Source organism: Ixodes scapularis, unplaced genomic scaffold (assembly GCF_016920785.2).
Source record: "Ixodes scapularis isolate PalLabHiFi unplaced genomic scaffold, ASM1692078v2 PGA_scaffold3__209_contigs__length_174095766, whole genome shotgun sequence".
Taxonomy (NCBI): domain Eukaryota; kingdom Metazoa; phylum Arthropoda; class Arachnida; order Ixodida; family Ixodidae; genus Ixodes; species Ixodes scapularis.
In genome coordinates this window covers 165,669,852-165,741,311 of record NW_024609868.1, presented here as the reverse complement: position 1 = coordinate 165,741,311, position 71,460 = coordinate 165,669,852, and the positions used below count along the sequence as shown (strand labels likewise).

General features: G+C 44.9%; 3 protein-coding genes and 1 pseudogene across 3 annotated transcripts; 3 read left to right on the top strand and 1 right to left on the bottom strand.

Moving 5' to 3' along the window:
• Positions 1-40,084: 40,084 nt before the first annotated feature.
• On the bottom strand, positions 40,085-50,062 carry LOC115332464. Its single transcript, XM_040220168.1, has 5 exons — positions 48,847-50,062; positions 48,508-48,765; positions 45,478-45,738; positions 41,777-42,221; positions 40,085-40,169 (listed from the first exon to the last, which is right to left on the bottom strand). The coding sequence occupies exons 1-5, from the start codon at positions 50,060-50,062 to the stop codon at positions 40,085-40,087; spliced, it is 2,265 nt and encodes a 754-aa protein (XP_040076102.1).
• Positions 50,063-50,795: 733 nt separating this feature from the next.
• On the top strand, positions 50,796-56,012 carry LOC115309472. Its single transcript, XM_040220167.1, has 4 exons — positions 50,796-50,945; positions 51,208-51,422; positions 54,821-54,900; positions 55,656-56,012. The coding sequence occupies exons 2-4, from the start codon at positions 51,239-51,241 to the stop codon at positions 56,010-56,012; spliced, it is 621 nt and encodes a 206-aa protein (XP_040076101.1). The 5' UTR covers positions 50,796-50,945; positions 51,208-51,238.
• A 1,143-nt stretch (positions 56,013-57,155) lies between these two features.
• Positions 57,156-63,933, top strand: LOC115309471. The gene is made up of 4 exons (XM_040220162.3): positions 57,156-57,489; positions 58,746-58,822; positions 60,161-60,383; positions 63,669-63,933. Exons 1-4 carry the CDS (start codon positions 57,279-57,281, stop codon positions 63,872-63,874), a joined length of 717 nt encoding a protein of 238 aa, XP_040076096.1. The 5' UTR covers positions 57,156-57,278; the 3' UTR covers positions 63,875-63,933.
• A 2,373-nt stretch (positions 63,934-66,306) lies between these two features.
• Positions 66,307-70,278, top strand: LOC115309005 (annotated as a pseudogene).
• Positions 70,279-71,460: the final 1,182 nt, after the last annotated feature.

The following is a 71,460-nucleotide window of genomic DNA, read 5'->3' as shown; positions in this document are numbered from 1 at the left end:
TTCAAACAGACTTCTGGAAGCGAAGCGGCATTTGACTAACCGAGGGTCGCCAGCACCGCAGTGGCTCGGCAACCGCCACCTGCTGCTTGTTAGCACCGGACGCCTACTCGAAGGTGCACCATAACGCCGCAGAATCAGCGTACTTCCGCGATGAATAACGTACAGTGATGAAGACGGACGTGTGGCGAACTGCCGACCGACGACCACCTAGCTCTTACTGCTGTGAGGCCAACCACGTGTACAGGAGGTGCCCGTATACCGACGTTGGGCCTGCAAGGGTCCCCACCGAGCGACCCTTGACGTCTTGGGGAGCTACCACGGGATCTTAAAGAGTATCTTCGAAAACGTCCATCCCTTGTGCCGATACTACCCCGAAGCTCCCAATCTCCATCGGCTCGATGTGCGTTACCCCCCCCCCCCCCCCCCCCTTGCAGTACTTACGGATGGTTCAGGTATGGAAGCTTCAATGACGTTCTGGGGGCAATAACTTTGGGCAGTTGGAGTAAATTATTCTGTTGTGCGTCAATTTATCTACGTTTGACACCTTTAAACAACAGTCAGTTAGTGGCCGCATTATTTCTGCACACTGAGGAGTAACCTGGCGGTAAAATCCAATTTTCCCCAGTACCCTCAGCAGACACTTTACATCATGTGGAGACGGAAACATTGTAATGCCCTTCAGCATATCCTTATATGTAGCAACCGTGCCAATGTCAATTAAAAAACCGAGCAATTTAACCTTCGATGTTGTTTGCTTTATCTTCCCTGAATGTACAGTTAAACCAACATTACGTATGCGTTCAAGAATAGTTCGAAGCTGCTCAAAATGTTCTTAGAAAAAAGCGAGAAAGGACCGCAACATCGTCCTTGTACGCCATGGAGTAGTTGTGGCCTGCGTCTCCTAGTATGTCGTTCATGAGGCGTTGGAACGTGGTAGGAGTGTTGTTCCAGTCAAAAGCCATACGCACAAACTCGTGCAAGCCTCTGTGGCATATGAATGCTGTTTTCTGGATGTCAGTAGATTATAACTCTATCTGGAGGAAACCGCCAATGCTTTTGATTTGGGAAAGGGCTCATTTCTCCCAAGTTGTACAAGATTGACACAATCTAAGGGTACGGGTGTGCGCCGCGAAACGTTCCCGGATTCAGACTGTGATAGTCGACGTAAAGCCGAGCTGTTTCATTCTTTTTGGGGTCAAGAACAATCGGGAAGGCCGAAGGCCTTATCAACTTACGTATTGCATCCGTGTCGATCAAGTCCACGATAGCCTTGTCCAGTAGAGCTCACTTGCGAACGCTGATCGGTCAAAGGTTGAAGCAGAGAGGCCGTAAATTGCAGGTATCAACTGAATGGTTGATGATACCGGTTTTGCCGGGGTTCTCCATGAACACCAGGAAAAAAAAACCCTAGAAGCCTATGAAGCATGCCATTTTCTGGTCTGCAGCAGGACAACTCTGCAGAGCCGCTTGCCACGCATGGTACCTTCAAAGCAAGTGGTCTAACGCCAACGTCCAAGGCACTAAATATGCAGCCCTCTCGTCTTGCAAGAGGAATCAGATCTGCGTTCGTAGCAAACCGGTAGCTTTTGCTTCGAAACTAAAGGGTCATGATCTCCCCTAATATCAAATCCCGCACCACAGAATTTTGTTTCTACCGGGTAAGCAAACAAAACGCTGACGTCGTTTTTTGTCTTTAAACCCGATTTGCAATCTGGCGCTAATCCGGAGCGCACGTTAGTGTATTGCAGGTTTCCTTTCTGCTCTTTGAAGCTTTCCACCTAGAAATCCCTAATAAATGACAAACTTGCACCGGTGGCAATGAGCGCTGCCGCAGCTATTTCGAGCGCTGTAACTGTTTGTTTTGAGCACTGGCAGCAAGTTGGCGATTTTCTAAACCTTCACGTTATCACAGGAGCAAAAACTAAGCTTACCCGCTTTTACTCTTTTTTTTTGTAATGGTCCCTTCTCCATAAAAATCCTGTTTGAGTAAATTTTATAAACAACATCCGAAATTGCTGATGTTTCAAATTTAGTTAATGACATATCAATCCAATAAGCACTTTAGTGCTGTTTTCTTTAGATCAGGTTAAGAATTCTAAAGAGCAATTTCACTCATCCCTAGAAGAAAAGTGCTACCAAATGTAGAGGGTGTTTCTTAGACTTTGAGGCTTTGAGGCTTCACAGACGCAAGTACTTCCCTTTGGTCACTCCTAGTCTCATGAAGGCAGCAAGAAGAAAAGAGGACTTTTTAAGAAAGCCTCTCAAACTTCTTGCCCCACTGCTGTCCAGATCGCGAAGTATCATCAACACCGTCAAGCCTGTACATGTAATCCAAATCTGGCCAGCACCGGTATCATCGGTCATTTAAAGAGAAACACTGCCGAGAAATCTACGAGGCCTATATTATACAAGGTCTGGGCCATTCGCGTGGACCATTCTTTTCTTACACTATTTTAAAAGGAAGGTTTGTTTTTAAACGCTTGGATGCGCTGAAGCGTTCGCCCCGCGTCCTGAGTTCTAGTGCCATGAGCTCGTGCTTGTTGGTTATGTTTCATCTTTCTTCTCTCCTGGATGAATTATTGAGTTGTGAGCTCAGTGTCTTTTCTGTCTCCTGTATCCTTTTACAGTTGCCTCACGTTGCTCGATGATTTTAACGCTATATAATGCTTACCAACTAGCCCAGCTCACCGCTCTTCTATCATCAGCATTCTCGTAGGGCCGCTATTTATGCTGCTTACCAACACTACGATACCGGAATAGCCTAGAAGGCGAGGAACAACCCGAAGGTGTCATATCTGAGCTGGCCTAGAGCACCTGGCCGCCGTACCGTACAGATAATAAATGCAAACTATTTATCATCTGTACGGTACTGCGGTAAAGCCGCTGTACGGTGGCCCCGCCACCCGACCCACTGCTTGCGCACATGCATGCACTGAAACCGACGACCACTTCCTCGGGTCAGTCTTCTTTACTGAAGATTCACGCTGTACTGCCATCTCCAAAATGAAAGCATTTCAAGGTCCTGGCCCAGATAATATGGCAACAACTTTATTCAAGAGGATGATATCGCAACACACTCTGCCATCGCTGCCCAAGGTAGTGCAGGCACTCCTTGACTAAGGTTCCATCCCTCTCACCTGGCGAGATACCTTCGTCACACCCGTATACAAAAGAGTAAGTTGAAGACTGCGTATTATCTGCAACACTCCCTCCCAGTGTCCGTAACAGTTATTATATTCCGCACCTTCTAGGGTGTTGTGGACACCTACATTACTGACTTCATAGAACAAACCGAAGGCCTGCGAGAGACGTAGCACGGTTTTTCCACAACCGTCGCTGTGAGACGGACTTGGCGACCCTGACTCACTGCGTGAGCAACAACCTCGACAATCACAAGAAGACGGATATTATCCAGTTAATTCTCAGTAATTCTTTTGACACACTTGACTCTGGCCTCCTTTTAAACAATGTTTCAAAATGTGGTGCGGTCGGGTCTCTCCGCAACGGAATTATCAACTTCCCGAGGAACCGCAGTCAACCAGTTGTCTACTGTGGTGCGCGCTCGATCGACTGGAAATTAAACATCGGTGTGCCTCAGGGAGCGGTCTTAGTCCCAGCTTATTCCTAGATTTTGTTAATGGCATGCCTCAAGTTATGAAGTCGCTTCTGATTAAATACCCAGACGACACATCAACCTTAGCCAGACAGGATTAAATTTGCACGAACGGCAGCTTGGGCGAGTTGTTTGAACATGTTACTGACTTCAAAACGCACACATAGCACATGCGCAATAGAATTTAGGGCAAACACAATGTACGCACTGCACTAAGCTCACAGCTCTATTTTGTATTTTATCTTTGTTTTCTTCTTCGTCTAGTAAACCATACAAACATTCTCCGCAATTGCTTCCTTGGGGCCAATACACAAAAGGTCCACACTTATCTCCTTATGGCCAGGTAAACCAACTTTATTTCTTACATGATGAGAGATTGAGTACTGACACGCTTATCGTCAAGCCTAGCAATATGTTCAGTATCATTGATTTCCCTGTTCATCTAGTTACCATGCATAGACTTGACGCACACGCGCGATTCAGGCAGCGTAGACCTAGATGTCCCGACTTTGCATTGTCAATGTTTTGTACATGGGGTCGGTCGTGGAGACGACGATTACTTTATCTTCCTTGATGACGAAAATAACAAGTTACCAACTACAGTGGCCAGCGTTCTATCCAGTTTTAAAGACTAGACGGATCCGTTAGATCTAGCACACGAGTTTCCAGAGCGGAAATCCCTTAGATTCATGAATCTAAGACTAGTTTTGTTAACCCAACACGTGTTCTCGTCACGTGAGCCACGGGGAGAGAAGCCGCTTCTAGTTTTACACTCGGCACATTCAAAGTTGCTAAAGAGGGGTATCAAAAAACTCTGTCTCAAGAGCTCACTTAACAAATCCTGCAAACATTCTATACAAGAGAGCTTCGATGCGCAAATATCTCAAATACCATCAGCAGGGTACCCTTGTACTTTACTAGCACCGATCACTGAGAGCCTCCTATAAGCAATAAATAAGGGTAAACCTATTAAAACAAAACTCTGAGACAGGGCAACTAGACCTCTAGGTGTTACGTACATCCAAACTTTCCCCACAGTCTCAAAGAAGTAGCACATAGGATCGACCTTGAAATGATCACCGCTATGAACGAGCTATCCTGCTCATGCAAACAAAGCTAACACCTCCTTCGCACAGATATCTGAACTGCACTCAAACACACCGCAGCAGCGTTGTTCAGTGCGCAGAAAAATTCCCTCCTTTCCCCTTTCCTGTGCAAAAAGATAAATTGGGCAGACTGGACGATGTCTCAACGATCGACTCCCTAAACACCACTACAACGTTACCATTGCAAACTTGGGACATCTAGGTCTGCACTGCCGAAATTGCGGGTGAGCGGCACGTCTACAAAGTTGCACTATCCTAAGCAGGCATAGTAACTTGATGACTAGGGAAATAATAGAGGCTTAACATATTTCTACGTTTAACGATAAATGTGTCAATACCCCATCAATCATCTTGTCTGAAAAATAATTTACCTGTTCACAAGCAGATAAATTTGAAAATTTTGTGTAACGTTATTTTTTGGTGTGTTTTGGCCACAGGAAGATAATTGCAAACTTTGTGTATTGTTTTAACATACGAAGAAGGAAACACAATTGAAATACAAAATAGAGTTGTGAGTTGAGCGCGTGTGCATGGTGAATGTTTGTCTTAAGTACTAGTGTGTGTGTGCTATGAGTGCGCTGAGGAGTTAGCGATTTGATTCACCTGCCACGCGCGTTCTTCTACAGAACTACCTTTCCAAAGTTTGCTGCCGGCCAACACAAAACGTCCTACTACTGAGTCCGGCCCAACGTGATGTGCTGCACTTCAGCAGCTCACGCGGTGTAAAAAAATATACCTAACATCTAAATAATGTCCCGCTAGCCATGCAGAACTCATTAAAAATACTCGGTGTAACTTTTACACGAAAAAAAACAAAAACTTCCCGTCCATGTCACGGGTATTGTTGCTAAGAAACGTGGGCACTGTGGGTATCGTCTCCCGTGTGTACAAGCTATGTGGCCCTCTGGATTGACCGTCTCTGGGTGAGCCTGGTAGATTTTGCTGACAGTGGCGGAAGATGGGCTCTAAAGCCGTGCTCACCGCGCATGGCTCCACAATGTCACAAAGTTCAATCTTCGCCTCGATTCCGAGCCGAATATTTTGTCCTCAAATATATCCTTCCCAAAGTTGTGAAACGGCATTTCGTGGTCACAAATAACTTCCATAAAAGACAATCTCGCGACGAGAAAGTTCAGGCTGATTTAAGATAAGATCGACCAAAGGGTGGCTAGTTGAGATAACTAAATCAACGGATATTTTTATATCCTATTGTCTAGTGTCTGGTATGAACGAATCCAAACTTAGTTTTGACCAGAAAAAATATTCTGGGACAGGAACAATCGTAAGGCATGAAGAGGTTCAAAGCTGCATTAACACGTACTGACGGAGGGAGCACGTTTGAGAGTGAATAATTAAAACGATAACATTAGGAGAGTTCTAATACTTTGTAGACGCAAACTACGGGTAGAGCTTTCTTGTTACATAAAGTAATGGTATTTATTTAAAGTTTTTTTTTTTTTTTCTAAAAATGGCCAACCATGCCTACCCGAACAAGAAATGGCGAAATGTGGAGGTCTGTATCTCATGAAATAATTCAATCATTATTATATAATTTGGAGATAGTATTCTAATAATATGTGCCTACTATTTAAAAAAATAAATTAAGTATCTGAGTGATAGAATAGTTAGGATATATATAGGGAAACATGGGGAAAAAATCTAACAAAGAAAAATTCTGATGTGAATAAAAACAAAAACACCAGCTTCCATTTTTTTTTAATTTGGGTACCCTGTTATACTATATTTCGCCATTCATTTCTATTAAAAACATGTTGCATCATTTTATCGAGAAAGAAGAAACAACTCCCGAAAATACACTCTCAACAAAAGGATAGTCATGGGGTACTACATTTGGGGTAGTCCGAAGCTGTCACAGAAATCGCTAACCCCCTTAGTTATACTAACCATAGGTAGTCACATTGCACGCAAAAAACAGGTAGTCACAGTGACCACCCCAAAAGCAACATGGCGTCTGGCAAGCGACAGTGGAGCAGTACAAGTAAGGCCTAGCGAGCTGAACTGCTTTTTGCTAAAATACGATTTTTAAGTGCGCATGCCCGTTCGCTGCCTTCCGCGCATTAAAGCACTCCAAAGCGCGCCTCGAAGCACCGGCATTGCACCTATTACGAGTAGGCGCGACGATGTGAGGGGGGTGTGGGGGGGGGGGGGGGGGAGGCATTCGAAAGGGTTGGCCCGCGACTGCTGTGCGCGGCCAGAAAACATTCAAAGAAGAAATCGTATAGCGGCAAATGGAATGATGTTTTTATTGAACAGAGCATCTGCTTGCTTTGTTTGCCGCAAGTGATCTGGCGTTTTCGGTTGACAGCGGCGGTGCGAAGCATCACCGATTCAAGCGGCGTCGGTTCCGATCGTTCAACGCTCCTGCTCACCTGTTAGCATTCGTTATCCACTTTCAAGTCTTTGGTAATCCTCACAGCCTATGTGCACGCACTTGGCGCTACTCACCGCACGGAACTCCCATTCAACTGGCTATGGGACTGATCCCACTGGGACGAGAGGCCGAGAACCGAACCCTCCGTAGGCTGCTCCGAGGAGCCATAGAGCGCCTCCATTTCCTCACTCAAATAAGTAGACACATAAACGCGCGACTCCTTGAATTGGGCGGCGACACGAACCACCTAACGGACAGCGCTCAAACTAAAAAAGAAAATAAATCAACAGTTTTTGCTCTGAGCGCCTCGCCAGACATGCACGTATGGCATCTTTCACACCACACTTCACACATTCGTGACATACAGACAGCATAGGATTTTATTCATGAACGCGTTCACAAACAGCATAAGGTACAACATGAAATGTTGACACTCTAAATTCCTATGCACACGACAAGTTGACACCACCAGCTTATATACTGCTGTATTTTCTGTGACCGATTAGGATGGTAACCACTGTCATATTTTTCATAAATACAAAAAAACTATGGAAGATTTACCCGTATATAATATTTCACTCTACTGCCCTTGGGAAAGCGCTCGTATCTCAAATGTAATTCATTGCAAAAGTGAACTGCAGGTTATAAATAAATGTGAATAGTCGCTACAGTTCACGTTTTGATCCGTTTCGTTTTCTCGCTCCTACACTTCCAGTATACAGAAGCCTGTTTAATTAATTTTATTAATTATCGATACCGATTTCTGCAATCACAACTTTCTGAACACACTGATGCATTTTCCTTTCTCTTTTTACATGTCCGAATGACTTCAGCGGCGGTTGAGTGCACGTTGAGTACACTGAGCGCGCGCAGGTGATTCTAGCGAAGCCCGTCCGCCGGTCCTCCCCGAAGCGTTGTTTCAGTTTTCTTCTTTTCGCTACAATTGTTTCTGCTCAAGCGCGTGTTGATAGGGCAGTGCAGAATTGCCGCTTTCGGGCCCGCGCTTTTACCTGCAATGAAGGCGAAAGACGTATGCTAAATTATCGAAGCATCAAAGAACGCCGAGAACATAGTTTTCTGCGCTGCACCTGCTGGCGTCTGCACCAGTAATTTTTCTACAAAAAAAATCTAAATCAAATAGCATTTGTAAGTTTGCCAACGCCTTATTTTTTGAAATTTACTTGGAACAGTTTATATAGGTAAAAGGAACGCGTGCCGGAAGGCCTAAAATTCAAGTCCCCTTCAAAAAACTCCACCTGGGATAACACACACTTGTTTGAAGCATTTTTTATCGAGTACGCTCGATGAAATGTGCCAAATGAGTCAGTGAAGGCGAATTATATATCCAGAGACTGACAAATACTGAAATACACGGGCATAATCCCAGATATTTGTGTACGTTCGTCCTGTCCGGCCTCAGTCGTGGTGTTTAATGCTTCATATTTCACTGCACTTGAAAGCAAAAAAAACAAACAAACAAACAAATGGGTATGACAGGCGTGCAAGTTCGGCGGAACCGAGGAGGCCATTTGGAACTGATCTGCACGCAGAACTGACTCATCACATCTTTAATGAAAGCACGCTCTTTACTAAACCGCACTAGAAAAGACAAGAGTATCTCGTCCGGCGAACATTCAAGTCAACTCATGCCCGTGCGTAGCTTCCTGTGCTTTTCTAAAAATTTGGTTCCTCGAGTACGACGTTAGCTGCCAGCTGTTTACTGCTGTACATGGTAAAACCCGCGACGGAACCAAAAAGGACAACCGCGACACTTTTTATGTGCCTCAGGTTTTAGTAGGTGCCCACCAAGGTTACCTGTACTCTTTGGCAATGTTTGTTTTGTGCCAGTTTAGGCGAACTGAGCCACACGCCTGTTTCGACCGGTTCAAATTTGAATAAGTGGTAATTAACGCAGAAATAAAACAAATTTCAAGATGTTTTTTAGATTTTTGAAGTGACTTTTACTATTGAACGACTGCATGCACTTGAATGTTCCATTCAAGAGTTTATAAAACGTGACTACCTCATGCTTGTCACCAGCCAACAGGGTGGTAACGCTCAATGGCTCGAGCCAAGTGGGTGGTGTAGGAAGCCTGTGGAGTAGTTACAGCCGTCAAAACGCATGATGACTAGGGGGGGGGGTGCTCACTTTTTTTTAGAGTGTAGGGTCCTCTTTTGAAGCCTACGCTTAGCAGTGTCCTATACAAGAAGTCTCTCTGAGTTGCAGTTTCATGAAACCAACACACATCTTTTATATAATTTTATTCAGATGAGGCCATTCATAACCATAGATATAGTTCACACACTAAAATTCAGGAGAAATTACTGTGTACGAAGAGGTATCATATTAGGCACTAGTTATCCGAGAAAAGATAATGCAGCCAGCGGCTACTAGGAGCCTTGTTTATATACTTCATTCTCCTGGGGTACTACATGCTCTTCTCTCTTCCCCTCTATCTCCATCTCGCTCTCTTTCTTTCTTTCTCTGTCTCATATATATCCCTGATTTATACCCAGAACAAGAACATATTCAAGCCTTCCCTTTCTGCGTGATAATGTTGTGTGGATAGCAAAAATCATTTCCTCGCTAAGCTCACGATTATGGCGCAATAGTTGGCGGAAACCGCAGACGACACTCGTCGCCAGTTCTGGCAAAACGACCGATACAATCTTTTTTCGCATTTCCCCGCTCACTGTCAAAGACAAGTGGTTCGCTTTAACCACCAAAATATGGCCGCCGACGCCTCTTTACTGAGCAGTCATGTCTGTCGCCATCTCACTCGCTTGTGTCACGGGCGATAATATCAGGCTCAAAGGGGCACACCAACCGACAGCGCAATCCCCAAATACTTGAGCCTCGCGTAAATACAATAGAGTGTAAACGCTGGCGCCATTTTAACGTAATAAGACCCCCTCCCCCTCCTCTCCCCCCCTGGGGGACTGCAGTACGCGACGGCGTACTAACACAACGGCGAGGATATCGACATTTGCCTGGCGTTTTCGCACCGAAGTAAAGGGTTGTGATGTGCCTAATAGCGGCCAATTGCGGCTCCGAATTTTCCCATAGTTCTATTCCACGGGCATTTCTTCTTGCGCTTCCCGATATTGTGTATGCCCGCCTGGAAGGATTTCAGGCGCGTAGTCAAGGTAAGACGGTTCTCCGCGGCAAAGGAAAGCTATTTCACAAAAGCTTAAAGGCGGTGGCGACGCGTGTGCGGTGAACGCTTGTAGTTTCGGTGTAGACAGGGTGCATGTGTTTTCGTTGTTGACACCAGCCGGCGATAAGCCATTGCAGGAGGTAGCTCAGGAAAGCAAGGGCTAATCCGAGCGACCATCAACGTAACCCCACCGCCAACCCTTCGCGAACCGGTCGCCGACGTGGCTCAGGCTGTGTCATTAACCACGTGGTAGAAGTTAGGGTTCTTGCATATCAGCGCGTCGATAGGGACGACTGTGGAATGCCGAAAAGTCTTTTTCGAAGACCACTGACAAGAATTTTTTGTCTGGAGACTTTTCTTTTTTCTTCCTTTGACGTGGATCAAGCTTTGCTGACTGCCTCAGTTGTGACCTCCCTTTTCAACTGTACGTTTGCTGTGACTGAGCTCCTTAGTCTCGGACTTGTCACTTGTGCAGCCTCGTTAGTAGTTTTTTTACATGGCAATTATATGACATCAGTTTGGGTTTAATTTCTAATATTTATATGTACGTTATGAAGACGTCCTGGAGCTCCGAACAAGTGTTTTGTGCGGATTACTTTTTCATGCACAAAAAGACTGCACCAAAGCAGCGGAATTTTCGGAGTGTTGTCGAATTGAACCTGAACTCGTTGAAGCAAGTATTTTCACCTGACTGTTCCACCAAAGTGAGTGCGACGGACTACCTGTGCTACCATTGCTTCATGCGTATCACTAAGGAGATCTCGATGCGAAGCTCAGAGCTGTGCTCTGACATGTTTGTGCCAGCTGAAAAAGCAATTGAAGATCTAAATCGCAGCATTCTACCTACAGATCTGTCGCCGCTAAGACAACCAAGCGTCGTAAGAAATCGGGACAGGCCTGCCTATGTCAAAAGAAAGCAGACAAACCTGAAGCAGGTTGCTGTCAAAAATGTACGCTCAAGGCTACGTATTGCGTACGACAGAGATGCACCACCGGAGTCGTCCGGACCAACATGCTCCGGATGCACTGAGTGGGTGGACAACTTTCGGCAGGTGTTTGAAACCGCCACCTCTCCCTGGGAACGTTGTCAACTGCTTACGCTCCTGCTGTCAACACTGACGAAGAATGAGGTTCAAAAGATGATTCCACAGGCCTCAATGTATCTCATCAGTAAATCCCGAAAACTCAAGGAAAATTATGGCGTGTGTTATAAGCCGGATCCTTACACGAGGTGCAAGGTGAGCCCTGAGAACGTGTCCGCTGCCCTAGAGTACTTCACGAAAGACGAGCTACAATGTTCGCGCCAAAGACCCAACCAGAAGGACGTCATCTCCGTCATGGTCAACGGAGAGAAAACGTTCGTGCCAAAGCGCTTCATGGCACGCTCAATCGGAGAGGCTTTCCGTATATACAAAGACAAGCATCCTGATTCCGGCGTTGGGCTAACGAAATTTTATTCGTTGCACCCTCGATGGGTCCAATGTATTCCACACCAGGAAGTGTGCTTTTGTGTGCGCTGCGCCAATTATTGCCTTTGTATTGCCGCTCTAAAAACATTACAGGCTCAACATTCAACACTGGTGAAATTAACTCGGAATTTCTGTGCGACCCAGCAGCAGGACTGTGCCTTCAAGGAGACTGTGATCACTGCCCAAAAAGCCAGTCTCTTTCACTCCAGGAACTTGATATCCCCGGAGGATGAAGAGATTGTGTTTACAACATGGGGGTCCGGCGAGCCTGTGAAAAAAGCATTGGAACCTGATACTTTCCTAAACGTCATCAAAGTGACGGTTGGAAGTTGGGTATTTTACAACTATATCTGGCAAACTCAAGGTAAAGCAATCTAACGATGAAAAACAGTGCATGTAACACGGGATCATTGTCTTTCATTTTGACTTCGCTGAAAACTGAACAATCGTGCTTCCTGACGAAGTGAAAGCATACCACTGAAAAAAACAAAACAAGTTTCTGTATTTGCATGCGTAGTGACGAGAAGAAAATCTAAAAACAGTTTTGCCATCATCAGTAAAGACCTGTGTCACGTCGCCGCTAACGATTGCTTGGCTCTAGAAAAAGTGAAGAAGTGTGTTGAAGACGACGTTGCGGTATACTCGTACGTGACGTACGTAAGTGACGGGGCCGCCAGTCATTTCAAGAATCGCTACCAGCTTCACCAGTTTTCAAAGGACGATTGCCCACAAGCCCAGTGGTTATTTTCTGCATCTGGACATGGGAAAAACGCATGTGACGGAGTTGGCGGACTCGTTAAGCACCAGGCCACGCTGAACAACCTGAGAGAACGTTCAATAAGCGCAACTCAGACGGCCAGGACACTGGTGAGCGTTCTATCAAAGAACCTGAAACGCCTGCTTCTTGTGTATCTGAACGAAACTGAGGTTGTTCGGTATCGCGAACAAAAAAAAAAAAAAAAAAAAGAAAAAAAGAAGAGTGGCTGACGGTGCGCGCCTTCCCTGGCATTCAGTCTTGGCACGCGTGGCAGCCCAGCAAGTCATCAACAGAAGGGACCTGTGACGAATAGGTAGCACGGACAGCCGGATCTGCTTGGAAGCAACTTTATTAAATTGGTACAGCGAGAAAAACTTTAGCGTACAGTGCCGAATTTGATTTCCGAATAACTGCTCATTTTGAATGCAGGGACATCTTATTCATCACACTTTTCCTCACGGGGTGTTTAACATACTGTTTTAGTTAGTGGTTGCTAATGATTTTTACCCGATCACAATAAGAAAATCACAAAATTTTATCCTCGAGCAGGATAAAATATATCGACTTGCCACCATTCATTCATACACCGAGAGCATCAAAGCTGCTCCAGTAAGGCACAATGGTATCCCTCACCTGAAATTGCTTCTAATCGGAAATACATAGCCAACCTAAACAATTTTATTGTATTATCTTTATTTTTGTTTGTGGAAGTAAAGTTATTTCTTTTATTCTGAATGTAAGATATACCGGCAAGTAAAACTTCACACTGCGTCATCTTTTCTCGAATCCTTAGTCTCTAATGTGGTACCACTTTGTACGCTTATGTAAAATCCTGTAGTATATAGTTTCTCCTCCTTTTCACTGTGTGACGGATTGCTGTAGTTAAATGACTTCATCTGAATAAAAATATATGAAATATTTGTGTAAGTTTCTTGAAACGTGAAGTCAGAGTCACTTCTTGTATAGGGCACTGCTAAGTGTAGGCTTTGAAAAAGGACCCTAATTTGGGGGGTTGCTGCTTCTTCCTCAATAAAATAATGCAACATGTTTTTAATAGAAATGAATGCCGAAATAAAGCAAAACATGGTACCCAATTTTTTAAAAAAATCTCACGTGGTATTTTTGTTTTATTCGCATCGGATTTTTTTTGTTTGATTTTTCCCATGTTCGCCTAAATATATCCTAACTATTTTATCACTCAGATAATATATTTGTTTTAAATAATAGCCATGTATTATTGGAATACAGTCTGCCAATACGCCTCGCAAGTGGGCTCATTTTCGTCTTCTGTGCATGAGAAAGGAAGTAGCGGTGACATCAGAACGCCGAGCCCTGATTGGCTGATCGCGACCCCCTATCTGAGCGTCGTCTGCTCCTTTGCAACGTCGTTTGCTCGCGACGTCGTCTGCGTCTATCTTACCTTTCGTGCGACTTTCGGAAGTCGAGCGAGCTCGATTTGCCTTTCAGAGAGGGCAGACGAAATAACTCGAGCGGTACGCTGTTTTTGTCTAACAACTACCAGACGCGCATCAAGGAGGGAAGTCAAAGGACTCGCTGCGAGGTGTCCCGAGGCGCCGAAGTTTATTTGCTAAGAACCGAGAGTGAGGGTGGTTAGTGTCCGCAAGTTCCCTCCCAAATACTTTTTCCCTCCTCTCGTGTGCGGCGAGACTCCTCACTCTTTAACGGCGTCGGCGGGTTGGCGCAGTTAACGTCGTCTGCTTTACGTCTGCTAGTCAAAGCGATGGCTGCTTTACCTTTCATGCGTCTGTCGGAGATTCACCGCTTTTTTACCGGCGCGAGTCACCGTTGCCTCGGAAAACAAGGAGATGACAAGAGGAAGAGATTTACCTCTTAATCTAAAATTGAGGTCAGCAATCAAAGTATAAGACGGGAGGGGTTCACAAGGGTCGCGCGGGCATATTCCATTCAGCACGCCAGCCGGTCGTGGGCAGACGGTCGCCGAGTCGGAGTGCCTGCTAGGCCTATCTGCCGTGCTCGCTTGGCCGTGGCCGTTGGAGCTTTTCCCGGGTGTTTGTGGATCCAGCGTTCTTGTTCGTCGCGTTCTGTTTCAAGTACTTTTTACTTTTTTCTTGCAGCTTGAAGTCAGGACACGTGAGAAGCGCACGTAGAAGAATAAACGTCCGTTGGTCGTCCCGACCGCGACGTTGTCGGCCATGCTGATTTGATCGTAAGAAGTGCGTAAGACAGCTTCAGAGCTGTCGTAGGATTTCGTTGTAACTGTCGCAAAACTTACGAAAATTTCGTTTCATGAATACGAATTTGTTCTCAAGTTTTGTTTTACGCATATTTTTGGCGTAAGATCGTTTCGTGAATCTGGCCTCTGCACTTCCGAAAGTCGCAGGAAAGGTAAGAGAGACGCAGACGACGTTGCGAGCAGACGACGTTGCAAAGGAGCAGACGACGCTCAGATAGGGGGTCGCAATCAGCCAATCAGGGCTCGGCGTTCTCACGTCACCGCTACCCCCTGCGCAACGAGCAGACAAACTTGCCCTCCGTATTATATAATAACAATGAAATTATTTCATTAGATACAGACCTCCATATTTGGCCATTTGTCGTTCGAGCAGGCATGTTTGGCGATTTTTAGAAAAATAAATAAACTTTAAATAGATATTAGCCCTTTATATTACAAGCAAGCTATATCCATAGTATATTTGTAAAAAGTAATACAATTCTACTAATTTATTGTTTTAGTTATTCACTTTAAAACGTGTCCCCTCCACCAGTGCGCGTTATTGCAACTGTCCACCCCTCCATGTCTTATGATTTTTCCTGTCTCCAAATCTTTTCCTGGTCAAAACTAAGTATGGATTCGTTTATATCAGTTGATTTAAAAATTTCGGCCAGCCACCCTTTGGTCGGTCTAACTTGAAATCACCCTTCAGGGTATTCAAAGCCCGCTTAGGTGCAGTCTAGGAAGCCTTGACTCTAAAGGTCCATACGCACATTCGCGTTTGAACGCGTTTGAGTGCGTTGCGGGGTCCTTGCGGCCAGGCGCGGTCGCTTGCGGAGTGACGCGCGCCTCCCCGCAACGCTCGGTAGCGCGACGCAAACGAGTAGAGACTTGTTCAACTTTCCGAAGCGTTGCGGTCCGTTCGGGTGCGTTCGACCAATCAGAAGCCGAAAGAGGAGAGGGGGTGACGTGTTCGCTCGCCCCACCCGGCCGACTCGGCGAGACGTAACCGGTTCGCCGGTCGCAGTGCTTGCTTTTTTGTTTTGGGGAGCGGTGGGGACTGTATTTTCCAAGGCTGCGATGGTTCAAGCGTGACAAAACGTCGGGGAAGCCGGCGATATTGTCCCAAGATCGAACACTTCGACGCTGTCGCTGTGCGCCGCAATATTACCTTGGATTTCGCTTACTATTGGTGAGCCACTAGCGACGATAACGCGTTTTTATTGGCTCTTGACTGCGGTTGACTGCGTGTCAAGGCAACTGTGCGTACAAGTTTGGCGCAAGCGGTCTTCGCAACGCAACGCTTCCGCTTGCCGCTACGGAACGCACCGCGCTTAATCGCGAATGTGCGTATGGGCCTTAGGCCTCATTCACACAGCCGTTTTTTCCCGCGGCCCGGCGAAAGCGTCGTCCTTTCCGCCGGGGAGAGTGTGTTGGGACCGGTTTCCGACCGGAATCGGGCCGCCGGACCCGAAATGAGCCCAACGCGGATGTTCAACGTCCCCGGCACCGGGGAGAGAAGGGAACGCCGGCGCCCGCACCATCGAGGGACGGCCAATCACAAAATAGGAAACTTTCGCTGAATCTGGCGGATTCTCAAAAGTTGGGTGACCCTGGCCACGGCCGCGGGAGAAAGAATTGTCCGTACTGTACTGCCCTAACGCCCTAACGACGAAGCCAACAAAGCTCTTTTCGGGAAGAAGGAGGGAGGCCAGCGGGACGACGGGCGCATTGTGTGATGTTTACGGCTCTTGAACAACGGGCATACATAGATTTGAATTTACCGCTGAGCTGCTGCTCGAAATGGTGAGACCACATCGGTTTCTTTACGATAGACGTAAATGCAATTTTAAGGAAGAACAGCCGAAGAAGGAAAAGACGGTCGTCGATCATCGTGGACGGAATGCGGCGTAAGGAGTGATTGATGTGAAACGTGCTCGCAGTGGGTCTTGTCATTTTTGTTTCTAAACGTGGAAATAAATAAAAGGTCTGGAAACATGCAAGATCGTTATCGGCAACCCAAGCGCAAGCTCCAAGAAACAAAGCAGTTGTGGCTGCGCCCATCGACGCCAATCGTCCACTACATTTGGTGGTCGACACCGCCACAAAGCAGCCAGAAATACGGAATTACAAGATTGGTAGTAGAGATCAAGGGAAGTGTGAAATTGCGCACGAAAGTATTAGGTTATATCGGTTATATAGTCTTACGGGATACAAAAGTCGTCTAATGTACATACAAGTTGATTCACAACGGGACCAAATGCTATTATATGACTCGTTAACGACTATGCACGAGTGGTGTCACAAATGCGATATGAAGATAAATTTTGAAAATACAACGTTTGTATCAATCCCAAAAAAGAAGACGCCTTATATTTCCGTATTCCTTTAATGGTGCACTTTTGAAACACTCCGAAACTTTTAAATACTTAGGAGTCACAATTTCTAACGATCTAAAACTGGAAGGTACATATAGAAAATGTCTGTAGTGAGGCTTTATGAAAACTTGGGTTTTTAAGACGGGCACTCAAAAATACAACGCATGAAGTTAAACTATTTGCGTATAAGACTAGTTCGATCATCTTTTGAATACGCGTACATGATCTGGGGCTCATATGTCAAATATCAAATAGAATGACTTGAGCGTATCCAGCGGCGGGCACCAAGATTTGTTTATTCAAAGTATCGCCGCACGGAATCGGTAACAGAACTATTAGAAAACGAGAGGCTGCCAACTTTGGGTCAGCGGAGAAAAATTGGAAGGTTCAAATTTTTCTATCAACTCTACAATGGGCATTCTAACATCAATTCGAGTGACTATATACAACTTCCTGGTAGAAGTCACCGACAGTTAATAACCAGTTTGGAGTCAAGCCGTATTTTCCAAATCTCGATGTTTTTAAAGGGATTCTCCGGACAAATTTTGTATTCGAGAAAACAATTGAATATCATTGTTATTGCCTCGAGACACATCGTACGTGCAATATCTGAATTTTATATGCCCCTCTGCGTGAGTAATTGAATTTATACTGCTCCAATCGCATTCTAGCGTAAACGCTGCTTTCGTTGGCAACATTGAAGCTCTGACGTCACAAAACACAGAGCAAGGATTTTTGTCTCGTCGCTCGCTTGGGAGTGAACGCCTCAGGATGCTTCGTTTTTGTTGTTGTGCTCGACTTGTTTCGTGGTTGGGTGAGATATTTGTTGCGCGGTTGGGTGCCAGAACCACCGGGCAGCACAGGCGAGCCAAAACATGACGTTCCACACTTTTCCGCGAGACGTGCAATGACGAGCAAAGTGGATCGTCGTCGTGCGTAGGGACTTGGTTCCTGTCAAGATCCAGATCCCGCTTATGCAGCAATCATCTCACAGAAGAGAGCTACGAGCTGAGCTCTAAGCGGACAGAAGGCTTGTAAGTTGAGGTGTGATGCTGGGCCAACGATATTAAACTACGTCCACCCACTCCTCGCCCAAAGCGGATCAGACAATTTAGGTCTGTTCGATTTGCCTGAACTAGCTGAACTAGTTCAGCAGTGCGGGAACTGGTGCATTCGATTCAACCGGAAGTTGCACGACCGCTGCACTGGCGCGTTCGATTCATCCCAGTTCTGAACGAGTTCAGACCCAGTTCCTCAAAATCTTGCACCGGCTCCGGACTCAGTTCAGCGTCCGTGCAGAAGCAGACAAGAGCAGACAGCGATGGCAGACGACACCCCTCGTCTCTCTCTGCTTGCGGTGCCATTTTTCGCAGCTCTTGCTCAAATGTCTGCGATGTTTAACAATAACGCCGATCCTAAGGAAAAATACAACAGGCAATCCTGGTATCACAGCAGGGAATCCTGGTGTGCCACCAGAATATCTGGTGTGCCCACCAGCAATGCTGGTGTATCGTGCACACCAGCCTGGTGTGCCCACCACTAGCACACGAGCCTGATGGGTACACTAAGAGAGCCGGGTGTAACACCACAAGGGCTCATGTGTCCGTCAGGCAGCCTGGTGTGCACACCACGCAGTTTGATGTTACAACAGAGTTGTGTGTTTGTTTACTCCCCCCCCCCGTTCGCGAGCGTGTTTTCTATTACTTTGTGTGCCCCCCCCCCCACGTGGTGCCTTGTTTCCTCCCGTCTTGGTGATCGCCGCCCTAATAAAAAATACACCAGGCAATCCTGGTGTGACATCAGAGAATCCTGGTGTGACAACAGAATATTTAATGTGCCCACCAGCGATGCTGATGTATCGAGCACAACAGCCTGGTGTGCCCACCAGATATGCTGGTGTACCCGCACATCAGCCTGATGGGTACACCAAGAGAGTCTGGTGTCACACCACAAGGACTCCAGCGCCGACCAGGCAGCCTGGTGTGCACACCACGCAGTTTGATGTGACACCAGAGTTGTGTTTTTGTTGACTTTTCCCCCCATCCGCGCGCGTGTTTTCTATTAGTTTGTTTACCGCTCCGTCCCCCAATGTGCCTTCTTTCCTCTCGTCTTGGTGGTCGCCGGAGACCCTGCGGCGGGCTCCTTTGTGCTCAAGAAGTGCCCCCCTCGTCCCGAGCACTTTCCTGGGCGGCCTTGAGCAGCTTGGGGCGCTCGCCGGCTCGCCTCTTCGAGGGTTTCTCTTTCCTTTTCCGCCGGTATTCTTGTTTAAGTTTGAGAAAGTAAAAAAGTCTTCTTGATGTGTTGGTGCGCTTTCCTTACTTCCGACGAGCTTGGTTTGGTAGCAAAGCAACAAAGGAAGCTAGTAATTATTACAGTTTTTGGGGCCGAAATGCCTACTACGAGCGAGGAAGGCGTCGACCGCCAGAAGCGAAAGAGGATTACCCTGCGAGCCGCCACAACAAAGATCATCAACGAGACTGGCGTCTGCTGGCCACGGATCCAACCGACATCGGTGATCTCCGAAGAAATATTCGATATTCTTCTACTTAAGGAGGCTTCCCTGAAAGAGCTGGACAAGCAAATCGAGCCATCTGTCGAATATGGTGCCTTAGGAGAGGAAATTTCTAGTGCGGAGGGGTACGCGGAACGCATCCGCGTAACTAAGACACGAGCCAACCGCAAGCTGAAAGGCCAAGAACTGCGGAACGCCACGGCGTCCGGTTCTTCGACGCAGGGCAGTGGCTCCAGACAAACTCCAGTCGATCACGTCCAACTCCCTACAACAGTAGAGCTTCCGAAGCTTTACGGTAGTGCTTTTTTGCTTTCTTGAATAAAATAATTATGGCAGCAGCGTTGTTGTCAAACTTATTATTGTACCCTTTTTTGTGAGTAAAGCAACACCCAGTCAACAGGTGGTCTGGTATCACATTACAACAAAACCTGATGTCCCGCCAGAACACCAGATTTCTGGTGTAACATCGGAACACCAGATTTCTGGTGTCATACCCACACATCAGATTTCTGGTGTCACACCAGAACACCAGATTTCTGATGTCACACCAGAAAATGTCCCAAATCACATCTGTGAAAAAGTCTGGTGTAACATCAAGTCACACCAGCCCTCGAGCTGGTGTATTTTTCACTAGAGGCGGAGACCCCACGGCGGGCTTCTTTGTGCTCAAGAAGTGTCCCCCTCGTCCCAAGCACTTTCCCGGGCGGCCTTGAGCAGCTTGGGGCGCTCGCCAAGGGTTTTTCTTCCCCTTTCCGCCGGTATTCTTGTTTAAGTTTGAGAGAATAAAGGAGTCTTCTTTGTGAGTCGAAGCCGAAGAGATGTGTGTTGGTGCGCTTTCCTGACTTCCGACGAGCTTGGTTTGGTAACAAAACAACAAAGAAAGCTAGTAATTACTGCAGTTTTTGTTGCCAAAAACCGGGAATTAACGGCCAGATCATGCCTACTACGAGCGAGGAGGGGGGGGGGGTTGAACTCCTGAAGCGAAAGAGAATTACGCTGCGAGATTGGCATCTTGCTGGCCACGGATCCAACCGATATCGGTGAGCTCAAAGAAACCCTAGTGAAAAATACACCAGCTCGAGGGCTGGTGTGACTTGATGTTACACCAGACTTTTTCACAGATGTGATTTGGGACATTTTCTGGTGTGACATCAGAAATCTGGTGTTCTGGCGTGGCACCAGAAATTATTTGTGTGGGTATGACACCAGAAATCTGGTGTTCTGATGTTACACCAAAAATCTGGTGTTCTGGCGGGACATCAGGTTTTGTAATGTGATACCAGACCACCTGTTGACTGGGTGTTGCTTTACTCACATAAAAGGGAACAATGATAAGTTTGACAACAACGCTGCTGCCATCATTACTTTATTCAAGAAAGCAAAAAAGCACAACAGTAAAGCTTCGGAAGCTTTACTGTTGTAGGGAGTGGAGTTTGCCGTGATCAACTGGAGTTTGTCCGGAGCCACTGCCCTGCGTCGTTCCGCAATTCTTGGCCTTTCAGCTTGCGGTTGACTCGTGTCTGAGTTCCGCTGATCCGTTCCGCGTTCCCCTCCGCACTACAAATTTCCTCTTCTGAGGCATCATATTCAACAGATAGCTCGATTTCCTTGTCCAGCTCTTTCAGGGAAGCCCCCTTAAGTAGAAGAATATCAAATGTTTCTTCGAGCTCACCGATGTCGGTGGGATCCGTGGCCAGCAGACGCCAATCTCGTTGATGATCTTTATTGTGGCGGCTCGCAGGGTGATCCTCTTTCGCTTCAGGCTGTCGACGCTCTCCTCGCTCGTAGTAGGCATGGTCTGGCCTTTAATTCCAGGTTTTCTGCCCAAAACACTGCAATACTTACAAGCTTCCTTTGTTGCTTTGCTACAAAACCAAGCTCGTCGGAAGTAAGGGAAGCGCATCAACACATCTTTTCGGCTTCGACTCACAAAGAAGACTTCTTTACTTTCTCAAACTTAAACAAGAATACCGGCGGAAAGGGAAAGAGAAACCCTCGAAGAGGCGAGCCGGCGAGCGCCCCAAGCTACTCAAGGCCGTGCGGGAAAGTGCTCGGGACGAGGGGGACACTTCTTGAGCGCAAAGGAGCCCGCCGCGGGGTCTCCGGTGACCACCAAGACAGGAGGAAACAAGGCTCCCCGTCGGGGGACGGAGCGGCACACAAACTAATAGAAAACACGCGCGCGGACCGGGAGGAAAAGTCATCAAAAACACAACTCTGGTGTAACGTCAAACTGCGTGGTGTGCACACCAGGCTGCCTGGTCGGCACATGAGTCCTTGTGGTGTAACACCAGACTCTCTTGGTGTACCCATCAGGCTGATGTGCGGGTACACCAGCATTTCTGCTGGGCACATCAGGCTGGTGTGCTTGATACATCAGCATCGCTGGTGGGCACACCAGATATTCTGGTGTCACACCAGGATTCTTTGATATCACACCAGGATTGCCTGGTGTATTTTTCATTAGGGAAGATTTGATATTCTTCTACTTCAGGAGGCTTTCCTGAAAGAGCTGGAAAGGAATTTGAGCCATCTGTCAAATATCATGCCTTAAAGAGGAGATTTCTGGCGTGGAGTGGTACGCGGAACGGATCAGCGTAACTGAGACACGAGTCAACCGCAACCTGAAAGGGAAAGAATTGCGGAACGAGAGGACGTTCTCGGCCTTGTGCATTTTTCACTAGGCATTACTCCAGTTTTTGCAGTGTCTCCCTGCTTAAATAGAACCTCTCTCCCCCTTTGCTTTTCACCCGTCGAAATGTATTCTGTCTCTGCCTTCTGCATAAAGTGTTTTATTCGCCACCTCTAAATCAGTCTCTTCTTTTCCCACCGGCCTATCTTTCCTCCAGACTCTATCACTGCAATAAAATAGCCCGGCCAAAGTGTTTTTCCACAGCACATCAGCACGCCCCTCTTCCTGATGCAATTATGGGCTGGAATGACCTTCCCGAAGACATCGTCATCATCCAGGACCCTATCAGATTCCGAGAAGCAGTACCAAGCATTGTGCTGTACACCCACTCCCCTCTTTAACGCCTTATGGCCCTGAGGGTGTTGTAAATAAATGAACAAATAAATATGGACAGTTGTCGAAAAAGTCGGCGAGACATTTTTCGGCTTTGAATGGCCGGCGCTAACGTCAAGCCCGGCGCCAAGATGAAGCCGGACGGCGGACAATCGCAGCCACCGGATTTCTCGCCGACCTTTAGCCAAATGTCCAGATGAGGGCCCAGGTCCGTGCGGCGCAGCGCCACGAGGCGTGTATGTCACAGTCGCCTGGGGACATCATGCACCGATTTCTTTGGATACTGCCGCGCGCAGCCGCGCCGCGCCCGTTTTCATCGCTCATGTGTCCCTTGCTTGAGCGGTTCCAGCGAGGCTTGTTGCACGCTCGTGCTTGCGATTATAACAAAGCTTCCCGAGCGATAGAAATGGTGATTGCGCACAGGGCGGTATCGTCGGAAACCCAACTTGGAGCCGAAGTTGCCCTGTTGGTAGGAGACGGCATTCAAAAGATGACGCGGCTGTAGCTGGCTTAAGCCAGTGCGTTCTCGTGCGTGACTCTTGGTATTCGGTGACCATAGCAGATGGACTTTATTGTGCGGAAGGAGACGGTGGTGTAGCGAGATCAGTTCCGTACTAGGGCTCTTTAGCCGTGCTTTTCAATGCGTGGATTGTGAACAAAAGTTTTCTAAATAAGAACTTAACACCCATGGTTGCTTTTTGGAAGACCTAATACTTTTATGACCCTTACACGGTAAAGCACTTTTTTTCTAAAAATACTACGGGTAATTAAAAAAAAAGAAAAAAATCTGGAGATTACGGACGAAAGGTCCGTAATCTTGTTTTTTGTCTGTCGTTTTCGGTTGTTGTCAAATATATGTAACATCAACCAGCTCGCCTGTTTACTTACTCTATCTTCAGTCATCCTACAGCAGCTGTTTTTTCTCCTCAAGAACGTATCGTTAAAGGCATCAAGCTTCCAAAATGGTTCACAGATTGTAATATAATTCAACTCGTATAAACTTGTTTACCTTTTTTTTCACTCATAATGTATTCTTCAAGATATATATTTTTATCGTATGTTTTGTTTCAGTACATTTGGTAAACTTGCGGTAGCAGGTGACCGGAATCGATTTGAACAAGATTTAAGAGTGCTACAGCAAGATCGGATGAAGAATTTCGGTGTCCTGAACGCTTATGGACCTATCTCTGTAATGAAGCAGTTTGTTAATGCGGACGCTGGAATTTTTAGGGTGAGTTCTGGTTCTCTCACGTTTACGTTCATTGACATGTTATTTACCCATAGCGTCACCTTGGTACATTGTGTAAGCGGATCTAAAGTGGGAATATCAACATATATGTTGCTTATTACTGTATTCGTAAGAGCCGCCTCAAAATACTGGTAGACATGAAAATAAGTCAAACCTAACAACCTTATTACAGATGTCTTACGTTGTTATTTGTCACTATACGAAGATAGAACGAAGGCTTCCTTTGAACAACACGCTGACTTATCTGTAGGCGTATTTAATTAATTAAGAGAGGTGATAACTAATTTCCGCTTTACTTTTATAGATTGAATTTGTAACAATGAGCTTGCAAATTAGGAGAATATGTTCAACTTACTGTCACGCCAAAAAAAAAAAAGATATAATTTTCACAACATGTAAAACAAATCCACGATTGCAAAAAGAAAGAAGAAAGACTATATCGCGAATCGATTTTGACGTATGCAAAAATGACAATATAACGTTATTTTGCCAATCAATCAGCACACACAACCAATTTACCTTTAAGCACAAGAAGCACACATTGTGGGGTCTGTATTTGCTCCTGCTGTGAAACTTTGACTTGGGCGACCCCTACCAATGTCGAATTTATTTACTTGGGAAATAAAAAAGAAATTCGTCAGTAGCCCTTTTTTAATTCAATCTGAAAGTCTACGGTTTAGTAAGAGAATGTTTAGTCAACATCCTGCCCTGCCTACGTAGGTTGGTCCTATACATGACGCAAGGATAGGATGTTTTTCATCCCTGCGCGGTCTTATGCTGATGAAACCTGCACAGAAGGTTCGAAGCTGCCCTTGCCTTTTTTTTCTCAAATTTGAGACCCACGTCGGCTCATCAGTGTTCCCAATACACATGCTATGCAAGTTGTCTTTTCAGCATCCAAGCGGACTGCTTATTTGTAATCGTTTCGAGTCTCGGAATCATCCTATGTTGCTCACTTGCAATTATCCTTCAGAATAAAGACTGACAATATTTGAGTTATGATGTAAATACATAATATGGTAGCAGATATTCCCCCTACAACTTACGCACAGGAGCTTGAAAAGTTATTGTATCCAAAGAAGCCAAAGGAATTTCACATTTACGTAGTTTGCCTTCACCATGAAAGTACAACAAAAGCCTTCACTTTCTGAGCAGAGCTATTTCCCCTTACTGGGGGATAATTATAAATCAGTGTAAGATTACCTAGTTGTTATAGATATTAAAACACACAAGTTTCAAACCTTTAAACTTAAATTAAGTACATCGGTTGGGACATAAACTCTGCGGTAAACTAGGTATTTTTTATGAGGAAAACTGTTTACATTACTAAAGTAGTTTTTTTAAAGAAACCAGCTTTTGAGACATAGAAATTATTTTGGATATCTTCCATGTCTTTCGCTCAGCAGGGAAAAATGATTTATATCTCGAATTGCTGTAAAATTGAGTTTTGAAGTGAGAAGGTGGTGTGTATGTGACAACGAATCAAAGCAGCGATTAAAAAAAAGTTATGTTATAAATACAGTTTTCTAAGATATGTTTTCAGTGAAACTTCAAAAAGATGCGTACAATTTATCGGTATGATTTTTTTTATCTAATATACCTTCTTGCCCTACATCACTATTTGGTGGCGACGATGAAGGAAAAAAGCTGCACACGAAGATTGACGAGTCCCTGATTGCCTACAGTGCACAGCAGCGGATGCAAAGCAGGAAATTGCAGCCTGTAGAAAAAACAATACATGAAAAAACGGTTAAAGTGTAAGCGAGCTGGTGTAAGTTATATATGATGATTGAAAACCTAAGACTGTGGTTTGAAAAACCGAAAATCGTGAATCTACTTCCCGATTTTCCATTTTTCAAACCACACTCTCAGGTTTTCAAACAATATATAAAAGTTACCATAACATATTCAGCAGAGATCAAATAAAAAGAGAGTAATTGGAATTAATAATCATAAGCATCTAAGAAAAAAATAGTCGAAGTTTTCTTATTGATATTTTGTTTAAATCTAATTATTCAGATTAATAAAATTGAAGTAAATTAAGCATATTGTATTTTAGCGTTTGTGTGCCATAGTTTTTTTTTTTGCGTGACTCCCTCGCTACACCTGACGACACAGGAACGATGCTCGTTAATATTTTTTGAGAGACATCCAAGGGTTATTATAAAGTTTTTATTCGTAGTGGCTATATTTGGGCTAGTAGAAAGTTGGTAGTTATACAAAGTTTACGTTGATGGTGCGAAATTTCTGAATAGGTCAGATATATGAAAATAGGGGATGGCCGGCCTAGGTGGATGTTACCATACATGGTAAAAAGTTGTGGAAATACACGGGACACAGAAGAAGTAGAACACAGTACGAGCTCTAAATTGCAACAAAAAGGTGAATTGAATAGTTCCACCGAGCAAACATATCTCGCGCACAGACACGTGGCCAACATCACAGCTATCTTAAGAAATAAAGGCGAAACAGCGTCCACACGTAAAACGACAAAGTTATCTTCATGATTAAAGGCGGCGATACAAACAGTGTTGTAATAAACACTGTTTCTGTCGCCGGCTCTAATTATGAAGATAACTTTGTCGTTTTTCGTACAGATGTTGTGTCGTCTTTATTTCATTTCGAGCTCCTGATAACGATCCCAACAGACTTGTGCGGTACGTGGTCCAAGCGTTTTTATGGCTAGCAACAATTTCTGCTTTGTTCGGGAACTTGCAATAGGCGTTACCATTGCAAATGCATCGCCGTTGGTAAAGACGGTCACGAATTGCTAATGCAAAACGGCAGTAGTGCTTATAAGTGCTAGGAATGCTCCAGACACCGAGGATCTTTGTCGGTTGAGCGGCTCGACAGTGACAGCCATGACGCGGCCGATATATCGCGATTGCGTACGTCTACGGAAAATACTGCATCTTGAGTCGACGCCGCCGGCCTTTACTGACTGCGTGTGTCCTGAATGCTATGGGGGGGGGGGGGGGGGGGGCTGCCAAGTTGGACGTCTTGACTGCGGAGGTGAAGACCCTGAAGGCTGAAAACAGCTTTACGCGCTCGAAAATTGGCTTGGTCAACAAGAAAATCCTCGTACGTTTGCCTTTGGCTTCGAGACCTCGAGGAAGGTAGTACGCCGCAGCCGCGGCACCATTTGCGTCCGTGCCGGGAAAGCAGTCCTCGACGTCCCTGCCAGGAAAGCAGCCATTGACGTGGGGAGCGGTGTGCCGGTCCCCTGAGATCACGGGATACAGCCGTCGAGTCGCCCACCACCTGGGCGGATTGCGATGCTCCTTCTGCTTCTTCATGGGCGACTGGGGAAATACGTGAAGCTCGTCCGGCTGGTCTTTGGATTGACGACGACGGCTTCACACCGGTGCCGCGGAAACGGCGAATTCCAGCGTCAAGTGGGATGGAGTCCGACAAGGTACTTCCAGCTCCTGCAAACAGGTCACAAAGGCGCTTTTTGTGTCCAGGCTGAACTTTCGCACGTCTGTGGCAGACATTCAGGGTTTCGTTGCCCCCTTTTTAGCCAGCAAATTGGTGACTGTTACGAAACGTCGTTTCACCACTCTGGTGACCAGTCAGTGTTTGACATCTTGTGCAAACCGGAGTGATGGCAAGAAGGCTCTATATTTAACGAGTTTTTCGGCAGGCTGGACAGCTCTCGAGTCTTTGTGGGTGTCCCTTTAGCAGCTGAAGATGCTTAAAACACTTGAAGTGTACTACCAGAATACTCGTGGTTTGCATTCGAAGTCTTCCAAGTTTATATCGAATATCCTGTCGAGCTTCTTTGATCTAGTTTGTTTAACGGAGACTTGGCTCTGCACCGGCATTTCTGATTATAGTTATTTTCACTCAGGTTGTTCTGTGCATCGTCAAAATAGAGGCTACTATCGAACCGGCATGAAATTTGGGAGTGGTGTGCTTATTGCAGTGAAGTGTGTAGTTCATTCCCACCGAGGGTGGATGTGGAATCTCATGCGGAGTGTGTCTGGATTGCGATTCCAGCGAGTGATGGTTACAACTATTTAGTTGGCAGTTTCTATTCCCCTCTTTTGTATAATGACGCAGCGTTCATTGAACACTTCGTGTTACTTCAGTAAACGATAGATTTTACTAAGTATCGCGTCCAGATATCTGCCGACTGTAATTTGCTAGGGATTGACTGGGCAGCGGGGGGTGTATCTCGAAACAACCCATTCTTATTTGAACCCTTCTCGTTTGAACCCATTCGCAAAACGCCCTTCTTGTTTTAACCTTTCGCGTTTCGACCCTTTCTTATTAATACCCGTCTCATTTGAACCCATTCTCATTTAAACCCTTCTCGTCTGAACCCATTCGCAAAACGCCCTTCGCGTTTTGCGAATGGGCGTTTCGACCCTTTCTCATTTGAACGCTTTGTCATTTGAACACCGTAGTGAGGTATAGAAAGAAGGAAAAACAGTTGAGGATGAAGGTTGAAGATAAAGCGAAGCGGCACCGTCTCTTGCATAGCACATGAAACAATATTCCTTATGCCTGCGTGCCACCCCGAGTCTGTTGACGTAACTACGTGGTCACATGGTGACGTGGTTTCAAAAGTGCTAGCGCAGACTCGGTACTTCATTTCTCTTCTGTCGTTGTATGTCGTTAAGATGTCGTCGTGTGGAGCGGATGGATCATTGTGCTAGTCGTGTGTTATTGCTTGTAATGGCCCATTCGGGTGGTCATTTTCCCTGAAAAAAAGCTCTCCCATATCTTCGGCAAGGGCGTTCGCGTGGTCAAAGGCTGGCGGGTGCAAGCTTTTCAGGTTGCGCTTCTCAGGCGTGTACCGGCAATTTACCAGCAGAAGTTTTCCCGAGCTCCAAGAGGTCGGTCAGCTTGTCTGCCACACTCTATCCGGTATCGTCACATCCGAATCGGGATAGGGAACCAAACGAAACAATGCTCGCTGACGCGGCAAATAGCGGGTTCGAGTGGCAAACGAAGCCATCGAGACAGGCACCCTTTTTTGCTCTGAGACAAGATAGCAAAAACAACGAAGAGAAAGATAATCTATGTTTCAAAGAAAGTCAACATATTTGCAAGACTTTATCCAACCTGAGCAAGGTATGCTTGCCCTGAGACACGGGCTGCATCATACATCACTTTATTTTACAACTCTGTAATGAAAAGTTATTGCACCGCTGAAAAAAAGTATGCATAGTGACGCAGTTTAAAACTTGAACACGCATTACAATTTCAAGGAGGGTGGTGCAATGAGAAGACTGAGGATTCTAAAAAAAGGTACTAGAGAGTTTTAGTAGATCATTCCGATACCCCCGATAGCCCCGATAACAATACTACGCATGCGCAAGGGAGGCGGTGGCGGAGTATCGGGTATCGTTATCGGAGTCATGGGAACGATCTACTAAAACTCTCTACTAAAAGTAAACAGAATATGGAAAGCGACGCTGGCAAGCCTTCGTGGCAACTGTTAATCGAAAATCCAAACGAAGTTTATTGAAATTTGACGCGTGTGCGGGCAGCAGCACACTGATTTGTACATCTGCCCTTTCATTGATTTTATATTTTAATATTATGTCAGCTGTACGGACTGTGGTAAAGCCAATATTTTGAAAAGTTTTGTGAAGCCGCTTCTGTTTACACACATCTCAAAGAGTCGTAATTTATGTTGTTGGCGTATGCAGCGTGCTCATGGTACCATAGAATGATCGAAGAAGTTAACAGAGCTCACTCGCGACCCAGTCAAATAAAAACGCCAGTTCATTGTGCTTTGCATTTGGGTGGACAGGGTCACGTGATGCGCCGCTGGCGCGTTTTTGGTCGCCGGTGCCACAGGAAACGGCTCGAAGGCAATTAATCACCCGAATTCGCCATAAATACCGGAGAAAGATTGCGAGATTATGATGTTGGATTAATTTGGGTTGGAAATGAGAGAGGTTAAAATGAGAAAGTCTTTCTGACAATGGTCAAAACTAGAAAGTATGTTTTGAGAAATTTTGAAATGAGAAAGGTTAAAATGAGAAAAGTCGTTTTGAGAAGGGTCAAAACCCGAAAGTTTGTTTTGAGAAGGGTCTAAATGACAAAGGGAAAAACGCGAAAGTTGTTTTGCGCTGGGTTGAAATGAGAAGGTAAAAACGAGAAGGTAGAAATGCGAACGGCTTCAAATGAGAACCACCCGCAGCGAGTACCGTTTCCTTTACAGCGAGCGTGACTTCCAAAAAGGCTTACTGGCTGCTTTCATTTTTAAGCATTCTAGATTTTTGTCAGTGTAACAGATTCTTGAATTCTGTCGGAAATCTACTTGACATGTGTTTATCGAACGTCCCGCTTAAGATTGCAACTCCCGCTTTAAACCCTATAGTGCCTGTTGATACTTAGCACGGTTCTTTTACTACGAAATTCTGTATATCGTGCAGGGAACGAGTAAACAATCATTCGGTTGAATACTCGTACTCCCGTGGCAATTATCTTGGTTTGTACCAATATCTGGGGCAATATGACTGGTCGGATGTCTTTAAAAATAGTGAAGTTGACTCGACTACTATTAACATGACATGAGTTCTCAAAGGTGCACTCGAGGCGTTTATTCCGAAACAGCTGGCACGCTCCTCTCATTAGCCGAGTTAGTTTTCAAAAAATTTAGGAATTGCACCCCGAAAGAACCTACACTCTCGTCGCACGTTTAAGAAATCAGGCTTGCAGCTATGTTATCATAAGTTCAGTATATATCGTAGCCTGGTCAAAACCCTCTGCGAACATGATAACCGGTTGTACTTAAATGGCATCGAACATAGTCTCAATAAAACTCCTAGGAAGTTCTGCCGCTTCACCGAACACCACTTGCGCGAAAATCGCTCAAGTGGTGTTTTTGGTTCTTGTTACTCGCCTACACAACAAAGTGGCGCTTTTAGTGACGTTGGTATCCAATGTGGGAACCTTCTGCCTACTTTTAAGGGCGACGATGATGGTATTGTAGAAGCCATAAGTAAATTTAAACCTAAATCTTTCACCAGTATTGATGGAATACCTAGTTTTATTATTAAGAGTTGCTCCTTACTTTTTGTACCTGTGTTGAAGCATATTTTTAACTGGTCTCTAACTCAGGCTAATCTTCCCGAGCTCTGGAAACACTCGGTAGTTGTTCATGTTTTTAAAGCCGATCATCCTACTTTAGTTAAAAATTATTGTCCTGTTTTGGTGTTATCCGGCTTCGCGAAGGTTTTAAAAAAAGTAGTGCATAAGCGGATTTATTTTTATTTGAACAGAAATATATCTGAATTCCAGCATGGTTTCTTGAAGTGCAGGTCCTCACAATCAAATGTATGTTTATTCTTGAATGACTGGGCTCCAGTGGTTTCCGGCAGAGGTCAGCTTGACGCGATTTTCTCTGACTTGTCAAAAGCTTTCGATCGGGTTAATCACACATTATTGTTACACAATCTTGCCCTGCATGTCTTCAACCCGCATCTCTGCGCCTGGTTTTCGAACTATCTCGGTCATCGCCGCGATTCCGTTCGTGTTTTCGGTAGCTACTCCAGCGAGTTTATATCAAGTTCCGGTGTCCCGCAAGGCTCAATTCAAGGACCCATGTTATTTCTTTATTCATAAATTACATAGTTTCTTTCGTTAAGGATGACAAAACTCTTTTTTTTTGCTGATGACATTAAACTTTTCATAAGTGTCTAGTCAGTATCTGATTGTTCCAGACTTCAAGATGATGTAGATTCGGTTTTTAAATGGTGTGCGGAAAACTGTCACTGAACGACTAGATTTATTGTGCTATCTAGAAAGCACGACAAACATTCCTTTGTGTTTATTGTTGGTGGCGTCCCAATTCTCCCCGTATATTTCATCAGAGACCTTGGCGTCTATCTTGACAGCGCACTTTCTTTTAATAATCATGCTGTTACAACAGTAAATGCAGCGCTAAGAGCATTACGTATGATTTCACGTTTATGTCACCAATATCCTGCACCTTCATGTTTACTGCATTGGTATATGTCTTTTATTATATCACGGTTAGAATTTGGCTCTGTGGTTTGGAATTTCACTGACTACCACGCACGCTATCGCGATAAATGTACAGAGGCGAATAATTAGAACTGTCTATGATAGGTATATAGAAAGGGGGTGCTTCTACCACTGTGAATAATTGCTTCACAGGTTTCTATTTCGGAAAATGAATATGAGAAGACAGTACCGAAATGTTATGTTTTTACAGAAAGTTGTCTATGGTGAGTTAAACTTGATGTACGCACTGCAGTCTATTGACTTCCATGTTCCACCCCGAATCATTAGGATCAAATCAGCCTTTTTACCTCTCAACAACTTCGATAATTTTATTGAACATCAGGATTTCATGCAACAATTACGCGAATGGACGCTTTTGCCTTAAGCAGGCCAAGGCAGACCTAGCTCTAGTTATGTTTCTGTGTTTTGTTTTGCTTGCTTTTGTTTGTAGTCAATTTCTCTTTCATTATTTGTATTTTCATTTCATGTATATAATACTTCATCCTAAGTTTTGCACCACACAGTAAACAGTTAGGTTGTTTGTGGGCACTGGAAAATAAATTAATATTATTATTATTATTATTCGTCAATAAAGCTGCGAGACTTCAGCACGTTCGTTTGCGCGGTATATGTTTCCTCGGCGGAAGTTTTCAATATATATTTTAGTTGCAACTGGACGCTCGTCCTGTGTTCTACGTCTGTCTCCCATTTTTTTTTCGCTACTCTATTACCATGTATGTCTGATGTGTGATACTGCGATGAAACATGGCCCATAGCCCTTACTGCTTTCATTTGTCACAGGTGTACCCTTTCAATATTCCTTGAAGCGATTTTGTCCGAAACATAATAACAATAATTTAGGTGTGAATAGAGCAGAAAATTATGAACCATTACCTTATCGTTTATCGGTAATGTATAACGATAACGATTTACGTGACAACAACGTGTAATAACCTTTTATAATGTAGTTAATGTGGCTATTCGATAACATATTATTTTGAAAAAAACTTCGCTAATAATATTAACATATTTGGAAATATCAATTTCTGTTGAGGTTAACATCAGGAAAGCGACAGTACAGCGCGTGACGAAACAGAACGGCCAAAACAGCACGCGTCAAAGAGCACAGTGTCAAAGCGGCACTGCGACAAAACCGCACAGCGTTAAAACGGCACAGCGACAGAAGAGCACGTGCCAAAACAACATGGCGTCAGAACAGCAGAGCTACAACACAGCACGCATCTGCAACTTCGAGCGCGTTCTTCACCTCTCTCTGCGAGAATAATTTTTAACCTCCTTGACTCATTCATTTATTGCCACTCGGTTATAAAGGAATATATTGCCTATTTCAGTGCTTACCAAACTCCGCAACCTAGAGACACCCCAAAATATTAAAAAATTGCGTCACGACCCCCGCTCGCGCTTTTCACGAGGCTACAAGAGTAAGTTTTAATGATGAGTACTAGTAGCAGTTCACATTAAGAAATATATGCTGAAGCTATCTAAACTGAAATGAATAAAGAAAACAATACTGATGGCAGCACTTGCTTCGCGACCACCCACTGAATCTGTCAGACCCACAGTTTGGAAAGCACGGAAGTTGGTAGTGAGCTACAATTTCTAGCACAAGAGGAGTTACCGATCGGCATCCAGCGTAAAGCATTCGCGCAAAGTGACAAGCAGAATGCTTTAAACAATTAAATACAATTGTTCAAACATAATTTCAGACCGAAGCTTTTGTTGGTACGTTTGTCGGATTTTTCCATGTCGTTGATAGTCAGCAAAAAAAAAAGAAAAGGGTCACCGATCAAATGTACCCATAACATCATGTGCCGAGGTGCCCAACAGCTTCGCTGGCCAATCACGTCAGCAAGGATGAGTTTCAATCAAATTTCTTATCTTAAGTGAAATGCAGTAGGAATGAGTGTGTCTTATTTGGCAAACATTTAGTTTTGCAGCCACAATATATTTTTTGAAAATTCGGTTGCAACTGAAAAAGGTCAGTACTTTCGGGGGCGTTAGGGGGGGGGGGAGGGAGGAAGTGACTCATTTCTGAACGTATGATAACAGCCTTTCGCAGCCTTTAACTTGTCTCCGAGATTGGTTCAACTTTCAACAAAAGCTCCGGGGGTGCAAGGGGTCTACAGGACGAAATCTGTGTTTTTCACCTGATAAGAATTTGTGTGTCGAATGCTTTGTTTAAAGAAGAGAGTTTAATTGTGAGCTGATAAATGAATACCAAGGGCGTCCGTCAATGCCACGCGTTTTTTAACACCCCTAGCTTCCGTCTACTAGAGGAGGGTATAAATACGGTTGTTTTATTGAGTTTTCTGTGGTCGGCGCGAATTTACCACCTCTAACAGTCATGAAAGTGGGGAAAGAACACACTGAGTACAGTGCTTGGAAGTTTCTGGATTTTATTATTTGCTTCTCCGACCGAAGTGGTAGTGAAGCTCATGTTCGTCCTGTGTACAAATACGAGCACACGACGATAATGTAAGATCACGATAGGGCCCCAGTGCGTCTTGCAGAACAGGTCATGTCCGCTGCCACAGTCAGCAGCAAAAAAAAAAAAAAAAATAATAAGTACTCACTATAAATTTTAAACAATGAAATATTGAATTTTTGTCAGTATACTGCTTTTTGACAATGAACCGAAAAGAACCGAGTAGTTTATTAGTCTCCAAATATTCACCGCAATAAACCGAAAACTTTTGTTTGGAATAAATACCCCAAAAAGTACGCCGATTTTTAAAATAATATGAACCAAAAACGCGAAACGCCAGCTTATTGTCGATGTTCAGTTTTGACGCTGTGCTATTTTGTCGCGTGCTGTTCAGTCACGGTGCCGTTAAGGTCAGATTTCCCGTAAGGGTGAATACTTTGTTTTTCAGACGAAAAGGAGGGGGGGGGGGAGGCATGGCTTTTGATGTTTCAAACTTTATTTGAAGTAAAGGAGATCTACTCAACATTTTTAAACCAAGCACAACAAGTCCGCCTTGTCAAAAAAAAAATCTGCACTTTATGCAGAGAAAAAAAAATATACTTGTGGCGTCGCGCACTTTGCAAATTTAGTTTCTGAATTAATATTGATAATATAATAAAGGCATATCAGGAGATAAAAATAATCTAGGAACCGACAATAGGCCAATGTTGACTGAAATGCCGAGCATATCTGAGGATTCATAATTTACTAAAGGTTATATTTTGAAATCTTTCATATTCGAGAAAATACAATGTTAATCAATGCTGAATGCTGGGCTAGTTGGTATTGATCTTGGGTTGCCAAGGGCATGGTAGCGCTTTTTAGACGAGGACAGCGCTCGTGTCTGTCTCGTCTTTCTCTCTTTTGTCCTCGTCTAAAAAGCGCTACCCTGCCTTTGGCAACCCAAGTACAAAGTTAAGGTGGCCGGTGTGCAGGGCTCCGTAGATTTTTTGTGTGCAGTGACCGAACAATCTACGCTCGTACCGCCGCAAGCGCCGCACGCACATGCCTTCCCTGTATGAAGATCCGACGTAAACAACCAAACTAAAGCGCTGACGAACGCGCGTGCAAGATGTCATTTATTTTGGAGCATCATTCCCCGCATCATCATTCATGCTTGGGTCTTTTGTCAATTCAGTAAATTAGTTATCAATAGCCACCATTTTCAAGATCAGTAGACACGCAGGTAGATAATAAAGGTTTCTCAAAGATCTGTCGCCGTGCGACCCGCGTCGGGCATGTCGACGCTCAAACCGCCCTCTCTTTGTCGTCGTTCCAATTGCTTGCGTGCCTAGTTTCCTTTCCTCCCGCTTTCCCGGGTCGGCGGTCCCGACGCGCGCGTCTACTTTCCGACGGGATGCGGTCCCGTCGCGTTTGTTTAGTTTCCTCCGGCTCTCCGGCCGGGCCTGTGTCGTGTGCTAAATATCTTCGCTGGTCATCCACCTTTACAAAGTTGAATGTCTCATGATTTTTCGTTTATCTCATATCTGCTCCATATGAATTTAACTCCGCTAAAAAAAGAAAAGGAAAAAAAAAAAAAAAACTTTCCCGATATTCAAGAGAAGAGGGCTCACTATACTGGCCTGCGGTTCACCGCAGAAGATAGGTTTTGTAAGTGATGAGTTTCCCTGAAGGAAACGTATTTCAATCAATGATCCAGAAACGATTTTATCACCTGTAAAGAATGACCTCCGAAACCTTAAGTATAAAATTCCGCTAAAATGATTCTGTGATTGCGGCAATCAAGCGCCTTTGAAAAGTCAATAAACACACAACGAACAAGTTGTTTCTTTCCTTCGAAGTTTCAAATAATACACTATTTTATGTTTAATAAGGCGGACTCGGTGGACGTCTCTTGCATGAATCCTAACACTAGAGTAATAATCCAGTTATCCTTGTTCGGAGACCTAGTAAAGTCAAGAGCTTTAAAAAACTGGTAATATTAAAATAGCTCGGTAGTTCCCCATTCTATCTACACTATCTCCCTTTATGCTAATTTACAACCTTACGTAACTGCATTCGTTTCAAAAATACGCTTGAAACTAAAGAAATGTGAAAGATACGGAATAGCGCCGGTGATATTACGTGAAAAAGCAAGCATTACCTGTCTTACCTGAATATTGTTCGCGTCACAGCTTGCACTATTTTCTAGTTGTAAAAGTACTTAACTTACCTCTGGGTTGACCATTGACTCTACAATATTAAATCATTGCCTATTTTATAACTAAAAGCTAAAATATGTCGGATGTTAACATTACCCGCATTACTGACAAAATGTTCATTAAAGGCATTTGCTAAAGTACCTCCAGTAAGTCGATATACCTTTTGCGGTTATAAATATTGGGAGGTGGTCAATAAAGTCATATCCGATGACAACAAATTATTGCAGTCAGTCGGGTAATCTGGTATAAACAAATCAATCACGGTTTTTTAACGGCAGGTAACGCGCCTGGGTTCAGTGATGACATTTGTACAACCATTTTCACTGCTTATCAAGTAAAACGTTCCTTTAGCAGTGGTGTGTACATACAGATAAACGTTAAATGATCAAACGCAAACAAACTTGCATTCTTTCCTATAACAAGCACCAAAATAATCAACAATTAAATACATATTTTATGTTTTCGTTTGATGGTGTGTACATGAAGACGAAACTTTTCCTTACACAGGAGCTCACTTGCGCGCTTAAGTTTTATTTAAAAATGTTCTGATTGCTGTGCATACATAACAATTCGTAATCAGAATTAAAACACTTAAAATCATCGGCATGTTAACAAATGGAATCTTTTCCCAGAACATACAAACCGCCACCACGTATAGCAGTACGATTCGTGTAAAAAGAGCGACGCAGAGGCCACCTGAAGACATCAGCTTAATCCTTACGTCGCGAGTCTGTTATCATTGTAACTTGGAATAAAAAATCAAATTGATTGAAAAGCTCCTCAAGGTCAACAGCCTTACTTTTCGCTGACTGCACATTTAGATGAAAGCACGTGGTGCATAAAATACAATCTTCGCCTTCGTGACTCTTCAGATTTTGCGGGAGTTAAAAGAAAACATTGGCCATTGTAAAAATAAACATAAAAACAGCCACTAGCACTTTTATTGTTGACATAAGATTTGATCAAATGCTTCATGAGGCAGTCCTTAGAATTTTCCCATTTAGTCAAGGCACTGGAACGTAAACATGTCATTGCACTTTATTCTGCTTGTTTCTTGCGAATTCTGCTCAGAGAGAAAAAACGCATTGAAAAGGTGCCTACAGTGCTGGTTTAGCTGGCTCGCGTCTCGTCAAGCTGTTTCACAGCTTTTTTCCCGTGTCACTTTTTCAGCATTGCTTTTTTTTAAACAAATAAAGGTACTGTTAATACTATTAGAATTATTTTTATTATTAAAACTGGGCATGGAGGCTCTGCAGACATGAAGTTGCTTATGTTTTTCGTCCTCCCGCAGTTCCTGAGCGTGTCGGCGCGTGGGTCCCCAACTAACTGGAGTCACGATGACGGCGCGGTTTTCTTCCGGCATCCGGACGACAATCTTCAACCTGCCAATCACTGGTCGACAGCACCGTCCTGTCTTGGTATCAAGTTCATTGAGAACCTCGTTCACACCACGTCATCAGCAGGGACATCGACAGCGGCAGCTATAATGGAGCTCCCCTTGCGACAGCGCGCCAGTGGGCATGGAGGCTCTGCAGCCATGAAGTTGCTTATGTTTTTCGTCCTCCCGCAGTTCCTGAGCGTGTCGGCGCGTGGGTCCCCAACTAACTGGAGTCACGATGAAGGCGCGGTTTTCTTCCGGCATCCGGACGACAATCTTCAACCTGCCAATCACTGGTCGACAGCACCGTCCTGTCTTGGTATCAAGTTCATTGAGAACCTCGTTCACACCACGTCATCAGCAGGGACATCGACAGCGGCAGCTATAATGGAGCTCCCCTTGCGACAGCGCGCCAGTGGGCATGGAGGCTCTGCAGCCGTGAAGTCCCTAGCAAAAAAGCCGGTTTGAAAACAAAGCGGAAATAGGAAATCCGGTGAAAAAGCAAAGCGGAAATAGTTCGTAGTAGAAAATTCCGGTTTGTAGACACCGGACTTGGCAAAGTCCGGTGAAAAGGCAAAGCGGAAATAGTCTAGAGCGGAAACTTCCGGTTTGCAGACACCGGACTTTGCCACATCCATTGAAAAGGCAAAGCGGAAATAATACAAAATGGAAAATTCCGGTTTCCAGACACCGGACTTTGGCATGTTCCGTGAAAAGGCAAAGCGGAAATAATACAAAATGGAAAATTCCGGTTTGCAGACACCGGACTTAGGCAGGTCCCGTGAAATGGCAAAGCGGGAATAGTCGAGAACGGAAAATTCCGGTTTGCAGACACCGGACTTTGCCAAATATGATTATGGTGCAACACTCATCCAGAGCAAAAGTAAAGTTTAGCGCATTGAATGCAGCTTGCTAACTAAATAAATGCATAACAAATGATTCCACATGCTGTTTCTTTCCATCACAAAATATATTTATTAAGGAACATATGTAGAACATTCAAAAAGTATATACAAACACATTTTTAGATTATTGCACCTAGCACCAATGAGCTTCTTTTTCCCATACATGTACATTCAAAAAGTATATACAAACACATTTTTAGATTATTGCACCTAGCACCAATGAGCTTCTTTTTCCCATACATGTACAAGTGTAACTGGTAGATTTATCACACTCACACTTCATCAGCAGGTCATTTGTAAAGTATTAGCAATCAAACAAAAATCTTTCAAGGTTTAGTAACTTCTCTAAATCAACATATTTATTCCAAATATGCTTCATAGAATCAATGCATCTTTGCTGAAATGGTAAAAGTTCATTAATTGCCAACGGGCTTAAGCTAGATTATTCAAACTCATCATATAGTCGACCGGTTTAACTACACCTAGATAAAATTAATTTCAATTACGGATGACAAAACCCCAAGGTTTTTGTCAACTGTCTCAGGAATCTATTTTGTTACAAAAACTAAATTCAGTTCAGCTCAGCTCTGAAAGTAGGGCAGGTGAATTCCATTCATGAAACAAGTGAACATGCATCATACCTAGGGTTCTTCATTTTCAGTTAAAACCCTTTCTTTCCCGTTTTTTGTGCCCCAAACGAGTTTAATGAAAATCTCGTTAAATCGGATTTCTCCCCGAAAACCCACTTTCTTTAAAGGTAAAAACCAGCTAGAAGTATGAAAATTAGGAGACATTCTAGGACCAGTTCCAGAAGTGTCTCCACTATAGATGGTATCTGCTAAAAGCAAAATCAAGAAAAAAAAAAGGAACTGACTTAATGGTCTGTTGGCACAATACTATTGCGCGCTACGAAATCTAAAACAATTGCGTCGACGATGGTGTATATTAGAAATGGAAGCCATGCTACGTCAAGAAGACATCCAGTTATAAGGTCCAAAAACAGGATATGTGAACATGGACATGCCTCAAATGCATGACAGCATACATATATGTTAAGAATTTTTGAGAGATTCAAAATATCACGTGAGCTCGCGCATTGTTTCTGCCTATTATTCACACTTCGTTGAACTACCTATGATTAGTGCAAGTAAAGCATTTCAGACATGGGAGGTTCTGAACTGTTTTGCTCTGTACTGAAGAGATGTTCAGATATCTTTTCTAAAGATAAAATCTGAAATAACCGGAAAGGTTTCTAGAAAAGTCTGATTTTTCCCCAATTATCAGGTTGGAATATAGTGCCCAATTTTTACCCCCCCTAAAAATGAAGGACCTCAATCATATTGTGCATAAGTATCAGATGCATCTGATTGACCAGTGCCAGCTGCATGCAATTAGTGCACCTGAAACTATGGAAACTTTCAGGTAAATTAGTTTTTCAGGCTACACATCTGTAGTAATGGTTCTCATGGCTGAAGGAACAAATTAGTAACTCTAATGGCTGGCTACTAGAAATTGACTGTTATAGCTAGGAAGGATTTTCTTTTCCAGAATCTTCTTGTCATAACACCACACAGTTTGGTAGAGAAATGAGTTGTCGCAGTAGAAACTTTCCAGCACCTTAGCAGGCGTGCATCTGCCAGATCATGCATGCATCTTGAATCACCTAGCTTTCAAATTATCATTCCGACAGTTTGCCACGACATCAGAAAAAGTTGTCCATATAAATCGTCCCAAAGAGTCGCACCCACCATTTTTTTTTTAATTGCTGCCGTGCAGCTTGTTTGCATGCACAATGTCTTCCCAAGCTCTCTTCACATTTGAGCCCGCTTCAGTAGTGGCATGCCATAGTTTGGATGTCTGGATAGCTGCATTTAGAGCTTTGTCCATACTAATGAACAAGATACAATTTAAATAATCTTGTGACAAACGGCTTTGATGCTTAAAAATACGACACAGTCGTAAAACCAGTGAAAAAAGGAATAATCTTAGCAGCCACCACTGTTCGTGCTGGATTCAAATCCCCTCACTTTCTGAATGACTTAATAATGATTGTTATAAAAGTTCACAAAAAGATACATTTTTCAGCTCTATAGACAAACTTCATATTGGAAGTCTTCCCATCAACTGTAATAGAACAAGCGGACACCTGCACAGATGCTTGTAACAGCTGCTCTTGTACGTTCATGTTCTTTATGAACACAGAATACGTTATAGGGACAGCCTCAAGCACTTCCTGTAGCACGTCCTTGATTGCAAATGTGAAACACCAAAATTCTAACAGCATAAAAGACGCCGGCCGCACTTGAATTTCAATCTGTATCCCTCAACTTGTGAATCCAATGCCTTAGCTTTTGAGATGTCAGGGTCCACGAGAAATATACACTTCATTTCACTTTATCTCTTGAGTTGGGGAACCTCATTGTGTGCTTTGCTGATGGTGAGGCCATTTCTTTTTCTAGTGCACAATGCCAACAACATGCCCTCCCTAAGAGAAAAAAAAAAGAAAAAAAAAAACTAGCAGGAAGCAAATTACAACATATATCTACAAGCTTAACCAGGAACACTCTCTTTCATGTGCTCCTGAGCAGAGTAGAGGACGCGGTGCGAAACAGAATGGCTTGTTGTCACCATCATAGACGCTTCTTTTGTGTTTACTAATGTGGAGAGTAAGACAGCCTAGTCACGCTCAACACTGTTCGCCAAGTCACAAACGTAGGAGATAGCGGGGCTCTGAAATTGAAAGAAAAGGCAAGACGCCTTGATTGCATGCGGCTTGACAACATGTCTGGTCCTGGCCATGGAAATGAAGCACTCCTTAATATGTGTGGGAAGGACACTGCTTGCTGTTGTGACAATTTCGTCACAAACAAGGAGCACTTGTGACCTTAAACACAGGATCTTCTGGATTACGAAATACTCCAGGTCATGTGTCTGTACCACTGAGGAGTCAGACTTGAAAGGTTTTTTGTGTGACCTGCTGCGAAAGATTTGTCCTTTGTAGACAAACCTCGTGTACTCTGCAGCAAGGTCAGGGCACTCATCAACATACTCCGAAAGGGCTGACTTGAGCTGCTCAGAGAGGACGAGCTTGTGCGGGCAGCCAAGCAGACCAACTTCACCAACAGACATAAAGTTCAGGAGCTTAGGGTACCCCAGCATTCTGTTGCACATCTCTTTACAGCTGTCTGACAAGAGTGGCGAGGTCAGAAGGCACTCTAGGTGCTGTTCCATCACGACTCTCTCCACAATCTGGCTTGGCACTGCATTTGCCCCAGTTACCAGTTTGACCAAATGCCCATTTCCACTCTCGAAAACAAATGCAGAGTGGCCCCAGAGTGGTCCCATCTGCCGCGCCGCCTCTGCAAGGTGGAGGAGCTGGTGGACGTTGAAGGTCATCGCCAGGTCCTTGTAGAGGATCCTGGTGCTGGCTACGAAGGCCAACAGGAGGGTCTCTTGAAACGAAAAGCAATAAGCAATAGTCAATAGCGGCCTCGCATTACTCTTGCTCTGCAGCAAACAGCAGCATTCATGCATAAAAGAATGTGCTCCCAAACAACCAATCTAGATTTACTGATAACATTCACATTCATCGAGACTAGCATAGCATAAACAACACTTGTCACCTCAAAAAAATTAAGCGTGACTAATGTAGAACTCATATGCTGTTCAAAATAGCTCTTACAACATTGGGTTGCAGAGAAGAATGGTGCTTTTTCATATGACATATGTAACTTAATCAAATAAAATATACTGGAGCTTAAATGGTATGATGATACATCACATTAAAGGAATAAGCCATTACAAACCTAAATTTGATTTACTTCAGTTATTGAAATGAAGACAAGAATATATACATAGATTTTAAAGGGGTACGGAAACAAAAATTGAAATATTCAGATTTCGTTCAGAAATGAGTCAAGCATGACGGATAAGAACCGTAAATGATAACCGCACGTTTGTATTTTGAACGATTGGCTCTATTTTTCGTTCCAAACGGTGCACTCGAGCAAGCGCTCGAAGAGAAGCGAACAGAGAGCGCGATGCGTCATGGGATATCCGGCACAAGCAAAAACAGAACGAAAAGATTCCCCGCGTTCGTGACGTAGCAAGGCTGGCGTGATTATGAGCTTTGCCCTTGGTGGCGTTGTCAGCGTTGTGGTGGTGTCAATAGCGTCAGCGCGTTATAACCGAGCCGTTTGAAGTGTTCGTGGAATGAGGAGCGTGTGGCTGGCCCAAGGAGCATGTAGCTTCCACAACACTGTCAGCTTGGGGCTGAACGGGGTGGGGAAAGCAACTTTTTTTCGAGTTTTGAGCGACGGGCTAATCTTCTAGGGGGAGAATGGCTGTTTTCGTTTGCACGAACGAGGGTCCGAAAAAGAGGGGAGTCCTTCCTTTTTGTCTTCTTGGACCGTTTGGTACAATGCACGATTTGTGAGGTCAGGAGGAAAGCTAAGAAGGAAAACATTGAAATGCCAAAGAGCGGAGCTGCTCCGAAGGAATCTGCTACGTCACGACTACGTAGCAGATTCCACAACGTTGCTAGACTACCTCCCAAATAGGCTCCGCATGCATCCACCAGGTGCACACTGAAGATTGTTTATTTAGCTTTAAAATTAGTTTTCTTGTGCTTTTCGACGGAAGACTGGTGTTTTTGAGGTTAGGTGCAGCATGCAACACATTAAATCTAGAAAATGAGCGCTGAAATTTCGTTTCCCTACCCCTTTAAAGGGACACTAACGAGATTTTTGAGATCATGTATCCATGGGGACAGCTAATTAATTCTATGTGAGCAAGCATCCTAAGAATTAAACAATATCAGAACTGTGCATGACCTATTTCCCTATAAAAAAAATGTGATCAAAAGTTTGCTGTATGCCCCTTTTCTGCAAATTTTCGCAGAACACTAGCTTGCAGCCGATGCATCCAAACAAAGCCGAACAACAAACGCACTTGCCCGCCACTTGCGAGTGATGGCTTCTGGAGAATTCATCCGAGCAAGGCATGCGTGCAGATTGAACTGCACACAAGCTGTTTTTCTTTTTTCAAGCTGCACATTCTCTTATTGTTGGAGTTAAAATATAACAAAACGTAACCGCATTCCACAGATAAGAAATCTGTAACGGAACCTAGAGACATGAGAAGGAAAGCGTGTTCCAAAAGCGTCACTTGCAAATGTTCCGAGAAGCAGACGAGCGCATGTATCATTGCCACAGAAAACTAGAAAAACCATACCTAGTTTCCGGGTATTTTCCATAGTCACAAGCTTAACATGTGGTTTTATCATCTCAAACATAGAGTAACTTTAGATAATAAAACTGAACGTGAATGGCAACTACTACATTTTATAACAAAAAAACACGAGGCTTGAAAAACCTCTTTAGAGCCCCTTTATTGAGCCGCTCCAACGATTTTTTGACTGGTCTGAAACTTGCAGCGAGGCTGATCTCAAACAATGTAGTAGAATGAAGAAACAATTATTTGTTTACAAAATTTTCATCATTTCGAAGGTTAGGAGCAAATTAAAATTACAAGGTCATCCAAGAAAAAGGACTCTCCATGGAGTATCAGGACACTCCAATGGAGGACCATGGAGCCGCTTCTCAGGGGGCCGCATCAAATCGGTGTACTTCTAGTAGTTTCCACTGTTTTCAAACTCTATTTCTTAGTTTACTGCTCCCAATGCTCGCAAGAAGTAACGTCAGTAAGTAATTATTACGTGTTCAAAGACAAAATGTTTCATGGATCTGGCCAATCAGAAAGCCAGGTCCGTAAACGTCATCTGCTACGCGCGTTTCGCACCATGCAGCACCACCGTACATCACACTGTTCCACACCTTGTCAAATAAAATATGATTCACTATTATTTTGTAGTGTTGTCTTGGTCCCCCAAATTTCCTGAAGCACTAAAAAGGCATGGGACACAAAAAAATCAGGCGCATAAATACTGCTTGAGTGGCCCTTTAAGACTACTGCTGCTCAATTTCACACTTGCCGTTTACACGACTGCTACTGCAAACTCTGTGAACTGATCTGCTGCAATTCTAGCTATAAGTTGTAGTCTCGAACACCGGCCGACAGAAGAGAGAAACTGGATTAGGCCCACATGCTTGGATTTTGCTATAGTCACTATTGGCCGTACATACTAAGGCAGCCATGGTACATCGCACCATATGTTTCGCAACATCCTTAAAGATTGGAAGTCCATTTCGCCATTTGCGGTTTTGACTGTTGTATACTTGAATTTCTACTGTTCTGCACACATAGAGCAGTATGCACACAAAAAAGGCTAGTTTTGTGTTCAAATTCCTTTTTGTATTTATTGCGCTTGAAATCTATTTAGAGGTCCAGCAGAAATCAAAGTTTAATGGGGCTCAAGTCACAAGAAAAGAAGCATATTTCAGGCGTTTCCAGAAAATGTATTGCTATATGAGCAGTCTTTGGTAAATAGCACACATAGAAGGAATTTCTGAAAAAAGCAGAAGCCTTGCAGTGTTTGGGGTCAACACAAATAAAGCTGTTGATGAAGGCTCCTTGACATTACACTAAGGTTTTTCTTATTCAAGGCAAGAATTGAATTCAAGGTTTTCAGTTGTTACCGATTTCTAGAAAACCGTTTCAGGAGTTACTTTTTGTGGTTTATCAGTACATACTGAAAACACGGAAGCCTATAAACTATTGACCCTCCAACGCCGAATTACATGCTCTCACCAGCTTGGTCGATAGAAGACGGAGTCAGCTCCTCCCTCAGGAGTAGGTGGATGGCCTCAACAAGCTTGGCAAGGTGGCTCCAGTACCGCAACGGGAGGATCCCCTGTGTGCAGGGGAGGCAGTAGAAGAGGAGCCAGTGCCTCCACTCGGACGCCTTCCAGTTGACACGAGTTCCCAGCGACCTTGGCAGCCTTGTGAAGCAGTGGGGAGGCTTGATCAGAAGTAGACGCCTGTCCAGTGCTGCGACTGAACTGGGGCTGCCTACGATAGAATTGTTGTAGATAAAAAAGAGGAAAAGGTTTCAGAATCCCCAATCCTCAAGAAATAAAGGAGACTAAGATAAAAAAAAAGGGAGATGATCCAAGCCGAGGCCCAAAGCAGACACTCGTAAAAAGGGCAAGGCATAAGCAATTTGCTTATACGTACAGAGCAGCAATGGCTCTCCAGCTCTTTAATACTATTTGACATTTCTTATTTCTCAACGTCAAAATGAGTGAAAATGCTGTTGTGTGATATGAGTGATAGGGACGCAGCAAACTATTTCAAAATAGAACTGCATATAAAACTATGTGAATATAAAACTGTGAAACTCAGACTTCCATTAGAATCCAAATAATTTCTATAACTAGAATCTTAAAGAAATTCAAGGCTGTTCAACTCAAACTTTCAGACATCTCAAGGACTTCGAACTTGAAATTCAAACCTTAGTGGAATAAGAAAGTTGCAAACTTCGTAAATTGAAGCCTCAAAGAGGTTTTTACCAAACCTCTTAAATTTGAGCATTGGGAGGTTTGTGACGTCTCTATACACCAACTCATGTTTACAAACAAACCGGAGCGCTTCTAGGAGACGCTACCGGCGCCGCGCATGCGCGATGGGTGTGTGGTCAAGAAGCTCGCCGTCGCCCATCAACAAACCATTGGAATGCAATGGTGTCGGCGTCGGTGCGAGTACCCCTGCCCTTTTTTGCGTTCGAATTGTTGATTCCACGTCTTCCTGGCGATGTCCGACTACTTGAGCGGCGTCAGCGAAATTACCGAGGCTCGTTACACCACAAAACCTCGCATGAATGATGCGACATGTGGCGATTCATTTCGCATGGACGCCGCGGTATGCACGCTAAAGCCCAATTCGCATGATGCGATTTCGCTCGCAATTTTCAGTCGCGACGCTGCTCGGAATGCAAAAATGTGAACCGTAGCTGAGATGGTCGACGTCGATACTGAAAATCGCAAGCAGAATCGGACCAAGTGAATTAGGGATAACAAGTTGGTGATGGTCACTGCTAACAATGATCAACATCTTGTATCTACTGTTTTTTTCGCAAAAAACATTTTTTCGCAGAAAAAATGTTTTCTGCGAAAACACGAGCCATGCTCACTTTTCAAAACTATTCTGTCGTGAAACATATAAGACACTAATACTTCCATAAAAGTTTCCAGGTTACAGAATGCATAACGAAATTTTAGAAGGCAACTTTCGTTTTATAGCAGACGCCCTGCACCCAATTGCTTCCGCAACGAAGAATAGCCTTGCAGATTGCGAAACGCTGATCACATGAACGAAGTTTCCCCGCGCTTCCTCGGCGACCGTGAGTAACCAAGAGATCGTTGAGATGTGTTGTCGTCTGCTCGAATGACGCTGATCAGGTCATTTTTAATTAAAAAGAAAAGGTTTCTGTGCTTCCTTCAAGGTTCAAAACTACTAAATATGTTTTTTTTTAATACATGCAGATAATGATACAGCCATCATTTATTCTAAAAACTGCCCAGAAAGCTAAAAAAAAAAAAAAATCTATTTCTAAGTGCATTTTTAGGGGTAGTCTGACACCGTCGGAACCGTGGGCATTCACCGCCGAGAGATGGCATTCTAGATTATGCTACTCTGCTACCAAAGGGACCTATGTATAGAGTGCTCTATCACCGACAGATGTGTTTACCATCCTCTAGCTCCCAGGTGCTGAAAGTGTGCCCGAACTGATGACGAAATATTTCATTGAGGAGCCGGGCTGTCATGCTATTGGGTGTCGCGATCCTGGCAGTCCCTTCCAAAAGGAAGCGCTGACACAGACGAGCACCATGCCTCTGTCATATATCACAACTTGTATCTGTCCAGTTACTGTCGATTGTTGTGCTAAGAAGCTAGACACAACAAATCCAGCATCTGTCATATACATCTTTGTTGCTATACTACTACCACTGTGAACGTGACGTTTGACAGCATTTCACTTCCCTGATTTAATCAGGTGAGAAACAATGGATTCAAAATGAGAACACAGTGAACACTCCGGTTGGAGGTAAGTCCTAGGCACCGCAGCAGCATCATAGAGTGCCTCCATGTGACGCAGGGATGCTATGATTTGTGTCTATCAGACGAGTGCCTCAACGTGGAGTGGTGCAATGTGACAGCATCATTGCCAACTCAACGCACGTCGCAGATCCATGGCACAGCATGGTACTAGACCATCTCACCAAGAACTTCCCATATGCAAATGATTCATCTCCTGACGAAGCAGTTCATCATGTACACCGACACCATGAGGGGGCGCATGGATGAAAAGCGAGACATGGTCAGGGTTCTCTCCACAATGGGTGGCACTGAGTCTCTTGTCTGTCACTAGTTTGGATAATCTCCCATTTCTACGACGTGGCTCACAAATTTTATGGATTAGCCTACTTTCCCACGGAAAGAGGGCCCAGACATTTTAGGTACTGTTTCTCTCAAACAAATAGGGGCAAACACCTTGAAGTTAGCGGAAAGTCTTCAAATAAAGCACCAATGTATGCTCAAATTAATTTTAGCATTACAATATTCTTGACAATTTCATCACTCAAAAAATGTATTAACACTTCAATTATGCTTAGGGTTCTGCAAATATAGAGGTTGGAAGAGCTGAGAAGCAGCTCGCAATCCACAAATTCTGAGTCTTTCGGATAAATCCGAATCGGCATATTTTTTCCGGCGAGTGCTTTTCAGATTTTATCGAATTTCTCCAAAAATGCAGAATTTTAATGATGCCTTCAAACTTACCTATGTAGAAGCGCTCGTTGGAGTTAGTGGAGGACAACAGCAGCTCTGTGATCTGGCGAGTGACGCCCAGCAGCACGCCATGCATATACTCCACCGTGAAGCCCCACACCAAGTCAAAGTGTGGGAGGTTCACGGCGGGTGAGGGACCCTTGTAGCCGTTGATTGTCATCGAGGTCTCCAGTGCCAGGTCCATGTCACGTCGGACACCTTCTGATGTCCTCCCGGGCACATCCTCGAATGAAAGGAACCTGAGGCTTCCTGGAAAGTTATGTTGAAATTATTGAAATAGTCATAAAAGCTTCAACACATCTGCTTTAATTATCACAAATAGGCACTTACCGTCGACATAATCTCCTTTGATGTGGCACCACGGACATCCGAAATACCCGTTGAAGAGCACAATGTTCTGAACGGAGGAGCGTGCAGGGGCGTCTAAGCAGAAGCACAGGACGAATGCTTTCGATGAGTGCCGAGTCGCTTGGTGCTGCCAGAGGACTGGTTCCATGGCGTTCACTCCTTCGACGAACTTCCCGAGAAACAAGGTCATATTCGGGTGCCCTTTCCCGAACCAAAGCCCAGCTAGGGTGGAGAGCCGGAACCGTTCAGGCACTGGCAACTCGTTGACCGTGAATTGGATAGGCCACACAGATGCTCCAGAAGATGTGAAGACCGGACTCCCATCGGTGCTTACTGTCAACGTGAGGTCGCTACCTTGTACAGTCCCAGACGCCTTGAGTTTGGCATACGCCTGGCCATCGGTAATGTCCGTGATGGTGCTGGCTGTCCCCGGGTCCCTGGCTACCTGGGTTAGCTTTGTGTGGAGAGCTGGCTTGCTTCTCTGTACGACATGGTTCAGCTGTTTGTGGATGTCAAGGACAACAAAGAAGGCACCGTCTTTTTTTGCATCATTCAGACTGGTGGTCTTCTCGCATGTTGGACAGATGCCAGCTTCCTCTGCAATGTCCAAAAGGTCATTGCATGCACGACAGTAATAGTGCCGCACAACTGCCGACTCTGTCTCGGATCCCCAGAGCTTCCGAAAGAGGTACTTGCTGGGGGGCAGGACGGCTGGCTCCGGTGCAAAGAAGAAGTTGATCATTACAAGGAGGTTATCGAGGCCCTTCCAGGTCAACCCTTCGCTAGCCACAAACGCCATTATCATGGCAACTGCAGCGGCTTTTGTGGTTGTGGAATGGGGCAGCGTTTCCGCCCCGAAAGCCCGTAGGCTTGCTGCTATGAGATCCCCCTCGTCCACCAGCGGTGGTCGTTCCGTGGTCTCCTCAGAAATGGGAGGAGTTTCTGTCCTTGACTCAACTGTTTCCTCTTCTTCACTCTCGGGAGAGACAGGCTCTTCTGCAGCCACAGTCGCTGGCACATCGAAATCAGAGTCAAGCTCTTCGCCATCACTGGGGACGTCGTGGGAGTTGGCAGCTGTGGGGTCATGGCTGCTCTTTGCCGCAGCCTCCTTCTTGGTACGGAATAACGTGGTCCTCGGTAGCTTGAAGGGTGCTCCCTTCTCCATGTACAGGAGTCGTCGACGTCGGGTCGAGTCCATGGTAGTAGCTCAAAAAGTCATGAAAACTCAAACTGCACACAGCACTCAGTACAGAAATTCTCTCAGGTGGAACTATCGGATACAAAACGAACGAAAAGGAGCCAAAATGAAAGAAACACAAAGTAGATTAACATACCCGAGGCAGCAGCACGGCTAGGAAACGCACGCCAGCGTAGCTCATGGCGTCGGAGACGCAGTCCACAAAGAATCAACAGGGGTATGATTAACCAGACTAAAAACGAGACATAAAATAAGGAGTAAAGCTATACGCACTCCGGAATGTAAAATAAGTGCCGACGAGAGGAACAAAGCCGAGCTCCGAGGTAATTAGACGCGCATTACCGAGACGGCAGACGAAGGAGACACAAGGACGACGGAGTCGCAGGAATTGAGTTCACGCACAATCCACGTAGCCACTGATCATATTAACGTAGAAATGGGAATCAAAAATCTCCACAAAATAAAACGGGAAACAGCGAACGCAAACGCCAGAACGCCGGCACGCCGGCATAAATGAATAGATAAATAAATGCAACGGGTATATTTATGTATTAGCTTCTTAACTTGCGCCACCTAGCCTAACCTATCGCGAGAGAATCCCTTTAAACTGAACGACCATACAAAGAAAAACAAAAGTACTATTTTGTTCTGTTCTTTTTTTTTTTTTGTTGTTTGTTTCCCTTGTCTCAGAGCTGCCTCGTACGGAAATTCTCTTCGCGACTGACATAAAAGTGATGAAAATGTTTGCAATGTATGGTTTCGGTTTCGTGTAGCCATGTTTAAAGTCAACCCGGTTGCTGTGACCAGGGGAAGTCGACCTTTCTCCCGAAAACCGGCTCCTGTGGTTCCCGCGCATGTCCCTCGGTTCTCGCGCATGTCCCTCGTGAGACCTGTTTCTTTGTATCGCTTTGCCTTGCCACCGTTCGCTTTCATCGAATGTTTTTCGTGAATATATCTTTCTAATTTTCCGCAGTTCTGTTTTTCGGTAGCCGACGCCGCGGAATCGTCGTCTACTGTTTTCTCGGTGTGATTCGATCACTTTAAGTTTGCGCAGTTCTGTTTTTGTTGGTCGACGCCGCCGCTAAGTTTTCGTCTTGTTTCTCGCGTTGATCGATATTTTTTTTTTTCTTTTTTTACTTTTGCAGTTTTGCTTTTGTTTGTTGACGACGTCGCGACATGTATTATGTCTACGTTCGCTTTCCGTCCGACAACGAGAAGGCGATCATGCCTGTTAGTTTGGTAAAGGACTATGACCCGAAATCGAACACCGACATCCCGACGGAGCTTGTGCAGGCCTATTGGAGGTCTGAGATCGGGACCGAGGAAGGCTACTACGATGCGAGGGTCATACTCGTGGCAGGTGAGTTGTATTCAGCTCTTAAAAACCTTTTTTTTTTTCTTTTTTATTATTATCTAGTTTAACTGTACGGATCACGTAATCTCGGTGTACAAATCTCAGAAACTGAAACCCTAAAATCGGATCCGTATCGTTTCGTCGACGCCAGTTTTGTTGACAGCGCATTTCGTGAAAAACTCGTTACGTCGATAGCACGCGTATAGGGAAACTTCGGCGCGCGTGGATCACTGGGACCCGCGTTGATCCATGCGGACAACCAACTGGGTCAACCCGTCCACACCGCTTCGCTGCGACAGATAACTCAATACGGGGGGGGGGGATCGGTGGCCGAGTGGGCTGAAGCGCACACCCAGCTCGACGCGCGTGGAGCGAAAGCTCGCACCTCTGAACCCAGGGATCCTGGGCTCGAGCCCCACCCCTGCCCGTTTCGATCTGGATGAGTATCGTACCGGCGTGCGGTCGTGTATCACTACTGCGTGGTGCACGTTAAAGATCCCAGGCTAGCGGTTGTACTGCACTGACTAAATTGCTCATCTACAGCGTGTGACTCGTCGCAACTTTAATGGCTGACCAACACTACACGCTGTATAAATATCCCCACAACCCCAATTATTATTATTATTATTAACTCATTACAACAAAAAAAAACAAAAAAACGAAAAGCTAATCTGAGCTGTTGATGTAACAAACTTCTCATGAAACAATCTGTCGATGAAACATTGTTCGATAAACTTATAGATTGCCATAAGCTTAAAATCAGATGCAAAAATTGGCGTCTGCTCGCCATAAACTATGGCATCTTTTTTAGGACAAAAAGTAATTTTCGAGAAATTACGTGCCAAATAACGAGTGGCCACGAAGAACTCAGGGTCGATTTCGACCACTTGGGGCTCGGTTGCAAGGCTCCTTTTCCATGAAAATTCTCTTCACTTCGCGGGTACCTCGGCCGCGATGAACCTGTAGTTTGTATGAACCCGCCCCGCCTGCTGGCGATCTGTACATCGGTGGGCTGCATCTAGGCTTTTATTTGTTTTTATGCAATGGCTAGTGTTGCGTCAGTCGTAGCAAAACAAAAACTACAGAGTCTATCTCGTAACCGAGAGTAGCTGTAAGCATGAAATGATTTGCAGGGCTGCAGATGCTAGTGCCGTCTGTGTGTTAGCATGCGCATCCCTTCACACATACACAAACATACACGCGCTCCCGCCTCCTAGGCACGTCCCTGGTGTTGTCAGGAAATATGGGGCTCAAGTTCCCAGACAAGCTTCCGTCGAGTATCAGCCATTGAATCAGAATGTATTGAGCCCCCATTCATTGTCTTCTTCCTTGGGCCCCCATCTCCGGGTGTTTTTAGAAGACTATCATCCACTTAACCTTCAGTTCCAGTGCATCGGAAGCTATGACCCAGTCCAGCACCGCGAGTATTAAGGCCCGTTCACACTCTTGCAACCGAGTTCGACCGAGAGAGACTTCTTAGGACCGGATGCGCTAGAGCGGAGCTGGTCCTAAGAAGTCGCAAGAGGCTTAAAAACCGGTCTGGTCTCTCTCGGTCGATGTCGATCGCAAGAGTGTGAACGGGCCTTTACGTGTCCTACTGGTTGGCTGGAGCGACATGCAGAGCTCTAGATCATATGACACTCTCTCAACGTTGGATTGGCTCGGATTGCTTGTAGCATCCGCTGCACTCTGATTGAGGGTAAAACAGAGTACAGGACATGAGCCACAGTGACAAGCAAAGAGCGTGCATGCCAACCTCGCAGCACTGCGGCCTCCAAAATCTATGGTGTGCAAAACTAAACCTACTGCATGGGCGACAGCCTTTCCGTAACACCTGCACACCCTACACGTCCCTACCCACCCAAAGTGAAATAAAAAAATGAAAAAATATCAAATATCAGCAAAAAGCCCTACACACCAACAAGCTCTAGACAGTGGCGTTACGAGGGTCAGCGGCACCTGGGGCAGTAGCCCGCCGCGATTCCCCCCCCCCCCCGCATGGCCCGCCGCGATTCCCCCCCCCCCCCCCACGGCTGTCGCGTGGCTTGCCGCGACTCCCTCCCTCCCTCCTCCTCCTCCTCCTCCTCCTCCTCCTCCTCCTCTCTCCCCCCCCCCCCCCCCCCCCCCCCCGCTCTCGTGGCCTGCCGCGACACCCCCGCACCCGGGGCGGTCTCCCCCCCCCCCCTTGTGACGCCACTGGCTCCAGGTCATGGTCGCGCACAGCTGACACGGAATTGAAAACTAGGGCACTCAGAAATCCAGGCGAGCTTCCACTAAGCACCAGCCATTGCATCGGAATGTATCAAGCCCCCATTCATTGTCGTCTTTTCTAGGCTCCTGTATTGCGATGCTCATAGCATCTTCGAACATGTACCACTGTAACGAGCAGGGAGTGTACGTACCACCCTCGTAGCACTATGGCCTCCAGTATCACCTTGTGTGTACAGGTCTTTCCACACTAGCAAAGAACTCTGCACACCAGGAAACTCGCAGGTCATGGATGGACATGCACAGCTAACCCAAATGTGAAAACCTTCATCAAGTAATCGTGGCATAGCTCACTCGGTAGTGCGCACGCCTCTCAGTCCGCTGACACGGGTTCGATGCCTGTCGTGAGATAAATTGTGTTTCGAAGGAGTTTAGGAATAAATTTTGAAAGGGTTTCACAATCAATTTCGAAAAGGTTTTGTGAGAGGTTTTTGAGAAGGTTTGGCAATAATGAGAGCTATAAGCATTTCATGTTAAAAATCTAACTTACGTTCGACATAAGTTTAATTTTTGTTTTGAATTGCGTTCGCTAGTATTTTGTTGACATAGTTTTTGCACACGTGTTCAATGCCCACTTTTGGAAGGCTTTGTGTGCATGTGCGTGTTGAACATGATTACCCAGGCCATTTTGGTTGCTCGTTAGCACTCAAACTTTTTAGTATGAATGCTCTTCTGTTCAACTTTTTTCTAAAATCCTGGTTCTTGTTCACGATAGAAATGACAGAACTGGTATTGGCGAGCTACTGGACGTCCAACATTCTGGGAACTTTCAATCAAAAAAAATTTTTTTTTTTTTTTTTTTTGTAGCTTGCTACTTTTAGCACTATGCAGCCAAAAGGGATGGGACGTGCCATCAGCATTTTACCCAAATAAATTTTGGGTAAAAGACACGTTTGAACCTAAGTAGGTTTTGAGTTATGTCAGATATAACGCTATCCTCTGTATTTTTTTTTAAAGTCAGAGCTAGGGCATCTGCACTTTAGTGGGATATGTATCAGTGAAATTTCCACTCACTTCATGCAGGCACTGACCTCTCCAACGTATTTAGCCAGGCACAAAAAATGTGCACTTGCATTTCGGGAAAAATATGTGTCAGCGTCTTCAGTTGCTATCTGTTTTGCCTTTTGTATTGGCAGAATCGAAGAAAGCGCTCCTCGAAGAGATGTCCCAGAGGAAGCGGATGGTAATTCCACGGATTTTTGAGGGGCCGTTGGAAGTAAGTAGAACTGTTTTTCTTTTAAGAGACCGGTCTAAAGTTTTGCTAAGTAGTAACCTCAGTACATAAATCCTAAATGTTCGGTCAACCCAGAAGGGGACTGCATTTTTGTTCCTGTTTGCTAGCTTTTAGATAAAACAAATATTGACACTCGAGTTAATAACAATTGCATTGATGAGGGTTAGTCAGTGGGAAGCTAGTCTGCGTCAAATGGGCTTGTCTGTAGCTGGGTTCTTTAACATCTATCACACACAAATGATCACGCAAATGTATGCCGATACAATATCCAGATAGAAACAGGCAAGGATGGAAATCAAACCCAGCTTCCTTGCATTGTGCAGCATGAGCGTCGGCTCCACAAGCTCTGAGGTCTTGAACACAACATACAGTCAAAGCGACTTTGACATTAAAAAGATTTCAGAAACTGAATCAGTGGTGCAAGTAGGAAAACCAAGTGAACTTCACCAATCAGTATGTTATATCTGAATGTCTGTTGTATAACCAGGCCTATTGTAACAAATTTATACTGTACATAGATTAGGCATTGAAAATAGTATTGCTTGATCAATCTATATTTACTCGCACTGTACCTTGAAGATGTGGATTGCTAACCATTGTTACTTTTTATTTGGTGCGGAATATCCGCCATTGCATATGTTTCTCTTTGATGGAAATTATACATCAGCACAGATATCTGCAGAATATTTAGCTAACCTGTTTCTGTTCCCACTTTGCACATGTTTCACTTGTTTTAGGCTTCCACGTCAACAACAGGTCCATCAGCCAAGGCTCTCAAGCAACAGAGGGCTGCCGCAAAGAAACGGCAGCTCACGAGCCTCGTAAGCAAAAGAAAGCTGGAGACCTCGAGCGACGACGAGGACCCTGGTGTCGTCCCCAAGGCGATGCTCAAGGAGGCCGAGGAGACAATAAGGTCTCTACGCTTAAAGCTAGGCAGGGCAAGGGAGCCCAGCACGTGCCTTGCCTGTGCTCAAGCTAAGGCGGAGCTGAAGCTCTCCCAGGCGATGGTTCGGCGCCTGCAGGAGGAGGTGGAGGACCTGAGGCGGACCAACAGTCGCCTGACAAATGCTGTCCTCGATAACATTGGCAAGTAACCTAATCACTTTTACTTGTAGCATGTTTCACATTTATGCTTTGAGATTATGTTCTTCTCTTTATGCTGGTCTGCCATTCTCCTATTTGGTTGCAAGAGCATATTGATTGATGCAGGGATAGCCAGAGAGCCAGTGCACCAAGACAGGGCGCCAGTGGTGGCTGTTGCTGGGCCAGTGCCGCCTGGCCCCATTAGAGTGCCCCGCAGAAGTGCACCGAGCATTGTAGATGCCCCAGGTAAGAGCATGAACATAGAATTTCGTTTATCGAAAGATACTTCTCAAACTGTTTATTTGTGGTTTTAGGAGAAAGTTGTTTTTCAAGAATTGCACCAAAGAAAAAGCTGCAACGGTCTTAACTTGGCTAAGAAAACTGTGCGGTCATATGTGCTACAAGTGTCTAGATTGTTTTGTTTCTAAAAGTTTGTAATATCCTAAATTTGTAAATGATAGGACCTTTGGCAAATTTGGCAGTCTCAAGAATTCTGCGCAGAAAATGGAGGTTCCTAAAAATGACACAAAGATCACCATTTCTTTCTATCCCTGCTGTCTCGACGCTTGCTCAACTGTGCAAAAGTTATTCCTACCCCGACCTACACGGACGTAGTGCTGTTGCCTATCCGACTTCCAACGGTGCGAGGTTGTTAAGCGTCATAGGGACCAGCTTACTTGGGAAATTCAAGAGGCTGTTGAGATAGCGAGGTTAGATGCAGCATGTGTAAGCAGTCCTTCTGTGGCCCTATCAGGCAAAGAGATGAATTTTCTGGTTCCCTGACTTGCTCGTTCTTTAGCACATACTCTGTACGGCAGTGTCATGGTGCTTTTTTTATATATATATCATTGTTTTATTTCTATTGGTGATGCATCTCATGGGCTGAATTCTTTCTTCTCTTTTGTTCAGCGCTACGTCCGTGTCACTTCTGTGTCTGGTCCTCGTCTTTTCGCGCTGTTTTTAATTCCGAAGTATGTACCAACTTGCCCAAAGCTCAACTTTAATAAACACAAATTAATTTTATTTTATGAATGAAGAGGAAAGCCTGCGTTTTTCCTTCTGTTTTATACCAAACTAACTTTTATGAGAGCGTATAATAGGGCCTTTCACTCAGAGTTTACATGGTTGATTACTTCTGACTGGATTTTTCATTTGTTGAAACAGCAACCAGACTTCCTCTGGACAACAGGCCAGAGTCACCGGACCTTGGAGAGCCATCTGGCTCTGTATCTACAAGGAGCCTGTCACCACCGCCCCTGGAGGTGGTTGAGGTTGACATGGTGCCGCCTGCAGAGGTGACACCTGCTGAGGTGCCGCCTGCCGATGTGACGCCTGCTGAGGTGCCACCTGCCGAGGTGACGCCTGCTGAGGCAACACCTGCCAGGGTTACGCCTGCTGAGGCGACGCCTGCCAGGGTTACGCCTGCTAAGGTGACACCTGCGAAGACGCCTCCCGAGGTTCCTGCTGAGCTGCCTGCCGAACCTCAAGGTATATATATGTTTGCATAAATATAGTTGAAAATCGAAACCTTGTGTTACATTCAGCTTGATAACTGCCAAGTCAAATTTCTGCCCTGTCCCCTTTCGCTTTCATCTCCTTACCCATGTACAGTCGCCGACTGATTTTTCAGATTGGTGGGGACCCCGAAATTGTCAGAATAATCAAGTGGTCTGAAAAATCGACTTCAGTCCAAATATCAAATTTCCACATATGTTCTGCTGCGTATTGGCGGCAACATCGTAAGCAGCATACCACTTTAATGATAGTGACCACAGCACCCTCGTGTCACCTCACTAGAAGTACCGGACGGGCTGACACTACTTCCACAATTTTGTGTTGTCACAAAGCATGAAACAAGTGAAAGCAATTGGCTGATGGTGGGAGAATCATCAACAAGTGAAAGTGATTGGCTGGTTTGCTAAAAATGTTTTGAGGGCATGCATTGCTGAAGTCTCACCCTATCAGCAACTGTAGCATATGTTTTGTCTAACCAAATGCATACTTCCTGCAGTTACTACAACAAACAAATGGGGTTGAATGATTTGACTAACATAGCTCCTTAGCATAGGGCTAATGTAGGTGATTGATGTTTTAAAAGAATATTATGCTTTCTTTATACTTCATTGCATGTCATTTAGGATAATCTGGTGTGGCAAACTTTTTCTTTTGATGCAAAAGTATTAACTGTACCATGGAGCGAACTGACGTCACAAGCTTTTGAAGCTGTGCCAAACGACATTTTCCCCTGTCCCAATGGAGCAAAGCCTGTCGTGTGTAGCAGAAATCTGATGTATGGGCTGTAATTGGCTGGCGTGCGTTATAGTTTCAAGGGGTAAGGTTCCCATTGGCTCTCGCGCGGCGTTGTTCCCAAAAAGCCACCAGAGAAGCCCTCTCCATGGCGGCACAGTGCACACAGCGACCCGGCCGCCTTCAAGAGTGAGCAGCTGGCCACAGAGCCCGCCCGGGCGGACTCCGGAGAAGCTACGCGGCCACTTCACCTTCATCAGAGCGCACGCTCGGCCGTCGGACGCTACCTCGGCAGTAGCGAAACGTGGCCAACCACGCCAGTATACTGCAGACAAACTAAGGGGCAGGAGAATGACATTCATGCTTTCGCATTCACAACTCATAAGTGCTTAGGTGTCCTCGTAATTTTTTGTTATAGCTGAGGTATGTCCTAAAGGCATCAGCAAATCAAGATCTTGATGTTGCTTGCCTCTCTAACCTTTAATTTGCTCTCCTAGGTGCTGCTGTGGCTGCTCCACCTGGTGAGGCTGAGGCCGCCTCTTGGCCTCCTCCTCTTGCTGTTCAGGATGGTGAGGTACGTACCTGGGCCTACAAGGCATTTTGTCTATCGTTTTCACTCCACTGGCTTATTCTGGAGAACAGACTATGGCACAAAACACAAGGATGCAAACAGGGAGGCACGCAAGGAGGGACAAACACGGGTACTGACTTAAAAGTGCACTAAAGACGCTTCTGAGATTGTCTCTTCTTGGTGATAACACATTCGACGGGCTCTAAACATCTTAAATATCCGAAAATTATGCTCATGCGACGCTTATTTCCTAAGCCGCATTTTCTGCTCAAGAATGGGGGGTGCATAATCCAGCCGAGCAGATGGTTGGGTGATAACACTTCTCGTCAGCGAACCGTAAGACACCGTTCCCATAGTAGATGATGCCGCGTTTGCTATGGGAAGCTAGTGAGCTATGGTGATAACACACTCAATCATATTTGCTTTGTCACGTCTTACCATGGAGTGGAGCCAAAGGTGTTTTTTTACATCGCTTGGCCACCCGAGACTGTGCGTATTGATGCAAAACATGGCAATGCACAGCAGTATACTTCCTCCATACTTTGTGAATCTGAATTTAAAAATTGTCAAATGGTTTCTTAAAGAGTACTTACAATATTATATATGTTAAAAGCACATGGAGCAATTGTTTTTATCTCATCAATAGTATTTGATGTGCACGGCAATAATCGACCTCCTTTCTTAATGCATTTTCAAAAACCTAAAATCCTTCTCTTAAAGGGGTGCTCAAGGAGATTTCGTTGGCCTATTTATGGCCGTAACTCATTTTATGTATTCCAAGCATCCCAAAAATTTAAAGTTACAATCATGCGCGGCTTATTTCAATATAAAAAATGTGATAAAGATAGCAAATCTCAGACGTACAGATGGCGCCACCGAACCCGCCCGAATGTAGGCGAACAGCTAATGGCGCTCATCAGACAATCACGAGCGATGGCTTCACGTGTGGACAAGCAGCCAACCGGTCCTGCCTGTCTGCACGGGAACCCCTCGCTCACGAGTGTCTTTGGCCATTCGACGGCATTCATCTTGATTTGGTTCAGCCTTATTTACTATCTTTGATCACATTTTTAATAGTGAAATAAGCTGCACATCATTGTAAGTTTTGGACTTTTGGGACGCTTGGAGCACGTAGGTTGAGTTGGGAACATAAATAGGCCATCTTGGAATGCTACGGGGTGCCACTATAATTTATGTCAATTTTTATTTATATATATGCGCAATTCAGCATTTGAGTAAAACAAACTAGGAGCATAATTGCATACGTAAGTGGAAAGCCCATTTGTGTAGCCTGTATTTCTCCACTTTTTGTGCATTTGCTTGACAATGTTACTCATGCAGATCCATCTGGGACATGGCATCAAGATGCGAGAGACGGTTTTCAACCACGCCTTGAGCAAGGCTGCCACCCCCGGCCGCTTTATCAGGATGGTGAGCAGGTCGCTGTGGGAGCCTGCGGAGCTCTTTGACAGGAGCGTGTCGGGGCAAGCGTGCAGGCGTCTCCTCAAGGAGGGTGCAGTGGGGAAAAAGCCCCTGACACCCGAAAAAATTGATGCTCTGGCAGGTGGGTGCCCTTTTTATTTGCAAACTAGTTTTATTCCTGAGCTATTAAGAAAGAAATTATTGCTGATCAACCTGGAAGGGCATAGGATCTGTTGTGGCTGTGCTGTGCTTAGCTGTGCACGCAATGTGCGTGTAGTGTGAGTTATAATTTCCACGATTTGAGATATATTTATGAGCCTATTGTTAATTTTGCCTTGTGCAGCACACATGTACAGTAAGAGGCACTATGAGGTGAGACAAGGTGAATGGTGCAAACCGAGAAATGCCGTGTGGGTCTCAGTGCATGCTTTGCACACTGGGAGCAATGCCACGAGGCTCTATCTATTATGTTGCCCACAGCTAGGGGAAAGCAGATTGAACGCAGCAAGGCAGTCGAGTGATAAATTGACTCTGGTTAGCAGGCTAGACATGACAGAACATTCTTATTTCAGGGCTGATTTTTTTATGAATAGCTTGTGGTACACAGCCTGCATACCTTTCATCGCTTTCTTAGCACGTGTGGGCTGAATATTCATTTCGATGCGTGTTAATGATAGCACCCATTTATTTTCGCTGATCCTCGGACCATTTTTTTTTTTTTTTTTCACTCAGTTAAAATGACACTTTATTTATTTATTTATTTGCATACCTACATCACCTGAAGAGGCATTATAGTAGGGAGGGGCACAGACATAAAATTTGTACACTACAAACACAAGGTGAAACACAATTATTCAAGAAGTAATACACAACGGTAGTTAGGAGTAACATTGAATCTTTTGAAAAAGTAGCTCTGACAAGGCCGTTTCAACAATGTCAATTGGCATGCTATTCCAATCTTCAATGGATCATGAGAAAAAAGAGCATTTAAAACATCAGTTCTGCAGTCAAATGGACAAACTTTTCTTTCTGATACATAAGCTACAGTTTGAATGAAGATAAACGCTTAGAATTTACCGTCTAATGAAAAGTATTCAAGAGACTATCTTAGATATAATGCCAGTGAACTTCATCCTATATCCTGAGCTGTACTTGTGAGTGCAACGGACCCTTTCATCTCCCCTGTACTGATGCTCATATGAAAGTTTGTAGGCCCATTTCATAGAGATTTAGACGGGATTTGATCGTAACATTTGATGTGTGGTCTTCTTAGATGATCGGTGATGTGATTGGTCCAAGTCGTTTTGGAGCAGCAAAAAGAGGTTTTGGAGCATAAGCGCGCTCTTCTTTTTTTATTTGCACCACCGTAATTATTTTATTAATACTAATGTGTTGGCCTGTCCAGCTAAAAGGCAATGTCTACTTTGCCGTCTCAGTTATGTGGACTCTTTTGTTAGAATCGATTGCTCGGCAGGAACGATTTCCCCCAAACACAGAACTACAGGGTGTTTCAAATAGCGGCCAGGCTCTTTAAATCAACCTCAAAAGTCGGTTTCTTAACCTATCGCGCTACGATTTTGTGCAGCCCACAAGTGGTGCATTTTTTTCTAGAAAATTTGCAAAGAGCAAACTTACCTAAGGAAAAAGTAAAAAAAAAAAAAAAAAAGGCTTACTCTTATGGAAATGCAGCGAAGCCATCGGTCTTCAAACAATAGGGCACCCTATACCGTAGCACGATAGGATAAGAAAACGATTTTAGTGGTCGATTTAAAGAGCCTGCAGCTGCTATTTGAGACACCCTGTAGATATGTTTAGTTGTGTGTAGAAGCATCAGGCATGGTAACAAGATGGTTGATAAAGGGCAGCACAAACTGCCTTTAATGGTTATTCTAGGTACAAAGCCCCACTGATATAACGTTAAAACACAAAAACTTTCAGCGCCCAAATTTATGTTTTCTTCGAGTTATAGAGGTTGTAATAAAACTGCAATTATTAATCAGATTAAACCAAAGCTTCACAAAAAAACGTACAGAAGAGTCCATATAAATCGTCTCGCAATACGCAAAATTTCAAACTGAAAAAAAAAAAAAAAAAAAAAATGCCGCCAGGATATTGCAGTTTATTGTACAGGAAGTATTCACTGGCGCCCGTATCTGTATGCACGACTGCTGAGCGCGTGCCCACGGTAGGCATCCGCAATTATTTTGACACATGCATTCCAAACCACGAAGACTGCCGGTCTTAGCAGCCTATTAATGTGAGCTTGTTCCGAGCATCCGCTAAATCTAGCATACTCATATATGGCATCCAGACCGTTCTAATAAAGAGCTTCAGGCAGGCGCCATCTTCGGAGTTTGTGCGTAGGGCTCACGTTTTCCTCGCTTCAGGCGTGCTGGGTTGTGAAAATCGCATGGGCTGTGGATTTGTATACATTGGAAAGGTGTATACAAGTCAAATTTTTTGTTTTAGAAATAGTGAGACGTTTTGTTCTGGAGGAGTGCTTGCCCCTTAGCATGCAGGTGCACTTCGGTGAAGCAAGACACATAAAATTGCGATGCTTACATTGCGGTTGCCACTTATCTGCTGTACACAAGTCCGCGGTGAGAAGCGCACTCAACGAAACTAACCTGCCAGAATAGACCATGGAGCGCGAGAATTATTGTGAAACGTCCGAGTGCTCTCAGTCTTTCATATCAAATGCAGTCGGATAATAACATTGTTTGAGAATCGAGAGTTTTGAAAACTTGCTTAAGCTTATCGTAATGATCCAGCCGGGTAGCGATGCCTGAGCTATTGTACTTTCAGAACTAATTGAAGTGAAATGAAGTTTTGGTGCAATGTTGGTGCAAATTCCTCGTGTTATGGTAAAATGTAGCAGGGTAAGCGCTTTGGCATAGTTTGGCACAAATGGTGCAGCAATCATATCACTGGATGGTACTAAATAGGTCTGCAATGTTAATTTTCAATAACGAAAATGAAGTGGAGTTGCCCTTTCAGACATGTTTATGTTCACGGTAGTCACCTTCTCCTGGTAACTTAATAGAATAATAAACTCTGAATTGCTTGGTCCTAGATTCGATTCCTGCCGGTTGCTGGCGGTAAATGGTCTCATTTTGATTAGCGGAATAATTATTTAAATTCATTGATGCTGCAATAGTTTTTTCTATTATTATTATTAAATTCTGTGTGCTCTTTGGAATAATTATTGCCTGCTATGGGGTTATTGGTGCTTCATTGGGCCTTGGCATGTATATAGCTGTTTTTCGTGTCACTTTTATCTGTTGCTCTCTTATGAAATCCAGTACTAGAACACAGTACGTATTACAATGTGCAAGGAACTGACAACCTAAGGTAAAGCATTTTTAGTCGAAACCTCTGATCTGAGCAATGACAACAAAAAGCAACTATGCAATTGTCTTGCTTGCAGTGGCCTACAGCCGCTTCGCATTGAAGGAGGGGCAGGGCAAGAAGGAGGGAGGCAAGAAGGAGGGAGACAAGAAGGACGACAAGAAAGGCCCGAAAAAACCAAGGGACATTGTCAAAGACCTAATGGGTGACTACTTGGTAGACAAGAACAGGGAGGAGCAGAGGGCCCAGAAACGGAAGAAGTCCTCTGCCTGTGAGAGTGTGTGATCTGTAAATTTTCCCTTTTTTTTTGCATATATGTCAGGGGTGGCCAGGATGACCCTGCCGAAGAGCCGCAAACAAAACCATGATACTTCCAGGAGCCACGGGGGGGGGGGGGGGACTTTGTTCGGGGCAATAAACAAACCTCGAACTACTTTCAATCTGTCTGAGTCAAAAGCAGTCCAAGTGTACTTTAGGTAGCAGTAGCACGAGACTACCAAGCCGCAAACTGTCTTTCGATTTAAATCGCATTCCATTTCTCTTTTTGGGAAAGTGCTCGTGTAACAGGGAGGGAGACAGGGGAGGGGGGGGTAGGGAGCCGAGAGTCACACTTTACCACGCGAAGAGCCGCATGCGGCTTGCGAGCCGCAGCTTGGCCACCCCTGATATATGTCATCCACATTTTTTAATGGCGGCAGAGTTGTTGCCTATTATGTTTTATTTTTTTTCTGTCATGAGTGTCGAGGAATATTTTAATTAGCATAGAACATTTTGATTGATGCTTTCTGTTCTTGAGCACATAGGTTGGGGTGTACCATTTTTTTATTTTATGTCGATTGGTCTATTTTCATATTTTTCGTATCTGATCTTGGAGGATACATTTTGTATATGTTAGACTATTTTTTTGTTCTCTAATTATTTTATGCCATTTTGGAATAGAATAAAACCGCACATTAAAATACACTTATTAAAGTGGCAGTAGAAAGAGCTTAGCAACACGTAGGTCCTGCCAGTGGTTTATCCAACTCTTGGGAGTGTCACCTGTTCTTGGAGGGCTGCTTGTGCAGGAAATTTGGGGACGGGAAGGGGTGTCAGGTAGTGTTGGGGAACTGTGTCAATTCTCTTGAAAGAAAAAGAAAATGCTTCTAGAAACATATTGCAGGACCTTGAATTCGCCCTCAGCATCTGCTATCTGTTCACGACTTCGCAGCACGGGTTCATTACGGGACGGTCAGTTGAAAGCAACTTGTGCTCCTTTTGCATTTCACTACACCAATTGTTACCAACAGAGGACAGGTAGATGCTATTTATTTTTATATGTCTAAAGCATTCGATAAAGTTGATCATGAGCTATTGCTCCACCAATTATTGTTATACGGTTGTTGTTCTGAACTACTTCGTTAGTTTCAAAGCTACCTGTCATATCGTGCGAATCATGTTCGAATTTTTAGTGTCCCTTCTTAACTATTTTACTCAACTTCAGGTGTCCCCCAGGGGTCTATTTTCTGGGCCTCTTCTGTTCTGATATTTGTGAATGATATAGCCTTATGTATAAAAAAAGCTGAGCTCCTACTCTTTGCGGATGATATTAAGATTTTTATGCGCGTTGCTACTCCTCATGATTGTAGTGCTCTTCGGCACGAAGTGAAGAACATACTGCAATGGTCTTTGGCAAATAATTTGCTCCTAAATCCTACCAAAACTAAGGTTCTCTCTTTGAGCAGACGACACGCTGTTATGCATTTCACTTACTTTTTGGGAGGAACTCCAACTGAACACGTGACTGTGATGAAAGATCTCGGTGTGTGCCTTGATAGCGCGTTGTCATTCAATGCTCATGTTTCCTTTATTGTTGGCCGTGCGATGAAAACTCAATATCATATATCTCGTATAACTAAAAAGTTCAGACGCCCTGCTTGTACGATTTGTTTATTTTGTGCTTTAGTTTGGTCACGGCTTGAATTTGCCTCTGTTGTTTGGAATTCTCTAACAGGTACGCAGTCTTCAAGTATTGAATCAGTGAAAAAAAGAATGATACGCATTTTATATGATAGACACTTTGATTTTCACTTTTATTATGATTATGAATTCCTTCTTAAGAGCGTTTTACTTAAGTCTTTGTCAAATAGAAGATTCGAGCGTGATCTGATTTTTTTGCACAGGGTGGTAAATGGTTGGACTGATGCAAATCAACCTCTGAATTCTGTCGATTTTCATGTTCCTTGTTGCTTTACCAGAAATTTTACTGTCTTATATTCAATTCATGTCTAAACTATCACCACTGTCCCGTATGCAAATTTCATTTAATACAGTTGCATCGTCTAGCTTGGACATCTTCACAGATCTCCCAGTTTTTCGCCGGAACTTGGCAAGTCGAGTTGAAAATTGAAACTCTTACATTTTGTGTCAAGTGTGCTACCTATTTGTAGTCATGCTAATTTGTACATTTTAAGCTGTGTGTGTGCTGTGTTTCTTCTTTTTGTCTTCTGTGTGCCAATGTGATGACCCGCGTGGTTGTTTTTGGGCACATTAAATAAACAAATTATTATTATAATCTGTACTACCATAATACCTAGCAAGACTTTTTATATGTTTTTAATTTACATACACATTTAAATACCATATGTTTCTTTTCCTGTGTGCATAATTTTTTATGTGTTCTTTTTAATTATTTCAGTGCTGCTGAAGTAAAAAAGACGAAAGGAATAAACTTGAAAATGGCATTCGCTTGCCCCCAATTTCTTGGTCAGGTTTGGGGGTGGTCAGCCCGTAGTGGCCGGGTCCAGTGGTGTACCAACTTGTTTTTGAGTGGGGGGGGGGGGGGGGCAAACCAGACCCCCCCCCCCTCCCCCAGGGCCGGGGCGGTGCCCTTTGTATCCCCGGTGCACCGACAGATAGTGTTTGCCGTGCAGTGGCAGCTTTTTCAGGGGGGCCGAAACGCATGCCTTGCCACCCACTCTGAGAACTGGGGGGGGGGGGGGGGGGCAAGCGCCCCCTTGCCCCCCCGGTCGGTACGCCCATGACCGGGTGAGTTTTTTACCGGACTAGACAGCTCCGGCTTTTGCCGGACTGGACAGGGCCGGCTTTTTCCGGACTGGACAGGACCGGCTTTTTCCGGAATAGACCGGCTTTTTCCGGACTGGACAGGACCGGCTTTTTCCGGAATAGACCGGCTCTTTCCGGACTGGACAGGACCGGCTTTTTCCGGACCAGCCAATCTGGAAAAAACCGGTTATTAAAAATCCGGTGTTTTTTGTTCCATATGATAATTTTAAACCGGCTTTTTTAGTAGGGTTTTGCTTATGTTTTTCGTCCTCCCGCAGTTCGTGAGCGTGTCGGCGCGTGGGTCCCCAACTAACTGGAGTCACGATGACGGCGCGGTTTTCTTCCGGCATCCGGACGACAATCTTCAACCTGCCAATCACTGGTCGACAGCACCGTCCTGTCTTGGTATCAAGTTCATTGAGAACCTCGTTCACACCACGTCATCAGCAGGGACATCGACAGCGGCAGCTATAATGGAGCTCCCCTTGCGACAGCGCGCCAGTGGGCATGGAGGCTCTGCAGCCATGAAGTTGCTTATGTTTTTCGTCCTCCCGCAGTTCCTGAGCGTGTCGGCGCGTGGGTCCCCAACTAACTGGAGTCACGATGAAGGCGCGGTTTTCTTCCGGCATCCGGACGACAATCTTCAACCTGCCAATCACTGGTCGACAGCACCGTCCTGTCTTGGTATCAAGTTCATTGAGAACCTCGTTCACACCACGTCATCAGCAGGGACATCGACAGCGGCAGCTATAATGGAGCTCCCCTTGCGACAGCGCGCCAGTGGGCATGGAGGCTCTGCAGCCGTGAAGTTGCTTATGTTTTTCGTCCTCCCGCAGTTCGTGAGCGTGTCGGCGCGTGGGTCCCCAACTAACTGGAGTCACGATGACGGCGCGGTTTTCTTCCGGCATCCGGACGACAATCTTCAACCTGCCAATCACTGGTCGACAGCACCGTCCTGTCTTGGTATCAAGTTCATTGAGAACCTCGTTCACACCACGTCATCAGCAGGGACATCGACAGCGGCAGCTATAATGGAGCTCCCCTTGCGACAGCGCGCCAGTGGGCATGGAGGCTCTGCAGCCATGAAGTTGCTTATGTTTTTCGTCCTCCCGCAGTTCGTGAGCGTGTCGGCGCGTGGGTCCCCAACTAACTGGAGTCACGATGAAGGCGCGGTTTTCTTCCGGCATCCGGACGACAATCTTCAACCTGCCAATCACTGGTCGACAGCACCGTCCTGTCTTGGTATCAAGTTCATTGAGAACCTCGTTCACACCACGTCATCAGCAGGGACATCGACAGCGGCAGCTATAATGGAGCTCCCCTTGCGACAGCGCGCCAGTGGGCATGGAGGCTCTGCAGCCGTGAAGTTGCTTATGTTTTTCGTCCTCCCGCAGTTCGTGAGCGTGTCGGCGCGTGGGTCCCCAACTAACTGGAGTCACGATGACGGCGCGGTTTTCTTCCGGCATCCGGACGACAATCTTCAACCTGCCAATCACTGGTCGACAGCACCGTCCTGTCTTGGTATCAAGTTCATTGAGAACCTCGTTCACACCACGTCATCAGCAGGGACATCGACAGCGGCAGCTATAATGGAGCTCCCCTTGCGAAAGCGCGCCAGTGGGCATGGAGGCTCTGCAGCCGTGAAGTTGCTTATGTTTTTCGTCCTCCCGCAGTTCGTGAGCGTGTCGGCGCGTGGGTCCCCAACTAACTGGAGTCACGATGAAGGCGCGGTTTTCTTCCGGCATCCGGACGACAATCTTCAACCTGCCAATCACTGGTCGACAGCACCGTCCTGTCTTGGTATCAAGTTCATTGAGAACCTCGTTCACACCACGTCATCAGCAGGGACATCGACAGCGGCAGCTATAATGGAGCTCCCCTTGCGACAGCGCGCCAGTGGGCATGGAGGCTCTGCAGCCGTGAAGTTGCTTATGTTTTTCGTCCTCCCGCAGTTCGTGAGCGTGTCGGCGCGTGGGTCCCCAACTAACTGGAGTCACGATGACGGCGCGGTTTTCTTCCGGCATCCGGACGACAATCTTCAACCTGCCAATCACTGGTCGACAGCACCGTCCTGTCTTGGTATCAAGTTCATTGAGAACCTCGTTCACACCACGTCATCAGCAGGGACATCGACAGTGGCAGCTATAATGGAGCTCCCCTTGCGACAGCGCGCCAGTGGGCATGGAGGCTCTGCAGCCATGAAGTTGCTTATGTTTTTCGTCCTCCCGCAGTTCCTGAGCGTGTCGGCGCGTGGGTCCCCAACTAACTGGAGTCACGATGAAGGCGCGGTTTTCTTCCGGCATCCGGACGACAATCTTCAACCTGCCAATCACTGGTCGACAGCACCGTCCTGTCTTGGTATCAAGTTCATTGAGAACCTCGTTCACACCACGTCATCAGCAGGGACATCGACAGCGGCAGCTATAATGGAGCTCCCCTTGCGACAGCGCGCCAGTGGGCATGGAGGCTCTGCAGCCGTGAAGTTGCTTATGTTTTTCGTCCTCCCGCAGTTCGTGAGCGTGTCGGCGCGTGGGTCCCCAACTAACTGGAGTCACGATGACGGCGCGGTTTTCTTCCGGCATCCGGACGACAATCTTCAACCTGCCAATCAGTGGTCGACAGCACCGTCCTGTCTTGGTATCAAGTTCATCGAGAACCTCGTTCACACCACGTCATCAGCAGGGACATCGACAGCGGCAGCTATAAAGGAGCTCCCCTTGCGACAGCGCGCCAGTGGGCATGGAGGCTCTGCAGCCATGAAGTTGCTTATGTTTTTCGTCCTCCCGCAGGTTAGTAAACAAAAACCTTGCCATTGTTTTAAATCAGACAATGTTTGCCTTGTTATGCTTCCATGCCCCGAAGCTTGTATTGAGTCTTTTAGAGTTCTGCTGCTGTTGTTGTCTGGTGATGCTGAGCGAAATCCTGGTCCCATGTCAAAACCCAAAGAAGAACAATTACTTAGCTTACAAGAAACAGTCGATAAACTTAAAAACAGTCATGCTATACTTCAACAAGAAGTAAACCTTCTAAAAGAAAAACAAAAACAAAGTGAACAGACAGTTTCAACACATGAAGAGCGACTTAACAAACTCGCGAGTGAACTCGACGCACTAAAGCAGAAGGATACTAGTAGCGCCGCAACTACTGAACCCCAGCTTACTGCAGCCTTAAACGAACTATCTCAGCTAAAAACACGTTGAGATGATGCAGAGGGCAGATCCCGTCGCTGTAATCTTTTATTTTTTGGCATCACCGACGCAGACAAGGAAACGTGGGCTCAGTCAGAGTGCTTGGTCACTAGCTTGTGCTCCGAAAAACTAAACGTGCAAGTTGAATCATCTAGGATTGAAAGGGCGCAACGCCTAATAGCATTCGACCCTCAGAAATGTCGCCCAATAATAGTAAAGTTTTCTTCATTTAAAGATAAAGATAGCGTTCTTTCATCAGCCCACAAGCTTAAAGGAACTCGCGTAGCCATCAGCGAAGACTTCCCAATCTCTGTACGGCTCGCACGCCGTCACCTTCTTGATTTTGCAAAGTCAAAAGGCACCCCCTACAGACTGCGTCATGATAAACTTTTTATAAATGATAAGTGCTACGTATTCGATGCCGCTCTTGGCGCCGTTAAAGAAAAGGACACATAGCCACGCCAGCGCTTCTTCTCGTCGCCCTCTAGGAGTCGACCGGCAAAGCATCATGTTATCACTAACAAATCTTCAAGTCATTCTATCCTATTTACTAACATTAGAAGCCTAATACCAAAGAGAGACGAAATAATTTCAGTAATTGAAACGTGTAATGCCGCTTTTGCTGTACTTACAGACACGTGGCTAAGCCCTGATATATCTAACGTTGAGCTATTTCCTTCGCACCTAAACTTTCGAGTGTATAGGTCTGATAGAAAAACTAGAAAAGGAGGGGGCGTACTTTTGGCCATAAAAGACCATATACCATCTCGGCTAATACCGCTTACCACTGACCTAGAAGTTGTTTGGGTGTATCTTTGCACAACGCCTTCCGTAATAATGAGTGTGTGTTACAGGCCGCCGGATAATAAAAGAGATTTTGTTATTGAGTTGTATAAATGCCTTTCTGAACTCGCATGTAAATATCCTAACGCTTTAGTTACCCTTTTTGGTGATTTCAATTACCCAAATATTGACTGGTCTACTATTTGTTCTAACTGTGCATTTTCTCAAGAGTTTATTGACCTTTGTTTAGATTTTAGCCTATCTAATGTTATCACTCAACCCACTAGAATTACCAATCCCTGCAGCAACGTACTTGACCTATGTTTAAGCAATGACCTTTCACTCTTCAGCAACGTCACATACTTACCCAGCATTAGCGACCATCTCGTCATTGAGCTAACATTCTCCATCACTACTCCTAAGAAATCACGTTATTGCAAATTCATTCACGATTACGCGAGAGCCGACTACGCATATATCAACACCAACCTCGAAGAATTTTATCACATATTCTCAGTTAACTTCGCAGAAAGGACGGTCAGTGAAAACTGGATTCTTTTCAAAGATAGACTATCATCCCTAATCAAACGTTTCGTTCCACTCACTCGAATTATATCCGATAACACTAACCCTTGGTACGATAAAACAGTTCATTGTCACTCCAACAGGAAAAAAAAGAGCTTATACGAGGCCAAAGGCTCATAACACTAACGCATCTTGGAACGCCTATCACGAATGCGCTAGGGCCTACAAATCCGCGATTCATGATGCCAAATCCAAATTTTATACTCATGACCTCCCCAACATTTTAACCAATAAACCTAAAAAGTTTTGGAAAGTAATTAACCCAGCAAT

Excerpts from the sequence above, each read along its gene's own strand:
- LOC115332464 (XM_040220168.1), bottom strand. The coding sequence starts at position 50,062 with ATGGACTCGACCCGACGTCGACGACTCCTGTACATGGAGAAGGGAGCA. Across the intron at positions 45,739-48,507 it reads CAACGAGCGCTTCTACATAG|GCAGCCCCAGTTCAGTCGCA; the intron begins GTAAGTTTGAAG and ends ATTCTATCGTAG. Across the intron at positions 42,222-45,477 it reads GTCTTCTATCGACCAAGCTG|AGACCCTCCTGTTGGCCTTC; the intron begins GTGAGAGCATGT and ends TTTCGTTTCAAG.
- LOC115309472 (XM_040220167.1), top strand. The coding sequence starts at position 51,239 with ATGTATTATGTCTACGTTCGCTTTCCGTCCGACAACGAGAAGGCGATC. Across the intron at positions 51,423-54,820 it reads GAGGGTCATACTCGTGGCAG|AATCGAAGAAAGCGCTCCTC; the intron begins GTGAGTTGTATT and ends TTGTATTGGCAG. Across the intron at positions 54,901-55,655 it reads TTTTTGAGGGGCCGTTGGAA|GCTTCCACGTCAACAACAGG; the intron begins GTAAGTAGAACT and ends CACTTGTTTTAG.
- LOC115309471 (XM_040220162.3), top strand. The coding sequence starts at position 57,279 with ATGGTGCCGCCTGCAGAGGTGACACCTGCTGAGGTGCCGCCTGCCGAT. Across the intron at positions 58,823-60,160 it reads TTGCTGTTCAGGATGGTGAG|ATCCATCTGGGACATGGCAT; the intron begins GTACGTACCTGG and ends TTACTCATGCAG. Across the intron at positions 60,384-63,668 it reads AAAAATTGATGCTCTGGCAG|TGGCCTACAGCCGCTTCGCA; the intron begins GTGGGTGCCCTT and ends TCTTGCTTGCAG.